Consider the following 72089-nt stretch of genomic DNA (forward strand, 5'->3'; position numbering starts at 1 on the left):
TACAACCCTGACAGAGGGAAGGAATTCCCTGAACTAGTCCCGACCTCTACGCACAAACCCAGTCTGCACATCAGCAACACCAAACAATGACCCCTCTTGAGACCAGTTAGCAAGTTTTGGTATTTTGACAGCCTTGGTTTGGTGTTGCTCAAATTTCAGGGACTATATATTCAATGACTCCTTCCAAGGTCAATCTATCTAAATATTCAGGGCACAAAACAATAAAAAGATTTCCAAAAAAATAAAAAAAACAAAAACAAAACAAACAAACAAAAAAACACTTTTCCCATGCATTCTCTTCATGCAGGAATGAAGGTGCAAGCATTTAACCAGAAATATGTAATGCAGTGTGCTTATGAAGACACTATTTCACCAATTCTGCTCCTCTTCACTCAGCACCAGCACGTTGAAAGATATTGATCAGGCAAGGTTCTCTCAAGCCAAAGGCAAATATCCGCAGTTTAATACTTATAAATTTTATGTTGACATAATAAATAATTCAGAACTAAGCTGTGAAAGCTTGACTGGGAGCAAAAGTAAGGAGCCACATACATTTCTGCAGTTCTAAGCTTATTCCAACAGGGAAAACTCCTGATCTGTCAGCAATCCTTCTAAACTGAGACATTTGTCTCTGTTGGTTCTGTACTCTTGTCCTGCTTTGAGCTGAGTAAACGTCTTCAGCTTGCTTTGGAACAGATGAAGCCACAGAACAAAAAATGACAGCCTGTAGAAGAATATTTTGGCATAACTTCACTTAGGGTAGGACAGATGATTCTGCTTTCAGGAGTCAGTATAAAAATTGTAAAACAGGAATGGAAAAATAGACAGTCAGAGATAAAAATGTCGCTTTTATTTATCACCCCCCCAAAAAACAAAACAAAACAAAAAAAAAAACGTACATTGTACTTATGGCTTCAGATGCAGCTCATTTCCACTATGCATGTGATAGGAATGATTCTCTTAAATCTCTAAACCATCTAGGTGTGTACCGCATAGTGTGGCAGCTTCACTGTATAATGAGATTCCCGATTACTTTAAAGTAGCGCTGATCTCATCAGTATGGTGCAGCCCCACCGGTGTTTCACTTGCTGATTATGATTGTGTCTTGGTTTTATTACCACCCAGAATTTACCACCAGCATCTTTCCCTTTATATGAATTTGACAGTTTTTTTTTTTTCTTGTTGTTGTTGTCTTAAACGGTGATGGAAAAATTGAAAGGCCTTATGTCATTCTCACAGATTACAATTCATATCCATGTGCAGACGTGTAGACATTTCCAACTTCACACCTTGAGTACATTGGGAAAAAAAAATAAATTCCCATATGAGTATTACCTCTAGCCTGGACACTGAACTAAATGCATCTCATTGTCTGGGAACTGACAGATCATTAAAAGAGTTATGGATAGGAGGCTTTTGAACCAGGAGCACATGTTGTGGGATTTCCTCCTGATGGCGAGCTTGCGGGACCAGAAAACCTCACATTCAGAGAGTCTTCCTGATTTTTAATCAATTCAGCTGGAGAAATGATGCCTGATTTCAAAAGTTTGACTGAAATGGAACTTGCAATTATTCTCTAAAGCAGGCAGCAGAGCACAGATTCATTCTCCAGAACAACATCAAAACCCTGACACATTTGATTACCCACAAGTAGGTGTGCAATTCGGGTTCATGCGGACCAGGAGGAAGTTGTGACACTGTGTGTTCAGGCCACAGCAGGTGATTCATTCATAATATAAGTTCAGTTGTTTAATTTAATTGTTTGTATGTAGTTTCTTCGGTCACAGTCAGTTGTTTTTGTTACCGCAAAGAAAAAGTTAGACACATTCATCTGCTTGATATGTAATGGATTCTGTTTCACTTTTTCTTGTTGAGTATTAATTACACTTAATAAAAATCAATAGCAATTGAATGTGTCATGACAGATAAGAATTGAGTATGGATTTTTTTTTTTATTATTGCATCAGTCAAAATGAAGGACAAACACAAAGTCTTGCATAACCTCTGTGCCACACATTCATGTATTTTTTTTTTCTATTTCTAAAATTGTTTCCTAATTCACATGATCAAAAACACACTGTAGCAGAGCTAACACTTCTCCACCTCTTTTCCCTGCCTTTTTAAAAATCTTAAGAATAAGCCTTACGTGTGATTTGGTCTTCAAGGTGTATTGAATGCATTACACCACAGGGTGTATTGATTATTTAAAAGCACTGCAGAGTGTGAAGGAGCAGTGGTCGAGCAGCATGAAACAACCAATTATGTCATTCTTCAAAATCCGCCTCCTGCTCTGGACTTTGCAAATAAAATATCTGAAACAAATAGCACAAAAAGTATTAATGAGATTTCTAGAAAAGGTAAATCTGCTCATTTTGTCCAAATCCAATACCCCTGTCACACTGTTCAATGTCCTCTCAGCATTTCAAAGACATATTAAGATGCTACATTGTGACACTGAATCAAACACAGTTTGAATACCAGTTAAGCGAGGCTGCCACTAAATTTGTGAAAAGATTTCACATTAATATCATGCAACTTCTGAGATGCCAAGTATAAGCCCTGCCTTCCAAGGGATATTTCTAAGATCAGCTCAAATGTTGTAGCAATGATTCAGTTACATGCTTGTGTCATGCTACACTATGCACACACCCTTTCTATGCTGATGAAGATTAACTTGCTTAGTGATCAGACCACTTCCATCTGAAATAATCTCACCTACTTTCTGTTTATTTCATATAATAGTTATTTATTTCCAAATAATTAAGAACAAATTTGAGAAATTATATATAAAGCTCCAATAACACCGCAAATTCAACAATTTTAATCAAGATAAGCATGCACTATATGACACAAGTAACATCAAAACCAATACACATACCTGAAATAAGTGCCAGGACTTGATGTTACACACAATTTGGTTCATTTATTTTATGTTTGGATCCATGCAAAAACTAATAGATAAGCCAAATCTACATACCGAGACAGGAAACAATGAGAGAGCAGCTTTAGCTTGAAGTCACTCCTTATTTTTGCTGCTTCTGGAAGTCCAGCGAAGGTACTTATGATTTTTTTTTTCTCTCTGGGGCATTTTTATTGAGGCCTTTGTGATTTTCAATGCATGCATTTTGTCCCTAAGCTGCAGAAATGTCTTCGTTGTGCAACCTTTGAAATGTAAAAAGTGCACAAACCTGCAAAATAACAATGTGTTTTATACAACACTTGATTAAACTCCACTGTTTGGAAGATGAAACAAAAATACAAATAAATATAAAGGAAATGTCAGCTGTCATGGTAAAGAAAACACCAACATAAGTTGTTCAACTGAAGTGGTAACCATTTTGACACCCTTGAACTCCTGGACATGAGGTTTCTCAACAACTGCAGCCAGTGGGCAGCAGTGGCTATGTTCTGGTTCCTGTGCTGGACTGAACAGGAGGAGTATTGGGAATGCTGCTGGACTATCAGGCGGCGTACAGCCCTGCCTGTGACGGCCTGCCGTCTCACGACTGGCATCACTACACAGACTGTGTACCGTCATCAGATGTACACACACACAGACAGTGTGGCACAGCTAACAGTCACAGTGTAAAATCACTTTGTAGTCAGTGTGCATCACACCCTTGGGGCGTGTGTGTGTGCGTGTTGATGTGAGTGGGTATGAAGTGCTGTGTGCCCTTGGGCTCCTGGGTGCAGAAGGGAAAGGTTAAGCTGTAGCCAGATGTTGCAAGACACCGCTCCAATAGTCCCCAGTGTGAGCCCAAAGGATTATGAAAACAGCTTTCATGACTGTTACGCTGCTTTGTTTATTCAGGAACTTGGCTGGGAACTTTTACAGAGACAAAAAGCAAAGAAACAACATAAGGTGGCATTTACCTGTCAACGTAAAATACCATGGCTTGGGGTTTGTGCGTGTCAAACTCCTTAAATGGATTCTTTAGACGTTTTTGAAGTGGAGTTCACACAAATTATCAGCAGCAGTAAATATCATACCTGCAGTAGGCACTGCTAAGAATTTTTTCAGTTTTGAGAACCAGGCGGAAATGTGTGGCTGTAATATGACAAAATCTAAGGCAGTATAATATCTGCTGGAAAGCACTGTACTGCAAACCTGTCTGGGTCTTATAAGCTCTAAAATTGTACTTGCATGAGGCTATGTTCTTCATTCCTCTTTCAGTTTTTGAAGTCAGTGACATCACTTTCTTAAAAAGTGGAAAAGCCCTGTGAGGAACATAATTCTTACTATTTGAACTGCTTTACATCTTAGTCCTCTGGGTAGTTTCCTTCCCAAGGTGCAGTGTGATAAGAGAAACTTGGCCAGTGGGATGGTCTGACCTTTGCTCTTTTTCTCCAGCTGGGTAGATCAACTCTACTACTACAGTAGCCCCCATGGGCTTTGATAAGAGACCAAATTTGCATTTGTGACAAAAAATAACTGTGGGATAATGTGCCACCAAAGTACCTTGTTATCAGAATTTTAAGACCCTTCTTTGTGACTGCAAAATGCGAAATCAGAAGATTCCATGAACCTGTTGAAATGCAGTTTTTTTTTCTAACATCCTCCAGAGAGATACCTGTATAGACAAGGGTTAAAATGGCCTTTACATACTAGAGTCAGTGTTACTAAAGATTTAACACATTCTCAACCCCAACTCAATAAATCCTATTCTCATTAGTTCCTTTAAGGAAATGAGTGCACTTATGCATTTTTTTTTCACAAATAGTAAACACTGTCTGGAAATGTTATTCAACAGAACTTTCAAACAAGCTAGTAATTCAGGTATTTTCACAGTGGGATTCATTCCTGAGCATGTACATAATGTTTGAGTCAGATAGTTGGACAGGTGTTTTTAATTACTGACTCCCTGGATCAAAAACAATATCATTAAAAATTTAAATATAGCAACTTAAAAGCCTTTCTTCATAATCTTTGTTGAAGGCTTTTTAAATAAATACATTTTCCACATTGACTCTTGCTCCACATTTCATATTGAACCTTTGCACGTGACGTCACTATCTTCGAAACCCCGCCTACTCCGCCATGACAGAGTGACTTGAAAACAACTTATGCTCCCCTAAAGCTTGCCAAAAAATGCACAGTGGTAGCCTAATATTGCTTTTATTAAGTTGATTTCGCATTAAAAATGGTCATATGATGCTGCGCGGTCGGCTGCACAAACAGACAAGGATGCAAACCAAACTTGTCATTTTATCGTATAACTTTTAATGAGGAAAGATACAGCAGCATGGATAGAATCCGTCAATCATGACTGACAGCCCTCGGTGTAATCGCGGATTAACAACGGACACTTTTTTTACAAGGTAAGAAGGCTAACGTCCATATACTTCATAAGTATGATTAGAAAGATATGACATAGATATGGCATGATGGAGAAGATACACATCTAACCATTAGTAACAATGGAAACAATACCACACCGTCATGTAAGCCTAGCATGTACGAAAAAAACTGGCTAGCATCTCGTCTTTTGTACGTCTTTAAGGCCCCAACCAGGCGTGTTACGTTCACAGACAAATTAGCTTGACTCGAACAAATAGAGCCCATAAAGAAACTGTCAAAAATAAATAAATAAATAAATAAAAAAATAGTGCTCTGTCCCTCACTTCCGATGTCCGTCATGGCGCCTCGAATGATAAAATGACTTAGTTGGAAAGGGTCAATAAAACAGGAACAAGCTTTCATTTTTACAACAGTGAATGCATGAGTAATGTTTTTTCTTTTACTCTCTTACTGAATTAAGGTGTGACCCGACTTGACCTACAACTTAGACATTTTTCAATTTTTTTTTTTTTTGTAAAAACGGGATTGGAAATATCTGCTTCTAATTATTGTTAAGAAATTGCTAACAATTAGATGTAGCAGGTGGTAGCCAGGTGTGTAACTGTTCTCACTAAGGCTACATTGTTTTTTCAGGTTTTTTCCACATGCACATAAAGTGGAGAGATGATTCTAGTTATCAAAATTATAAATCTTTGAATAGAAATATCCACAACATACTGTACATAAAAAACATACCAGTCTGCAAAATTTGGATTTCGTGTAATTATGTTTTTATCTATAAATTATAAACAACAAAATCCATCTAGACTTCTTTATTTATTTATTTATGAATTTTTTTCCCAAACCAGACATGTTTTCTTTAAATTAAATCTGACATGCATTTGATTAAAAACAAACCCCTATTAAATATTCTGCTTTTTCTCTGGACTGGAGAACTCTGCAGTCAGGAGCTTTTTTTCTCCCATAAAATCTACATCAAAGTTAATAAAGATTTATCTATTGTCTGCAGTAATAGAAAAGTGTTAATAAGCAGATAGCAAACTACAACCACTTGAAGAAGATGAAGCAATTTCTCTCTATTCCAATAATAGATGGCGACAGGATAAAAGATAAAAGTCTTGTTCTTGCTTCAAGTGTGGTGTCGGAGCTGTAGGAGCAGCTGACTGTTTGACAGCAGATGCTGAATGGAGTTGAAAAAGGAACTTTGATCTCACAAACTGAGTATAAACAGGGAATGTCAGAAGGCTTATAAGTGGCAGTCAGAGAATTTCAAGACAAGGTTAACCATACTAACCTTTGCCAATTTATGTCTTGGTCATAAACTAAATTCATGTTAAGGTGGCAGTCTGCTAAATGTCTTCATCTTTGTAGGAATGCAAGAGCCAGTAGAGTGTGCAAAAATAATATTGCCAATATATACATACATGTATACATATACAGTACACACATATGTTGCCAATATTATTGGCAGTATATACATTACAATGGGTTACACATTGTCTTTTTTTCAGTCAAATATGGGTTAACATAGCACTAATCAAATGAACATTGTTCTGCTTCACAAATGATCTAAACAGTCTCAGTTTGGACATGGACGACATGACCCTCTGACCTGAGCAACCTAGGCAGCGTTACAGAACAATACAAAGATGTGCTTTTTTGTGTGCAAAGAGGATTGTGAGGTGGCGTTAATGCTTGAAGTATATCCACTGTATCAAAATCGGCAGACATGAAGAAATTACAGAGTAGGGAGCCTTTCTGTGGATGTTTGTATCATGGAAGCGGTCACGTTGAGTAGAAAATGGAGCACTAACAGGAAACAACATAGCCCAACTAACAGATCTTTTTCTAGTTGTTTCTGGAAGGAATTATTTCTTAAGGTAAACTTTCAGACTGAAAATCATTATGGTAATGTAAAGTGCTAAACTGAGTTCTTCTACAAAATGATCCCGAGATCATGTAGCTAATTGGGTTTGGATTTTCTGTTTGGAGGCTACACTTAGGTGGGTTACGTTGTAGTTTCATTCAGTAATCTCACAGTTTGAAGGCAGCTCGATTGCAAACTCTAAATCAAGTGTGAGTGCAGGGTTGCTTTTGGTAATAGGATGGGGCTGGTGATGACCATTGGGTGTGCCTCGGGATTGCTGCCTGTTTAATGCTGGGATATGCTCAAGTTCTTTATTCACACTGAACAAAAATATAAACGCCCCATGTCAAAAATAAGAGTTTTATGAATATTTGAGTTACACAATATATAGAGAAACTCAAAGTATATTTTCAGTAATTACTGATCTTCGTATCGGCAGTGATAACATCATGGTATGGCCATTTGTAGTGGATTGACAGTCCTTTGAACATGATAGAGGTCAAGTTGAGGAATTTGATTTTGACCAAGTTGGCTTCTTGTAGGCGTGTTGCGTCTGTTGTGCAGACCAGCAGTCTCATGGCCGATCCCACAGATGGACGAAGCGGATGTGGCAATTTTGTGCTGGAGTGGTCACACGTGGCCGGCGAGGATGAGGTCGATTTATAGTAGTGCCAGTCTGTTGGAAACAAACTCTTAAACGGGCTTTGGTCCAGTAATGGACATTGAGCTGTGCAGTTACTGTTCTGGTGGACATCCCTGCATCCAACATGCCAATGGGACGCTCCCTCATAACTTGCGACATCTGAGGCATTATGACTTGTGACAAAATTTGACATTTTCCGATGGCCTTTTATTGTCCCCAGTCCAACGATTGTCCAGTTGATCATTTTGTCTGATCACCCACTGGACATCTCCCACCATGTACTGAGTAAAAACAAAATAAAAAAAACAAAACAAAAAAAACAACTCACTGAGTAATGCTCATTGACATCAAGTTGGATTAAAACTGATTCAAAAATCAATAGAAATATTACTTTCGTACAATAAAATGTCAGCAAATGCTCATTTACAGTCGTTAACTCCACATGGTAACAATTTGACATAGGGGATTTATACACTACTCAAAAAAATAAAGGGAACACTCAAATAACACATCCTAGATCTGAATGAATGAAATATTCTCATTGAATACTTTGTTCTGTACAAAGTTGAATGTGCTGACAACAAAATCACACAAAAATCATCAATGGAAATCAAATTTATTAACCAATGGAGGCCTGGATTTGGAGCCACACACAAAATTAAAGTGAAATGTTCCCTTTATTTTTTTGAGCAGTATATTTTTGATCAGTATATGTAACTTTTATACCATAGAGTCACAAGGCAGATACACAAAGGCGCAAGGATTTATTGAACAGTCATAAATTTGACAAATTTCAAGATGGCACTTCAGCGTGAGGCAAAAAATAAAATAAGAAAAAAAAAACTTTTTGAATTTTTCATATCTTTCTTCTGTAAGGATAAATGTTTTTTTTTTTTCCTGGTGCACATCTAGTCTTAGATATACTGTGCCTGTTTTCATCAGGAGGTTTTATTTTAAATAAATAACTTGACTGTATCCTTGATTTTTAAGTTTTGGATCAATTTTGAGCAATTACTCATTTAAGTTGTTACAATGAAACCACTGAAAATGATATTATTCATTCAAAAACAGTCAAAAAATCATTGACATTAGAATTAAATGTGTTGTATAAAGAACTAATTTCCTTATTTGATTCCCATTCACAACCAGTGAAAAAGAATAAACATCTGATATATTCAGCAAATCGTCATTCTAATGTCACTTTTGCAGAACAATTTATTGTTTTGACCCACACTTTGAGTGTTAACAGGTTTAAACGCCTCAGCTCTATTATTCCATACAGTCACACACAGAGAGGAAGAACGCAAGAGACTCAGGCTGAAAGAGACACAATGAATATAAAGTAGAAATGCGATGACGATCAAAATGGAGTTTTTCTCTGTTCCCTTCCATCAGCAGTGGCTCTCAAACCCTCCATCTACCAGCGAGCCATGATCTTCTGACAGTAGCAATCACAACCCATTGAAAATGTCCCTCTCATCAGAAAATGGCAGCATGGAGAAATCTATAAAAGGTTTTAATGTTGTGAGCCAGCCATGATTGCCCAGGGTTTTTTCTCTTATTCACCAGATCACAGTGTCCCATTCCCTCCTTGCTTCTCTCTGCCAAGATAGGCAGAGAACATTATGTATAATGGCAGCTCCATTGTTACAGGTAGAAAGCCCATATGTTATTAATACTAATTGTACTTGCCTGACAGTGATTGTTTTTCTCTGCTTGGTAATTGTCCTTTTGGCTTTTTCTGTCAGGATTAACCAGGAAAAGGAACAGATATTAACAGACACATTTTTTATTCTGAGGGATGGATGCAAAGATTGATTTTCCCTAATACCTGTACATGGATGAAATGCAAGGGAGTTGATCATAGACTAGGTTTTAATATTTTTTGTAATCAAATTTGGCAATACTTTTAATCTTAAGCAACATAAACAATATGTGTCAACTGGTAAAAGGAATGATGGTTGTCTGTGGAGTTGCCTGTTTAAAGATATTAAAACTGGTGTTTTTTTATTCATCCCTTTTACAGCATTTTCTTTTTCACCATACCCAATGTTGTAGTGATCAAAAGCCCGACACCGTCCAGTCCACAGATAATAAAGGAAGAAAATTATTTACCTCTACTAATGAAAACCCACCTTGAGAGCCATGCAGCTGCATTTTAATCACTCACTCAAAAGTCAAGCAATCACACATCAGGGAAATTTGGGTGTAGGAGGTTGTGCTAATAGTTTGCAATTCAGATTGGACAGACATTCAGTTAGATATTCGCTTCAGATGTATTCATACTTTACATGAATTTGTCTGATTATGCTTCCATATTTCACACTGACAAAACCCTAATTTTGACTGCTTCTAAATGTTTGGTGAAACATTTAGTTCCATGGATTTTTAGCAAAACACTCCAACCAGATATTTCTTCAATTCTGGCAGCAGTCGGGGAGCTGAATTGCTCCAGGGCTGAGAGAAAGCATGCTGTGCTGATGGCCAACAACCTCTTGTTTCCAGAACAGCATGTCTGTTAGACCTGCCTCAAGCCAAGTAGTTAAAGAGTATATCTTGTCACTGATTTGATCAAGGAATTAACTGCTCTCCAGAAACAACAACGTGTCCTGCCAAAGTGTCCTTACGGATACTTAATTTTCATCTGCTCACTCAGTAAAAATCTTTCCATCAGGTTGTCAGTTAATTCTCAAACATATGTAGAGGAAATTGTAATAACATAATCTTTAAAGTTGGCTTCCTGACCTCTATTCCAATTATATTTTATGTGTTTTTCAGACTTGCCTCAGGCATTGATGGCATTCCTGTTTAAGTGAAGGTGACAAAGCATCCCTGGAACCGTGTCCCTAATCACAGGTACAATCATCGTCCATCATCCTACGGTTATTCTCAGTGGGCACATATGAGCAAATGTAAGATTTGCATGCAGACGGTCCCTGACACTCAGAACAAGACCAAAATCTCTTATGCTGACAAAAATTGCACTTATTAATGTTCATCTGTCACATTTTATATAAAGAATGCAACCATAAATGTCATAAGATCCACAAAAAAGGATGCTAGACAATCAGTCAGCATGTCCCCATTCACCACTAAAGTCAATATTTATAGATTACTGTGTTCTATGCTGCTTTTCTCTAAACCCCAGAAAACATTTGTCAGATGTTTTCAGAGCACTATTTCTGTAGTTTAAGAACTGCATCCTCCTGCATTATCTACAAACATACTGTAAAGAAAATTCATCATTTTTGACAATATTAGCTTTTTTTTAAATACATAATTTTGTAGTTTTATTACCTGAATGTAGGTTAACTGTGTGTACATGTTCCGTACCTGAAATTGCTAAGCAGGGACTAGTAGTAGAGATTTTGTGATTATTATTCACATTCCCCTCATACAGGATTAATAGCCATTTTAAAGACTACATGATCAGCACTTCATGTGCTACTCGGTTCACACCCTTGTCTTTAGGATTATCCGAAAAATATAAATTACACTAATATCTGCCTGCAACAAGCTAATTGACTGTCATAATGTATCTTGATTGCCTGCTTAAAGAAAAAAATATAGCTTACCTCCAGACTTCCCGAGCTCCAATGTGAGGTGTTTAATTAAAGGGTTATAGTTTAGCTTTATAGCTCGTTTCCAGAATATTTGTCACTGAACAGCCCAGGTTAAGGTGGAACTACTCTGAAAGCTTCTAGATGACAAGACTTGTCTCATGATCCATCAAAAGTGAAGTGGATGAGAGTAAAAAAGTTTTGTGCGTATGTGAGCAAATTTTCAGATTGAACATCGTGTGGAACTCAACTCAAAGCTTACCGTCAAATAACTTTGGTACTCTTTTAGTGGAATTTAGTAGAGCAGGCCAGCACAAAGTATACCTGAGAAGTGGAAGAAAAATGAAGTATAGTTTTGTTTTATTTATTTATTTTTTTATATTAATGTGAAAATAGTGGTGGGACTATTTTGTTCCCTTCTATCTGATACCTTTAAATGAAATTCCCTACATTTACTTGCCTTCAAAAATCACCAGTTTCATAAATAGAGTCCATCCATGTGGAATTAATTTCACTACCTATACAACACTTTTGTGACATCCTCACTGATTTAGTAGATAACATTATTAGGCAAAAACAGCATTATGAAGAATAAACAAGACTGCACACGTGTCAGAGATAAACTTATGGGAAATCTGGCCTTCATGAAAGAGCCCCAGAGATATAGCTAATCTTGTAATAATATTAATAAACCAAAAAAACATCCCGTTTAAAGTTTGCTACAAGTTTTATAGATGCTAGAAAGCATGAGGATCTTGGTTCTTGGTTCAAATAGGACACATTGTTGGAAATGCAAAATGCTATATGTAGAGGAAAATTAACTTTGTGCATTATTCTAAATACACTATTACAACAGTGAAACGCAATCATGACATCATGCTGCGTGAAACGTTTTCTTCATAGGGAAAGGGAAGGCAGTCAAAGTTGAAAGGAAGATGGGGCATGGCGGTGGCACAGGGGTAAAGTGCGTGACCCAGATGGAGGCCTTAGCCCTTGACACGGCCAAAGAAAACCATAAAAAAAAGTTGAAGGGAAGACCGATGGTGCAAAAATATAGAAGAACCATGAAGAGGCTGAAAATGACTCGAAACTACAGAAGAGGTTTATCTTCCAGCAGTATAAATGCAAAGCATGGTTTGAATCAAAACATGGATTAACAATGGTGTTCTCAAAGCCCAGACACATATCTAGTTGAGAATCTGTGGCAGGAGTTGAACGTTGATATTAATCAAGGCTCCCAATCCAATCTGACTGAGCTTGAGTTGGTTTGCAAAGTGGGATGAAACAAATGTTTCTGTCTCTGCAAAGATGCCAAAGAGTTAACCCAACAGACTCGTTTCTGTTGTTATGCAGCAAAGGTTTCTACTGATTTATGTTTTTTCTATCACATTATGCAATTTTATTTAAAACACATTAATGTTTGTGGTTGCATTTGTGGCACAGAGGGATAAAAATCCAGTGGTATGAAGAGATGTACAAGGCACCATTTGAAAAGCGGAGTTGCATTCCTAAACATTGGTAATCATCCAGCGCATAATTTGTTTTATGCTACTGAAAGCCATAATGAGTTCTCCAATGTGCATTGCTCAATTAAGGTATGTTGTCTGTCATGTCTTTGTATCATAGCAACTGTGACAAATTTGCACGTATTATGTATTCAATGTTAAACATTATCGGTTGTTTGGTGTTATTGTTTTCTTGCAAAACAAATGTTTGGTGTTCAATGTGCATACCAAATTCAGTACTGTCAAATGCGAAAGGAAAGAACAGCCGGAAAGTAATAGAAGCTATATGTACCAGAGTCAACTTGTGAAATATGTTAAGTTAGAGGAAGAAGGAACGTTTTCCCTTCTGGAGCTATTCCACAACATTTCTTAACTGTCCAATTCAATCCCTTTGTAAAAAAATAAATAATAATAAACATACTGTGAATGTAGCCTTCACCTGACTCCTACATGTTGAATTTGACCACTTTTTTCCTCATTAAAGTGATAAGAAGCAGTCTGTAACTCTCTGTGGGAAATAGGTAATTTTGTTTCATTGTGACTTAAAGTCTTTTCTATAAGCACATTTCATCTATCGTTTCACAAAAAAAACCCAAAAAAAACATTTGAGGTGGATTTAAACTTGTGCCTTTCACCTGTTTTAAACGTCGCTGTGTTGTGTAGGCTTTTTAATCTACATTTTACCTGAAGAGGTAGACCTTCATATAAGCTTTAATGCAGAACATAATTTTATAATTCCACAACATCTTCCAAAAAAGTTTAATTGCACTCAACTTGCCTAAGGTGCAGGGCGAATATCATAGATAATCTGCAATCTTTAATTTCTAGCTTTTGGGAGGATGGCAGCAAGTTGAGAGGGAGAGAAAGAAGATGAGAAGCATAACCTCTGTCAAACTGGCTGAGCATCGAAAATGGTAGGCTGCGTTTTCTTTTTTTTTTTTTTGCATGGTCTCTTTGGGGCCTGATTTCCTTCCCTGCTGAGCTGTACCAATGCTGCTCTTTGAAGTGTGCAGCTGGGATGTTTGCATAGACTCATGTCATTGCAGTGTATGTACAGAAATATTCCATTCACGGTGAGATTTACAGGCACACAAAAATGCAGTACGCCGAATTAAAATTTCCATGAGAACTGTGCTTAGTTTACACTTTATGGTAAAACTCAAAGATTATATGCTAATGCTTCTGATGTGCTCTATGATGTGTTAGTGGTGAATAACTTTTCAATTATGCAAAAGAAACAGCTGAAAATAACTGTCATTCCAACCACATTCACATTTTTGTTTCACTTTAGCAGGTTTCCTTTGAAGTAAAAGTGCTGGTAGATAAAGCAATACTCTAGCCACTTTAATTGTGAGATATTCTTGCATAACATTTTCACTGTGATAAAGGAAGTTTACTCCCATCTCGCCTCTGTATTGTTAATTGCGTTATATGTGAGAGTAGTAATCACAATACGTCCCTTTTTTGGTTTGGAGTGGGTCTGCAGACAAAATTAAAATTTGTCTTTATCTCTTTGGTTCTTAATTTCCCCAAGTCGGCCTTGGCCACTGCAGTATGCTAATCATCATACCTGTTTAACAACTTCCTATAATAAAAAAAAAACAAAAAAACAAGCAGTAGGTGAAAAAACTAAATTCCACTTAATAAGGTTCATCCTCAGATTATTCAGTGCTCATTAATAAACTCCCCTTTACCTTGAAACTTCAAAACTTTCACCTTCCCTCAATATAGCCATCTGAATTTTTAAGTTGCATCACTTCTTTTAAGACTTTCTTTGCACTTGTCACTCATGTCAGTGTAATATGCTTTGCTAATATGAACTAGATGATGGTGGAAGTCTCTGTGATCTGTGGAAATCCAGGTGACAAAGTGACAATTGAGTGCAAGTTTACAGGTAATCTAAAAGATAGTGTCCTATTTTATTTTTATTTCTATGTTCCTGTGTGTCTGCTTGAATTTTCCCATTGAAGGATTATTCTATTCTATCCTACTCTTTTCACAGTGAAGTTAATTTTATGCTACATGGTGTCAATAAGCAAGAAAAAAAAAAATCTCAGTTTGTGGTAAGCTGATTTGGTGATTTGGTTAAGTCAAGCTACTTATAAAATATCAACATCTACAAACTCTAGGGACTTTAATATTAGATATCTTGCTTCATTTTTGCTTCATGCCAAGTGTTGAATATGACTGACGGAAAAACAAGAACATTTCCAAACAGAGATTGTGTACATAATTGAGTAAAGGCTCAAGGAAATGGAAAGGACATTGAGTTCTTTGCTCATTTCCCTGCAATTTTATTCTTCGTTTTTTCTCTGGTTAAAACTCCCAAAAACAAACAAAAAGGGAAGAGAAAAAAAATCAAAATTCACAACTGAATTGTTGGAAACCAGAATTTCAGACTTTCGACTTGCATATCTAAAAAAAAAAAAAAAAAGTTCAGATTAAGTTTTATCCAGGTCCTTTTATTTAAAAAGCTTACAACAAATGTCATCTCGAGGCACGTTTTCGATTTCTAACCAAAATATGTACCTGTAGTCAAGTCAACTTAATTATATAAACACATCAATGTTAAGTAAATGTGAGAAGTGTAACCAAAATGTTAATAAAGGTAGTACAATAGAAAGAAAAATTAATTTTGAATATAAAATTAAAATGATAAAATTAAGCCTTCCCAATAAACGTCTATTAATTGTTGTGGTATTTGTTGGAATCAGTCCCCAAAAATACAAATACAGATACAAATTTCAAATACCTCCCTTTCTCTTAAACTAGATCAAACTGAATGTTTATTTGTGAATGTCTAGTTAGTATACATGTTAACTTTTATGACTGTACTTCAAATGCTGCTATGCCCGTGACATTTAAAATCAATATAATCATTTAACACCGAGCGGGAGAATTATCCACTTTCATCCTATTGCAGGCTGCTCATGGAAGGTTACCGCGCATGACATCTGTCTGGCTCAATATATTTAATTAAATTTTTGTAATTCACAATAACTGCTGTTCAGCAGCAGCTCATTTGAAGTGACAGATGTGTTGAGAGCTTCAGCAACGGTATTTGTCCAATGCTGACTATTTAGACCATGAGTACAGTACAGATGGGGGTCAACACAGGTGGTGCTGTATGTGATTTGACAAACGTCCAACTGCATGCTGATGTTCAACACATTTTAACGTGGTATTTGCTGATCCACCAAAGGCTACTCACTGTACCACTGGAGCAGAGAAGTAGATCACAGTTCGGAACGGCTGAAATGAGTACAAAAGAATTCAACACAACAACAGATGTGAATAAATTGTAAATCACCATAATTGTGTTCCAGGAGGCCCAGAGAAATAGATGATGTCATTAGGGGCACAGCCGGCGCCTGGTCCCAGAAAAGCCTCTCAGGTGGAATGTACTGCAGTCCCACTATTCCCCTGTCGTAATGTAATGTAGAGTCCAATATCAGCTCTATACTCATGAGGGGGAAGGTGCTTTCTCGTTGAATAATTGAGACCCAGATAGAGAGACCTATGTTTTTTGCGTTAGACAGCAGCGTGGCCTCATTGGCTCTCAGACTCCTTTCAAAAGCTGTATTTGTGCACATTTTACACAATACGAGCTTTCTTTTTCTGTCTTTCTCTGACTGCTAGTCTCTCACACACAAAAACTTAGACATATTGAAACTACTCCTGGGGGATAATTGTCTTCATAAATAATTAGGCATTGGTCTTTCTCTTGCTAATAGTTTCCCCACCATTTAGTTAGGCATGCTTTAGGTCACCAATAGGGCTGTGCTTTAAAAGACAAACTGAGGTAACTCTGAGGTTAAGAGCGATGCAGACTCATCCGTTTGTCCTGAATGCCCAAAAAATTGCAACACAACAGTTTTTTTGCCGGCCACAGGATACTTCAACAGGGTCAAATAAACACTGTCCACGATTTTTGCATCCTGTAGTGGGGGGTGACTTATAAAGGAGCAAAACACTTGCTTTACAACCACAAGATGGATTTGTTAATGGATAGTTTCTACTTTTGTAGTAAGGTTTTTTGGAGACAGAGGCATTATTTGGAAAAATAACACTTTGTAAGAGTTCAGATTTCGAAAAATACAAGCTGTTTAACCAAGGCTTTGCTAAATATATGTGCAACCTGTCACTTGTGCATGAGAGTTTATTACTATAATGCTGCCAATATTTGCTCAACTGAATAAAGTACAAATAATTCAGATATTCCTGCTGCGAATAAGCCAAGTCCACCAGAAGGTGTTCTATTTATTTATCAGTTCTTGCTTTTAGAATATGTTTTTAAAAAAGTGGCCTCTTTAAAAAGGCAATTGCATTGTGATTGTGGTGCATCTAAACCAATGAACTGGTAGAAAAGCAACCAAGTTCCATGAATCGTACCTGGTTGTTTTCTTCCCTATTGTATTTAAGTCTCTGTTTCCTGCTCACTTGTTGGCTGATCATCTGTTGTTATCATCTCTGGTTCCTGTGCTCCTTGGATGCCGATTATTGTCATCTGTTTATTAAATATGTAACCTTCTTAAAAGCTTCTGCTGATGTCCTGTTACTGCTTCAGTCCTTCACCACCACTCACCATGGCAGTACAAGCGGTTCAAAAGGAAACCAAGGTAACAGGGTTAGAAGTCATTAAACTCTAAATGTTTCCATCAGCAGGCAGAGAAGACCATGCAGTTGTGCACAGCTATCCAATTTGCAGGTTTAGTCTGCCATAAAATAAATAAAACAGGCCAAAAAATAATTCAGATAATTGAGTTTAACCTGTGACCTAAATCCTTTTGGTCCTCTTAATTCAGTAATTCTGGATAAGCTGCTGGTGATGGGCAAACAAATCTGACTCACATTGTTATAAGAAAAGATTTTATATTTTTCCAAATGGATTCCATCTGCACCAGAGTGTTACAACCCTCAGTGGTATTACAGCACTCCCACCTTGTCTTCACCTTTAAAACCCTGTGGGACCAACCATCCTTTACAGTATATGGTTAATATCACAGATCTGACTGATGAAAGGCCAAACCACAGTGTGAGGTATTTAAATTCACCACACTAATCTAGTGTGGGGCGACTGACTGATGAAGTAGCCTATGGCTTCTCACAGGACTTATGAATAATTTAGCAGTGGTTCATGTTTAATAGGTTCCATTATAGGAAAGGCAGAGAGGTACTACTTATGATAGTCGACATTTGGTTGCAAAGCTTAAGCCTCGTATGACACTTTTTAAAATATTTTCACAAAAAGATCTGCTATCTATCAATCTAATTGATATTGTCATGTAGTCTCTGATTCATTTGTCCCTTCTTCAACAGTGGCTTATTAGCTGCTGCTAAATAAATTAAAACACAGGAGGGAAGTTTATAGCGTATACAACGGGGCTACCTGGCTTTTGCAACTAGATGCCATTGTGGGACCATGGCAAGAATTTAGTGCTGCGAAAACTACATGGAACAGCAAATGTCATGGAAGCAAAAAATTTGGTATATTGTGAGCATTTTGTCCATGAAAAAGCAAGAAGAGATGAGGTGTGAATCACAGGTAGCTCTGGGCAATGCACTCCAATAGACCTCTTATCAAATGGGAAAAAATCCTTCAAGGAAGACTGATTTAGGAGTTTGAAGTGGAAGCAACAGAGATGTGCAAATGGGTTAATTTACGCTTTCAACCACTTACATTTATTTTTCATCTGATGCATGTCAAGTATAAAGAGGAAAAACTGAAACATGAAAGGAGAAGGCTATTTGTTTTATTTATGAAATGCAACCTTTGTGGAGAGGCCAAAAAGCTTTTAAATGTCTAGATTTTGAAATGTGCAGTAAGATGTTTTTTTTTTTTTCCTAATATAACATCAGCAAAGAAAATCGTACAATTGTTATCATATGTTGTTTTGTTTGTTTCTGTAAGATTTTAGGTCTTTAGGTCTTTTTGTGATTACTTATTTTATATGTCACACTATCAATTAGGCACTTATATTATTAAAAAAAGCCACAAACAAATTACCATCTATCTATCTTATACAAAAAAGAGAGACAAAGTTGGTGCCTATCTCCAGCAGACATATGACAAAACAGAAGATAAACAATGATGCACTCACACACTCATAAGGAAACATAGCTGGGTCAGCTAACTTAACGTGTAATGACTATATATATATATATATATATATATATATATATATAACACACACACACACACACGCACACACACACACACAATAATTTGAATCCTTAGACTTCACCTCGCATCTCCAGGCTTTTGTGTGACAAACCCAGCTCAACAATCCTACATAATCAAATAGAATATTTTAAACAGGATAAGTGTATCGCCTTGCACTATTTCTTTTCATCATGTCAGTGTAGGATGCTGCAGTGATTCATTTTTGTTTGAAAAAGATAAAGGTCACAGATGTGTCATTGTCTGTGCCCCTGTCCAAACTCCCCTGAGGCTTTCATGACGCCGCGTGTTATATCCAATCCACAGCATTCCTCTTATTTTACCCTGAAACATGATGTTGCAGCACATTTGTGCTGCCCACACAAATGCACATCACCAGAAATGTGTTTTTTATTTATTTATTTATTTATTTTATTTTTTTTCTTTTCTCCTGGCACACCTTGATCATGCTTTATTTCACAGCAGAGTTAGTTGGATTCCATCTCAGCTGACTCAAACCTTTCAAGAAAAAAATCACAAAATTACTCAAAGCCTTCAAATGTAGAAAATGTGGCAAAGACATATTCATGTTTTTTGGGTGGACCCCTCTGTGTTTCCTTTTTGGATGGAGATCACTGTAAATTTAAAAAAATAAAAATAAAAAATGGACTAGCCTATAAATACTTCAATCATCCCAAGTGTGTCTTTTGGGAGATAAATGTCACATACCTCAGGGAGGATCTACAGAAATTCTTGGATTTGTGGTGGGTGGCTGCAAGACTGAGGAATTGGAAAAGTTCCCATAAGCCTCAGACCGAAGAATGGGATTAAACTCATGACAGAGAACTGTTAATTGCTAAGATAAATCCAGATAAAATTAAATCAAATATGGGGTCAATTGTCAGATCAAAAAGTAAAGAGCTCACTGTATTATTTCTCATTTAGTGCCACTTTTTAACTGCATATGTATGTTTTTGGGTCTACTTTTGTATGTTTGAAAAGATGAAAAGTTAATAAAAATGACAATAAATAAATAAATAAATAAATCTAAAAATTGCCAAAGCCAAAAAGGTTTTCGTTACGTGCTATGTGCAAGCAGCATGCAGCGATAAATAGGTTTAGAACAAAGTAGATTCTGAAAACATGTCAAATAGTTCATGTTTATAGAATTTTGAACCCTCTGTTTCCCTGAATAGCATGTAATCTGGTAGGTTAATGGAAATGCTTACTTTTAGACGCATTGCACAGCTCTCTTGTGTTGAGTTGACTCAACAGTTGAGTCTTCTGGTGAGTCAGTAATTGTTTTGTTACAATATAATCTATTTATCCTAAATACTGCCTTTTTAACTTTAGGGTTCAAAAAAGCCTTCCGTCTTTATACAGAAATATTGTCTTTGATTACAAAAGCCTTCAGAAGCCAAACTGTTGCAGTCTCTGAAAAAAAAAAGAAAAAAAAAAAATATGTTTTTAAACTCTTTTGACTTTCAAGTCTTTTGCAATATGTTCTGAAACACCACTGCAACTGATCTCAAAATTTCAAAGTTTTGGTCATGTTAAACAGATGACCATTACTTTAAACTGGTGTACACTTATCATCATGCATCAGTGAGGTAGGGAAAGATCTCCTGCTGAAATCCTCTAAAGCCTCCCACTGATCTTGGAGAGAGTCCTCCTGCGACGTACGAGTCCGGTCCTTACAGTCTACTCACTTGTGCTCCTCTTCGAGACTTAATCTGAGATTAATACCAAAAACTGAACAGCATAAACTAAAATTTCCTGAGGTTTTTGAAAGCATACCAAGCCATCACAGAAAAAAAAAAAATACAGCTTTTAGTCTGGCACATGTGCCAGTGAGAATACACAGAGTTATGCCAGCAAACCACATCTGTGTTATCGGGTTCAGATATGGCATCAGTTCAACAATATATATGCAGAGGGCAGGCGCCATCTATTTTACCATCTGATGTTTGAAACAGAGTATACTCTTCAGAGTAGAGAGAGAAGCTCTTTGTGCAGATGGAACAAGCTTTTGTCACATAGAAAGATTGTTTTCATCACAGTGCGTCCGTCAGACAGAATCCCGGGGAATGACGCCTCAGAACACGAGTCGAGTCAAAAAGCTACTTTTCTACGTAGCTCATAATTAAAAACAAACATGTTAATATGAACTATACAGTTTAACTAATTAATTTAATTAACCAGACAAAAGGCTCCAGGTTGTGAAGAAAGCTTTGCAATGCTTCGCCACGCTGCCCTCGCCTCAGAACTTTTTATCTTACCTTCAAGTCCCGATATGGGTATTGTTGCTGAGTTTTTCCAACCCAAATTAATTGACATGGTCCGGAAGGGGAAAACCACTTTATCACTGAAGACAGTGATAATGTTTTCATAATCTAAAACCACAATGCATGTTTCACTGCAAAGCTCATGTAATGAAAAATCTTTTTATTGTTATTTTGTTTTATCCTCACCCTGGAAACATTATATTAGCATCAACCTCAGCTTTTGTAGTATATTTTTCTTAAATTGCACTCTGATAGTACTAGGAAGCGTGATAAGGTGTATAACATTTTCTTTTAAATGTTTGTTTGAATATAATTTTAACAAAGATAAAATTATCACCGTAACAGAGAAGGCAGTTGTGAATAGTTCTGGGCTCATCTGTCCCATGCTTTTCAAATAACTAACTAGACCAGAGTGGTTTTTAATCTGCGAACTGTCTAACGGGATGAGCAAAACTGGCACCTTGTAATTTTTAAATAAAAAGCTCCTTAACGACACGTTTGGATTTTCTTTTCTGTTTATTGCTTGCACTGCTCACGATTTGAAATATATTAACGACACGTTTCAGCTGCAACAACCACAAGAAGACAGCAGTCATTGTGACCATTCATCACCACTAATAGGTTGTAGTTTAGGCCCTGACATCGAGCATACATCAGAAAGACTAAGGGGACTGGATGAAAAAGCTTGACAGCACAGCAAAGGGCTGTTGAGATAAGACTGTGGCACTCAGTGCACTGACTGACAGAAAAAATAAAAATAACTGGACAAATACGAGTGTAGCGCTTTACCATGAAGAGTGACACTGAAAACCAGTCATTATCTTGTAAGTCATGAGTAGATCTCTAATGAAGTACTTGGGTAGGTTTAGTTTTAACCATTTCAGTTTCAGGCTTCAGAAAGGTCCAGATGAAATACAGTTTTACTAATAATTCCAGCATTATTTTTTTTTTGTAGACATAAATGTTATGTTTTATAGCACCTTCTTGAGACCTCCAGAATAAGGCAAATGTTGGTTTTTTTTTTTGTTTCTTTTTTGCCAAATTAACAAGAAATCATCACAATGGTAACTTTAACCTACCAAAAGTAGAAGCTTCTGGTTAAGTTAATTAGCATCCTTGCCAAGTCAAAAATTGCTCAATGTAGGCCTGCACCAAGCTAGACATTAACTTAAATGTATTTACACTACTGGCATTTCATTCAATGGCAAAGTTTTTTTATTTATTTCTTTTTTCAGGGGAATATGATATAAAAAAATGGAAATAAAAGTATCACTTTCGAAACAAAAAAGCCTCTGTACTTGTATATTTTATTTCTAAAGCTGAAATTTACTTACACCCTCCTCAGTTATCAATGCAAAAACCCTTATTAGCATTACATCAATCATACACTTAACCAGCTTTATGCCCATGTGATTCTTCCTGTCCATAGCCATCAGCATCGACAACAAGTCTTTCAAGAAAACTACTGTCTGAGAAACATTTGACTTCCCTGAGGAATTAATAAAGTATTTTTTATTGCAACTGAAATAACTCCAGTAAGCTATTCTGAAAGCTTGTTGAAAGATACTGCTAATAAAAATGTTTACCATTCAAACTGTAACCCTGACCTGGGTTACATTGGTAACTTATCACATAACCCAGGCAGTATGATGTGTTCAAACTGATGTGTTCAAACATCTGAATTTGAAAAAAAGTACTGCAATAGAATTATCTGAAAAAAAAATCTCTCATTATTCTTGCATTTAAACTACAACTTTTCCCCTATGTTGATCTATAAGATATGCAGAGAGAGATGCCACGTGTCACATGTTGTGAATCGCTAAATGCGGCCACTTATAAACGTCTGATATCTTTAACTACTTGGATGACACGAAGAAATGCCTGTTCTCCATCTGTGCTTCTGATAACCTGGGAAGGCAAATAAGATGATAGGCTGTGTAGAAAAATCCAAACTTTAAATTTGACTTCAAAACTGCCTGCTTCACTGGAAACATGTGGAAGATCACAGAGAGACCTACCTTGGCAGGGGACCTTCTTTTCGATCCACAGATTAGAGATTCTCTGTGTTGATGACTGTCTGAGTCCTACTTGCATTGAAATCCAGACAGGTGGCTGTGTGTCATTAAGGTTTAATAAGACTCACCACAAAGTTCCTCATTAATAGCTGCCCACAGGGCACACTCTGGACCTTTGAATAGAAAGGGAACCGAGCAAGGGAGCAGCAGAGATGAGTGGGTGGGGTGACTTGAAAAAGAGGGAGATGGCACTTTCATATGGCTCTACTGATAGAATACTAATCAAGCTGGACACATGTCTGTGCACGCAGATACACCTCACATCAGTAAAGCCAAAGGAATGTCCTTCTTTGAGCCTCCCTGCTCTGTGTGGAAATCTACTGCCTATGAAATTTCAATTTAAACACAGGCCAATTACTTCAATTCAAAAGCGTTTTTGAGACGCTCAGCCTAAATATTTGAGCTGAGGAAGCAAGTGGGGTTTTTAGGAGTAAACACTCTTTTTCAGCAGACCTGATACTGTCAAGGGTGTGTTTGTACATGCAAGAATGTGCTATGCATGTGCGAAACTTAAAAATAACTCAAAGATTATATCAAAGCAGTGTTGTAAGTCTATCCTCCAGATACTTACTTAAAGCTGAGCACTTAAAAACACTTGCTCATGAGTAAAAAACCCCCGCCAAAGTCAAAAGCCTGTTGATAAGGCTCATGTGCTTGAATAAAGTCCAGCTTTAAACCATCTAGTGTAGTTACAATTTAGGTTTCACATAAAAATACCCACAACAAAAGCTTCACATTTGGGCGCTGCACACTGGGAAACCATCTTTGATTGCAGGGTGAAGAGAAGTGTCTTAGGTGTAAACGCATTTCAACTCAGAGGGGAAGCACTTAAAAGGCTCTCCTCTTCAGAGTCTGAGATCCGTGAAGGGTAAAAACATGTTGAGAAACTGGAGTGCTCAAGTGTAATAAAGACAATCGAAGGTATGAAAATGTCCATTTAAAATTCAGAGAGAAGTAGATGAAGTGGGTACATCCCCTGTCCTTCTAATATGCATGGAAGATCGTCTTCCCCTAAAGCATTATAAAACTATTTCTTCTAATGAAGTACAGTACCTTGTTGAAGTTGTCATATCCCTTTAACTTTTTTTTCTTTTTTTTTAACTACAAACTTCAAAGTACTTTATCTAGATTTCAAATGGTAGACCAACACACCCGATTTGATACAATGGAGAATAAGGCTGCCTACCATGGTTTCATAATAAGATTAAAAGTAAATGGTATGATACTAAAAATACTACAAAAAATCTTTTTTTTTCTAGGAAAGATGTAGTTCGAAAAATTCTAAATAGGCTTCAGTCACACATAGAGCTTGACCAAATTATTAATTACATTGAACAGTATTTGTCTGCTTCCTGTTTAATGACTGGAAAAGAAGTCAGATAATCCAAACACTTAAGGCACTAATAAAAATAAAAAAAAGAATAAAAAAAAAATAATTATCACTGAACAGGTTAAAATTAAACACAAAATCTTTATAATCAGGCACATATATACTGTCTTTTGCTCACAGTTTTTACATTTTCTTTTAATATGTATCATTTACTGTTCATCTTTTGGCATGATTTGCTCTTTAAATATTTAACAGCCAAATGAAGAACAGTTTTATGAGATAGGTGGCAATCCTAATGTAGAACCACCTTTGGGAATGTATACTTTGCAAGTCACTGTTGAGGTCAAACAGAAGGGAGGTGCGCTTTATGATGTCAGCAGAAAGATTCTTAAAAAAATATATAGATTTAAATCTGCTGCCACTGAATTCAATTTCTCTACCAAGATATGCCACATGGAATAAAACATTTTCACAACAAAAATGTTTCACGAATTTGTGAAAGAAAAGTAACACTTTCCCTGTTTTTCCCCCCCTCTATGTTTCAGTTTGGGAACGTCATACATGTGTTACAAAAATGATAAAGAAAAGATAGCTCATGAGTCTACAAGCTAAGATTTTCAAAACATCACAAATATACCACTTGTTATGAAAGGCATAACCTCGTTCTCTGTTCTTTGTGTGAGCATTTGTTTTTTTTTCTCTAATTTGTTAAAAACATTTTGTTTAGTGTGGAAAAGTACAAAAAATAAAAAAACATAAAGACATATTACACAACAGAAAGTGTATATAAATAAATAGAAAAAAAAAACTGAGTTGAGTCTCTCTTTAATACATAGGCTTTTGCCTATTCAGAGGACAGAGAATAGATTCAGACGGCGCTGTCAGACGGCGCTGAGGCTGGAACATTCAGTCTGTGGGCGTGCGAGAGTGACAAACCAGAAACGGCTTGTTTTTAAAATGTCCTCTCCTTCTCGCAAACTGCGTAAAATATAGTGGAATGCTGGTTCTGCTAAAAAACAAACAGTCATCATGGTTTCACTAAGCTTCACAGAGTTGAAAGGAGAAATGTCATGCACATAGCTCAGGTGAAAAGGCCAACAGTATTTCATTGCACATGTTTTCACATTGGAATCATTTAGTAAGATCATTATTTCAGAAAATGTCTCTTTGACAAGGCACCAGTGGGATACCATTGTATTTACTGGCATCTATTTGACTTGATGTCATTTTTCTTCTCCGTTTGAAGTATCCTAATGATCCTTCCTTCATTCACTCACTCCCTTTTATTTCATTCTGCAGGTATAAAGCCTGCTATTAAAATTAAAGAAAGGTTTGTATGAATAAAAATGAGAATGAATTTCAATCTCTATTAAATCTCAGTCCACATGGTAAGGAGCTCTCAATTGATATTTTCTTTTCCCCATCAGTTCCAGACGAGTGAGCATAGTAGTGGCATACTATTAGGTTTTTACAAAAGCAAATCAGTCAGCAGAATTAATTTTCTTAAAAAATATGAGCCCGGGTAAAGGGAATTAATATCCACAGTGGAGCATTATGTTGATGCTGAATTTTCAGCACTTTTGCTCTGCCTTTCCTTCATGTGTGCTGAAATCTGTCTGCTGTGCCAATGTCTGGGTGTTGTTTTTTTTCCCATCTGAAGTTCAGAGGGAATTGCAATGAGGAGAAATTTGCAAACATAAATTCTCTTGAAAGCTTGCTTTTTTCAATCAGAGCGAAAGCAAAATCTAATATTACAAGTGCAAGTTTATGCTTCAGGAAATAAACTCAGTATCAAGTATTCATAGGTAACAGAGGACAGAAAGAAAATAAGATTTCACAATAAGAAAAAAAAATCTACAAAGTGTCTGGTTAAGAAAACATGTTATTCATTCACACACACCTCCACTCTTTGAAAAAAAACTCCAAAGAGGCAGTACGATTTGTTTTTTTTTTATCTACCTTTCTTATCTATTCTACTGACAAGTAATGGAAACTCAAAGTTCAGCACGACAAGGTACTTTTTACATTTCAAGTTGTCTACAAAAGCTTCCATTGCCATTTCTCAAGGCTAAAAAAGTAAACAATATGTTTGAAAGAAATTTGGTGTTTTTGCTTGGAGCTCAAACATGAATTTATAGTGGTCCTCTAAGCTCTTTCAGCTGAAAGCCTTAAGATTTTATAACACAGGTTAATAATAGGATCATAAGAAGAATGTTCTATTTTGATGATTAAAGCAAAAATAATGTATATCACGTAAGGATGATAATATCTGCTAATTTTCAGACAAAAAAAAAAAAAAAATCAGATTTGAATGCATGCCACAGAGTAATGGCTGTAAAAGAAGGGACTACCAGTATATCATAAGTCGTCTGTCATTGATTCACAAGAGTTTTGACAGGCAGAGAACAGCATGTGAGGCCCGGGGAAATCACATCTGGCCGTCAGTCCTTTTACCCCACAGGGATGTGTCCCTGTGTCCACTGCTCTTATCACTCTACACCAAGGAGTCTACCTCCAAGGACCCAGCTGTCAAACTCTTCAGATTTGCACATAACCAAAGATCACTCACCCTATCCAAGATGGCAAAGAGTCTGCAATGAAAGATTAAACAGCTAGGGAGACACAAAGCCTGTAGAGACGATGTCTAATTCTATAGGAGAAACACGAAGACTGTACCTATTAAGGCCCAATATGAGAACATCATTTAAAAAGTGCTTGGACTCATTTTGAACAGAGCTATGTCAGGAAATTACTTTCTCAGCAAAGAAGTTAGCAATGCCTGACACACAATTTCAATACTGCATTCACTGAGACTGCCCTGTGCACATCAAATCTGGTTCTCAACAGCTGCGTGCCAGGACAGGAAAAGACTGCAGTAGACAGTCAGCACAGGTGAAAAAAAATCTCAGGGGTAGATCTACCTTCCCTTGTGAACCTGCACTCTTAAAGAACCAGGAAGCAGCCAGGAAGAAATATTGCTGACTGCACACACCTTCGACATACATTTTTTTTAGAATTCTATTTATTCTGGCAAAAGGAAAAAGTACAGCCTTGCGCACAACGGAGAACTAACTTATTTTCCCCTTAACTATACACATTAAACTGCACTGTAATTTGGATGTAACTCATTTTAAAGTCATATTTACAAAAACATACGTTTGTGTGTATATGCCGTAGAGTTGTGAAAATATACAGAGCAAATGTTTTCTGAATTTCTGTAACATGGCAGTTTTATAACATGAGATACCAGGAAGCTAGTTGGAAAATGAATCTTTGTACTGATATGAGGATGCTAGTGCCTGGTTCACATGGAGAGATTTTTATGTTGATTTTGGATCCAATATTGTTCTTCCAACAATCTTAAGGATGCACAGATTATCGTGGTGGCTCTACAGAGAATCCTAGGAGATATTCCTGTTTTGTGTGGTTTGTTAAGTGTGATCTAGTATACTTGGAACGACGTCAAGATTACTCCGCCTGCGAGTTGGGAATTTTTAACATGTTGGATTGCCTTGGCCCAATATGTATAGAGCCTGTTAAATGTGATGTGTTACAAATCAGAGCAAGATTATGGAGACACAGAGGGAAAACCAAAATACAGAAGACAAAACAACTTTGTTAAAAATAGTCCAAAAACTATCATTAATGTGTCTTCCCCATCGGTCATGTTTCTTTACTCTGCTCACGATTAATCTGGAGAGGTTTTGTGAAATTTCCAATCGGACATTGAAATGTGTGTGGGTGTAATCTATTTGTGTTTGGTGTGTTGTCTTTGCCATGTGACTGTATACCATACAATGTAGGACCAAAACTATTTCAGCTATTATCATTTTTATCATCTCTCTGCTTTTCATGATCAGCTGACAATTTTGAAATCTTGGAGTGTGATTGGTCATATCCTCACAAGATAAGCCCAAATAGAATTATATAAATAACTACATCTTGACTAATTTGATTGAACATTTTTGTTGTTTCAAAATAAAAAAAAAATAAAATAAAATAAAAGAATCAAGTATTCAGTGCATATAATACACATTTAGGCTGTTGCTAACTCAATAAAGTGAATTCTCATGTACCGTATTTTCTGCACTATAAGGCGCACCTAAAAACCTTCAATTTCCTCAAAAGCCGACAGTGCGCCTTATAATCCGGTGCGCCTTATATATGGACCAATATTGAGCCACAACAGGTCTAGCATCTACGGTAAGCAGCCGCCAATTTCATTTTCGCCAGTAGAATAAGAAGCGCACAGTGCATGCTGGGATAGTTGTCAGAACACTGGTTTGTTAATAAAGTTTGACTGACCTATCTACCTACCGACCGTCTAAATCAGGTCATCTACAGGTCATTTATCACCACGTTCTCCACCCATGCTGTGCGCGAACGGAGAAGGGTGACCATCGTCCGGCCACGCCCCGGCTCAGTCGCGGAAAGCTCTCCTTGCCGACCGGAGTCGGACTGTTTTGTTGATATTCTTTATGTCAACAAAGTGGTTTTAGACATTCATCTGGGGTGCTTCGACTAGGGCTACCAAGGGATCAGCCCCTATACATTTAAAGCCGGGGAGGTGGGAAGAGAGACAGAGACTGCGGCGGCAGCGTGTCGGTTGGTCTGTGTTACCCAGAAAGCAGTTGGGCACAATATTGCAACACCAACACCGTGAGTGAAACAATGACTGGGGCAGCCTACTATATAAAGTACTCGGGGACCAACTTTTTATTATTACACATCCGCATCTGTAGAGTACGGAACAAATCGCGTCCCATTCAATACGGGACGGTTCCGTATTTAAGGGACGGGTGGCAACCCTATCTGTACTGTCTATTCTATGTGCCTTATATATGAAAAAAGTTTTAAAATAGGCCATTAATTGAAGGTGCGCCTTATAGTGTGGAAAATAGGGTGATAAATACTTTTATATAGAAAAAACATCCTCTGTTCTAACTGGTGTACATATGTTTGATCAAACACAGGTAAACTTTCCAAAATAATAAAAAGAAATACATAATTTTTCCTACACTTCAAAATTATGTACTTATTGCATAAGTCCATCACATAAAATCCCAATGACATACAGTCATATTCAATAAATCTAAATGTGCATTTTATTGAGGCTTGTTTTTCAGATTAGAAAAGCCTTTTGAAAATAACTTTTAAGCAGTTATTAACATACCTTTCTTTACGCCACATGTTTTGTTTAATTGGTCTGATGTAACATTCTAATCCTTTATGTCATTTCATGATCTGTCAGCAAAAATCATCACAATTACCAGAAATAAGGGANTAGAGTACGGAACAAATCGCGTTTAATAGGGAGGGTGGCAACCCTAACTGTAGCGTCTATTCTATGCTCCTTATAATAAGGATGAACGTTTTAAAATAGGCCATTCATTGAAGGTGCGCCTTATAGTGCGGAAAATACGGTAATTTGTCTTCATCTCCCATATCAAGCCAACAGACAGTCATGCCACTTGATGAATATTCAACACATACTAAGGACCATGCTGGATCCACTTTTCATTTTAATGGTTCTGGGCTTTCTCCAACTGTAGTAATCACCTCATCGCCAATTTCTGTTTTTGTTTTTACTTAACCAATGTATTTCTTTTGTTACTTGTTGATAAAGCTTCCATTTTTTTGCCATTGATACTTATTATCCCCATTTAGATTACCTAGATATTGTTTGACCAACACTTCCTAACATTACATCAATATGTAAGGGAGAATTACTTATCAATGGTTGTCAAGGGAAGTATGAAATTCCCCAAAAACAAGCATAATCTTATCCATACTAGGTGGTTATTTTTATACCATAAAGGATGAAAAGATAAGAAAGGCAAAAGTATGAAATGCCAACAAACAAATCAAAAACAAACCAACAAAAAAAAACAAAAAAACATGACAGGCATGTGTTCATTTTTTGTACTGATAACATACAACAACATACTGAGTTACTGGAGGAAAAAGTCACAAGGACAAAAGCCACTTGACTCATAATTTCCCACATTGTTTTCAGAAGAAGTTGAATTATCTATCAAAACAGGCTTATCTTATCTACAGGGAAAGTAATTGAGGTCAGGTAGTGCAGTGCAGTCAACATTTCCACTTCAGCACATGTCCCCAATTTTTCTCACTTCAAGCTCTGACTATCAGACGATGGAAAACAAAGCAGAAAATATTGTACCTGAGGTCAAACACATTAACAGAAAGACAATTTACGGAGCGATCTGCATAGGTGCGCATTGTTTAGGCTTCAGGGATACTACATTGCTGTCTGATTAAATGTTCTCATGTGCCTGTGCCCATTTCCACCCATATGAGCATTTAGTGTGCAAGTTATGCTGATGCCGTTACTGTGGATAATGTGAGCGGGATGACGCTACATTTGCATTCAGTATGTGTAGATATTCTTGTATGTTTAACTTCCCTTAATCACCCTAAAGATTCATGTGAGCACGCTTTGCGTGTCTAGATCAAAGAATGAGACCTCATGTCCCGCAAAACCAAAAGGGAGACCTTCTTAACTTCTCAAGGTTGAAATAATTTGTCTCTCATGACTGTCACTGGTTATTGCATACTCCCTGAAGCCAGACATCCAACTGAAAAAGGATTTAATGACTACATTTACATATGTGCAGTCCGTATTGATCCACCTAAGATCTGCAGATCTGCAGTCAGCACATTCTGAATCACCACCATTAACATTAATGTCATAACAAGCCAGTTTTAGAGGCAGGTCTGTAAAAGCACTGCAAGTAAGTTTATTGCACAGTTAGCTTTTAGCAAATTTACATCAAAAGCAACAATCCATTTATGGTAAGTATATATGCAAATGGTTTAGAGATCTCAATTTGTTTTTTTTTGTTTTTTTAAACTAAAATTCATTTTAATTTATTGAATGATGTTTAAATAGTGAATTTCAATTATACCAGCCAATATTAATGTTTGTGACTTTCGAAGTTTTAATTCTATTCCTGCTGCCACAAAAAATAAAATGTTATAGATCCAAGTTTCCCTTAAAGCTGAGAAAATGGAATTAATCCCTACTATGTGAGAATTAGAGTTTATGGATAAGCCAATAGAGGTGAACTGTGTCTGTAATTACCACATAATACTGAAGCATGACTTGTTGGAAGTGAAATGTGAAAACTGCCTGGCCATCATTTTTTCTCTTATGTGATTTCACGCAAATGTTCAAAAACCCTTGGAAAATGGGTAATGGCTTGGATTGTATAATGACTTTTTATGTCACAATTCACTACAACTGATAAGAGGCAGCAACTGCTTCACTGGCCTGAACACCTAAATGCCTGAAGGCTGTAAATGTTTTAAGACCATTTTAATCTCTGCTTTAGATAGAGTAGTTAAATATATGAAAATTGTTCAGCTTATATAAAAAAAAAAAATCTGTATCCAGAGATAGGCAAATTATTAAAATGGCTTACAATCACCACTAAATCAAAAATAAGATATAACTACCAATATGGTGTTCAATACATATTTAGTCCTTCCTTGTATTAAATTGATCACAATTTTAATTTAACTGTGCTATCATCTCTGTTCTCACTACCATATTTTGGTACTGAGAACTGTTATGCTGTTATGTCCCTGTCAGAGGCATAACAGCAATATTGGCATAATCATGCAAAGTTATCAGAATGGATCAATTGCAATATTATATAAACATGTAATCAGTGCACAAAATGCAAACTGCTGTAAATCATATAAAAGTAAAGGTGAAATATTTAAGTATGTTATGCATGTTATGTTGCAGTGTGGACTGTTTCAGGGGCATCTTGTCTGGAGTGGGTCAACATCTTGCTTTTATACTCAGTGCCTGTTATTGTGCTGCCACAAGTGGAGCCTCTGTATTGTTCTGCAGTCCAACCTACCTCTGATTCTATTTACTTTGACATTTTATCCTGAAAGGATAAGACATCCTATGTGATGTGAGTTTTAATGTCTTAAATTCTTTTAATGTGTTACTGTGTACCATTGAGTTGCATTTGTAATCTTATTCTATTTCAGTGTAATGACACTGAAATATTTCTGTATTCTAGCCATTGATAGGATTTCTTGATATAAGCCACAGGTTCAGTTGTTCAGTCAGTACGTGTCATGCAGCAACTCATCTTTCTATGATGCTTCCTTCTGGTTTTTGCTTGGGCACAATGGGTTTCTGGTGCCTGAGAGTCATTTAGTAGATAAATCAATCAATGAAGGGCATCTTTGCGGTCACTAGACCTTCCTTCCTCCTCAGGATGCTAGATTTGTGAGGAGCCTCTTTGTCTTCATATCTATGGCTTTTATCTCCTCCTTTGGTCATGATGGCATTCAGGCAGGGAATCTGATGATCGGCAGGGCATAGGTATTGATAGACTGGACTTAGTTTTATCAACTGGAGTTGACTCTTTACCTATGTTTTTCACCATTCTGATTCTTGGCTCAGCTGACAGGGGAATCACAGCATGGCAGCCATTTTAAGGCCTGAAGGTCATTCTGTGACATGAAGGCAGTAGCTGGCTTATCTGGGCTCTGTTGCCATATCCCTTGTATAGTGTGTTCAGTAAAGGGAACCAATGAGCAGTAGTGAGAGAGGCATTTTTATGCTTCATTAAAGGATTGAATTAGAAATGACAAATCAAATAAGAATTAAAAAAAATCCAAACTTTTTCATCAAAGCACAAAAATATATTTGCTTCAGGAGTTTCTAACTTGAATTTCTGTAATACTATCACTGCTGCCATCAAAACAACTTCAACAAAAACTGTTTTACTTCTCAGCTGTTAAATTGGCACACAGCAAACTTATTTAACTGTTTCAGAAAACCAGTCATTCCTCAGATGTGCCTGAAAAAATTGCTTTAATTCTGAAAGAAGACCTTTGAACACTGCAGCTGGATTAAATGCTATTTACTATAGCTTCTTTCCCCCCCAAGATTGCTTCAGGCTAGGACAACTGTGTGTACTACATGCACTACTCCTAAAGACAAGCACAGAAACCAGATGATTGAGTAAGAGGTTAAGGTTAGTATTTTATTTAATTGTGGATTATTGAAAAGATGGCTCTCAATTTTCTTTGCTAATAAAAAATTAGCTCCAAATATCTAAGATAAAATAAAGATTTTAAATCTATTTATTTTATTTCATTTTTTTTTTTTTTATTTTGAACAGACAAGAAGTAAAAACAGAAACAAAAATATAATAACTATGTCAGTGGGTCCTAAAAATCTAGAGTGTCTTTAGCCTGCAAGGTTTTGTAAAATGTAGAACTACATTTGTTGAATTATTTAAAAATATATATATATCTATATTTGTTTATATAGATGGTCCTAAATCTTGTACATGTCTCCTTAGCAACCCTGAGAGTAAAATAAAACAGTTATATTTAATTAACAGCACATTTTCTAAAACATCCCTGCCTTCCTCAGGAACGCCCCCCCTGCTTTGGGTACTTGTCAGGTTGCCTGGTCATGTCTGACTGTTGGATAGCTGTGAACCTGTGAATGACTGATCATGAGCCGAAGCGCATGGAGAAAGGAGTTCCTGCCAAAGTACACCCCTCTGTGGGAAAGGCAGGAATCATGCATTTCATTCAGAGCTCACTGTGATCTTGTGATCAAATCAAAAGACACATCTTTGTAAAACAGCAAACACGTGGCAGAGGCCTTTCGGTACACTGCTCATAGAGGATTTTACACCTTGCAGTTCATCAAAGCAGCAGAGACTGGGCTCATTTGTCTCTTAGCTCTATAAATAAATACTTTACTAAATTTATAGTACAAAGGGGACAGTGTTGTATGTACACTAATTGTCAGTGTAGCAAAATTTAAAGGGGTCACAGTGTTCACAGGATGTACTGCTCTTCTTCCAGTCCAGATCCCTCAGTTATCATATATACGAACATATCAGAGATGTACATCAGTGGATGAAGATTTTTCAATTTCTGAGATTCTAAAGACTTTCACACTAATACTGAAAAAACAAAACAAAAAAAAAAAAAACACCAAACTGTCACAGATAAACCCGAATGAAGGAAATATAACAATGTTGCTTGGCAACCAGTACATTTTTTCTTCTTTGGTGGATATTTTTTTTTTCCACTTTAAACAAAGTCAGATATTTCAGCAATATGAAAAATAGTAAAACTAAAATGTTGCTTTTAAAATTTAATAAACACAATCAGAAGGACTCAGGGGTATGTTGCTGGTTTGTGCACCTTTATGTGAAGCTCCTGTTTTCATGCCACTGAAAGTGTTTTGTTTGTTTTTTTTTGTAAACTGGAGAGGTTAGTTCTGACACTTTTGGGGGCTTGTTTGTTTCTGAGGCCCCGGGTGACCAGCATCAATCTAAACGCTAACAGCTACATCCTATAGTCAGCAACCAGATAGTTATTGGATTCGATTTGAGAAGGCAACAGTTTAAGGTCAGCTGCTGCCTCCAATGTGCTTCTAAAACTTGAAAATCTAGAGGCAAACCATGCAAGACGTTCTGACTTTTTCATCTCGTCTCCTACACATAGAGATTAGAATGTATATTCACAAACACACTCAGACACACACCACAGCAGATGCCAAATAATATCAGATTTGTGCATAACGGTTGCTTCTATTTCAAAATCACATTACACAGCCAGTGAACAAATTGGGTTTGTAAGAAAATTAGATAAATAAAATGTCTTTGCTTTACTGAATTGGACCTAATGAGGCACTGTCAAGCCTAAGCATGCAGAGTTTCTCAAAGGTATTCATGTCTGTTCAACTTTTTTTTTCTTTTTTCTTTTTTTTTTGTCATGGTACAACTACAGTTATTTTTTTTTTTAATTAGGATTTTATACAACTGACCAAGTCAAATAATGCATGATTTTGAAATAGAAACAAAAGGATTAACTGATTTCAAAATCTTTCATGAATGTCAATCTGAAAACTGTGCTGTGAAATTCTTTTAGTCCGTTTTACTCTGGCAGTCCTAAATAAGATGCTGTGCAATCTATTACCATTAGTCGTCATTGTTGGTAAATAGAGCTCACCAATGTTTAATCCAATCTCAGTTTCCTGTGACATTTGTGAACAGTAACATACAAACCAAGGAACACACACCGTTTTCCAATTCTGGGCTCAATAAAGTATATCTTATCTTATCTTATCTTTGACATCTTATGGCTACAGCTGTGGAGAAATTTAAAGAAGGGCAACACATAACAGAAAGCACTGTAAAAGCCATCAGATTCTTCCATATATGAACTTTTATGAGCAATAATATTGTTTAAGATGACAGCAAAATTGAGAGCAATAATTAAGATATATTTACATGAAAAACAAAACTAATGTTGAAGCTTTAAACACTTTTTTCGGTGTGCGTATAAGCAATATGTTCCCCATTTTTCACCCTTTTCTGATAGAATTTTATTGTTTATGTGTCTTGCATGGAAAAGAAAAAGTGAGTCAGTCTCAAGGATGAATGCCAATTTTGTATTTTTTTTTCTACAATCTTCACTCCACTTTGTCGTTTCCGCTGTTAAGTAAGTATTCTTGACAGGCATTGACTTATGCTCTATTCAGAGTGCTCCATCATTCAACACATGGGCATCTTTGAGATTCAGGATTATAGCCTTGAGTCCAGGTAGGTGAATGATGTGTTCAAAAATGTGGACTTTCTGACTTTCCGAGAAAACAAGTTTATCCTTCCAAAGTACAATGGGGGTGTTAAAAAAACAGAAACAACCACTCTTTTGGGTCCATCTAGTCATGCATAAATGTTACCCGGACATATAAAAGCCTAACAATATACACAAGCCAAAGGGAGGGCTGCTGCAGATTATTGCGCTTTCTCCATTTATAAGCCAGGGCTCTGCAGTGAAATTGTTTTAGGAACACTAAACGCTAATATTTCATCCTCATACATACTTAAGATCTTGGTGAAAAACATGCCTGTGCTATAAATTGCCTCTGCATTATGAACAAACCCTTCTGTTTGCACACACATACAGAATGTAATGCAATGCCTTGGTAATACTGTATGACTTGAAAAACTCTCTTTGGGAAAATAACTGGATTTTAGCCTCCAATATAATGTCTCTGAGGAGCGCAGAGAGAGATTAATGTGGCAAATATGAAAGACTATTTTTAGGACTCCAGGACTGTTTAGCACCGAAAGAGTTTTGTTGCTGCCCCGCTAGGATTAAATATATATATTTTTTTATAAAAAAAAAAAACACTTTTTCTGCCATGTACAGTAGTTACAAGCTTCCTAAGCATTGTTTAAAAATATTAGGGTGAGCTTCAATCACTTCTCTTTTACTTTCTGTTTTTCACCTGTCTTGTTTTTAAATTATATACGGCAAAGAGTTCCTGCAACACAGAGTCTGCAGATAGTTTCAGTCATTCAACTATCTGGGTTTCTTTGAAGGGGGTTCTTCTGCCTGCCAGTAGATAGGATCAAATCAGCAAAGATTATCAAGCCACGGTACTTTGCAACAGCTTCGGGTGGATTTTGATCTAGCTTTGGGCAATGGCAGTCTCACTGATATCTGATAGTCTTTTCTCCCTCTTATGCTGGTGAGGATGAACAGCTGGATCAGAGCTAGCGTACTTTGGAAGTCTGACAAAGAGGTGAGAAGCCTCAGCTACAGACAGGGTGAAACAAAGTAAGTGAATATCTTAATTTTAGGATCCTGCACCGTTTTCTGCACAATTGTGCTTTTGCCATAACATTTCTGTGCTTGCTGTTTTGTAAAATAAATGATTACAGGTAATAATATGGTGTTCCCTTTTGTAAAATATTTGGTTAAACCCCCTGCTACATCCATTATGTTGCTAGATTGACCCAAACAATTCAGATTTAATCACAAACAAGCATGTAATGTGTTTGGATCAAACGCCTATTATTATGACTTCTCAGACAGCAAAAATATGAGATTTTCTATATACACTCTACTTATTTTTACTATAAACAATCCTATTTCTTTAGGATTGTTTATAAACTGAGGCATTTTGACAGTACTTTCTACTTTTTGTTTTTGTCTGATTCTATATATATTTTTTTGTGACAACACACTGTTTATCATTAAATCTGCCTCCTTTCATCGCTGTTGACTTTGCATCATGTAACCGTTGCTCAGATTTTCTCATTTCCTATCATGGAGCTTCAAAGCTTTGTTTCAAGCTGTTGAATTGAGCTTTGGTGTTTTACGTTGCTGTGATCCATTACCTTTTCTTTTAACAAGACACTGTCAGTGTTTAGGATCTGAGAAGACAAACTGCTGTGGCTTTGAAAGCAAAATGTTTTTCTCTTTTTCACCTGATCATATGATTTTTGAGTCGCTCAACAGCTTGAAGCCACCTTTTCTTAAACAGCAACTTGCAGTTGTTTTCTGTTTTCCTCAGGATTATTGAACAGTCCTCCAGCACATATTTATTTTCCATTGTCACACTGTCCTATTTCATGTCGAATACAATGTGAAGTTGTTTTTTTTATTTTTATTTGCTAGTAGAGCTAGATGGGGGACATAGTTGTTTGCGGTAACTTTTGGATTTCAATTCCAACTTTGCCCTTTTTGCATGGTGTTATCTTGTTCTCATACTGGGGTTTCTCTGGAACTTTGACTTCCTTGAATCCAAAAATATGCATGATAGGTTAACTTGCCACAGTATTTTGGATTAGATTTGAGTTTGAGCATGCATGTTTTTCTTAAATTTCTCAATGCTTCCTTGTGGACCTGTGACTGATGGAAAATCTGTCCAGCGTGTACCAGCCCATTTGCAAAAGTTGGCATAGAAAATGAATGAAAGGCTTTATTACTGTTTCAAATGTCAGTGCATCCCTATACTTTCAAAGAGTGTGTTATGGTTATAGATGAAAGACAAGCTCACAAAGCTGATGGTACAGCTTCCAGGAGAGCATGCAGACTATATTTGTTTGTTGAACTCAAACGTCTCTGACAGTAATTTACAAACTAGATTTTATTGGGAACCTGATTTGGTTACTTTTTGAGTGCAATATAGGAAGTTACAGTGCTTGAACACAGCACAGAAAGAGTCACATTTAGCAAGAAACACAATTTTGGAAGATATAATATTTAAGACGTGCATCCATGCAGGAGACAAGTAATCATACATTAACTTTGTGGTATTTTTTTTCCACCATAATGCGCACAATTTATTTTATTTTTTATTTTGCAGATTTGCCTTGGAAGCCCATCTGTTTTCATCTGATGATGTAGTGTCTGGGGACAGCAGCCGATGTTTGGGGGATTCCAGCGCTGCCAGCACACATCCAGATAATGAATGAAGGATAACCAGGCCAAGACTTCCTGTTCCATGTGCAGATGCTGGTTTGAATGCTAATCATTTTATAAAAGGAACAGGAGCTAAATTATCAATAATGTTTATGAGGAAAAGGAATTATTGTAGTTTTTGAATTTGGAGTAATTTCCAAAAAAAAAAAAAAAAACTGTTCCCAATACATAGTCAATTTTAGCAAAAATTTAAGACTGAAAATTTGGACGTTCACTGCAGACTTTCTGCAAAGCATATTTTTTTTGTTACAGTTTGATGATAAACTAAGTTGATCAGTTTGTCAGGCCCCTTATTTTGACTTTTTGATTAAGCTTCAATAATTTTATACATGCATCAAAACGTTGCTTAAATGTGATTTTACCAACATGACCAATAATATTGGGCCATGTCTTTACAATAATGAAGATCCCTCAACCAGTTCCTGTAACTACTGAGGCAAAGCTAACCACAGAGGTAATGGTGAGTCTATATTTGGTTTTAGTGAGTATGTTTGTGCTAGCCACAAACTGTGCAATATATTTATGCAGGACTTAGTCCTCCTCTTAACTGGTGATGAACAAGACAACATGAGTGTGATGAATAATTGAGAGAGAACAAATGCAGAGAAAAATAAACTTGCCTGAGAAACTGTATGGAAGGTAGTGATGACATGGATGCCTGCTCGTCTCTGAAGCCCCAAACAGAGAAGTGTATGCATGGAAGGTGATTTAAAGCTAGGTTATAAAGCTCAAAATTGCTGAAAAAAAATTCTCCATTGCATGTAAAGCAGGATCTAAAAGAATGTGATTAAAACCACAGTAGGCAGAATAACATTGCTGAGGTTTGAAGTTGTCTTGGGTAGGGCAGTCGGGGATGTTTGGGGCATTTGGGAAGAGAAAAACATTTTTCTTTGCCAATTGTTACATTTTTGACCTATTGTTTATACTTAATGATCACAAAGGTGTTTTCATTTGAAATATTTTCTGTTGCTTGTTGTGTTTTAAACTATTCTGTAACCCTAACTGAGCCCGTATAGTTTGAAAGATTAACAAAAACTAATCACTTATAGTTGTAATGTCTAGCTGTTTAAAGCAGGTATTTGTGATTGTGTGGGGCTGAGTGTTATGTGAATTGGTAACTCTTTATATTCATTGCCAGTGTGTTGTTTTAATATATTTTTATCCACCATGAAAACATGCCCACAGGGATAAATGAAGTTTATTGGATTAAATTAAATTGAATTGAAATGGCCCTGCAATGGCCAAAGTGAACCTTCAATGAGTCAAAGCTGCTCTAATTTGACACACAGCACAGACAAATCTTTATTAAATGAAAACAGCAATGTCTTTGGTCTGCACTGTTGTTTTCTAGGGAAACAAAAGCTCACGTTTTTGAAGCGTGGTGTCTTCTACTTCAGGAGCTTTTATTCACATGACCTTATTAATTGATTTTTATTTGTTGTCTGCTGGGCATGTGTTCACTTTGTATTATAGCTACTTTATTTTTCAGTGGTTTTTTTTATGCAAATTGCCTTCTACCAATTTTGCATCAGAACTTTGTGCACCTCATTTTGTCACTTAATTGTACAGTATTCTAGAACCAATTGCAAAAATTGAATTCTAGTTTAGAGATACAGTGCCTTTAAAATGTATTTCTACACCTCAAACTTTTTCATTTTTTTGTCATTTTATAACAAAAACCCAATGGACTTTTGGAATTTTTGTGTGACACGTTTTGTGAAAACCAAGCAACACAGCAGACAAGACCGGGATTGGCAATAGAGACAGTTCAAAAAGAGTAAGATAATAACACAATGTCTCTATATGTGGATATGTTAGAGGGAAGTGTTCGGGTAAGCATCAGAGATGCATAGAGAGCATATGGTACAACCTCATTCCTACCACACATATGGCCGTCTACTTAAACTGTCAGGGCAATTTTAAACACTTACAAAAACCTGACAAAAAAAAAATAAAAAGTAGAAATTGAGGTAGAGAGTCATAGCAGGACACTGACCATATGTTATGTCACTGTCCTATTATATTATTTAGAACCAAATATTACTTTTGGTTCTGAAGTGACATAAATAAAAAGTTCAGGGGCATGAATACTTTAGTATACTAATATAGCAGGTTTGATTTATTTCTTTCAACCCTCATAAAGTATGGACATTGAGATGTAACCCTAACATTACTTGTCATGTCTGGTGTACCTAGATATTACCTATTTATCCAGCTTCCCAATGACACTTTAAAAGAGAAGTGGGAATCAATGTAGTTAGTTTTTGAAAATTGCTTTCAAACTTTTTTTCCTCACACAGTGGCCACCCTGAGGGACCACAATGGGGGGAGTAGAAGAAGTACTATCATTTCTTACAGCTCTATGGTTCCCAAATAAATAAATTCTGTTTGGTGAATTCAGCCTGTATGAATACCTTATGCAGCCCATGTTGCGGATATGGAATCAGCTTTAAAGCTGCTTTTTCATTTTTGAAAAGATGGGAATATGCCCAGGGGGCTGATATAGGATCAGTTTCAAAGCAGCACTTCTCTTAATTCTTTTGATGAAATGAGGAATCGTCTCGGGGTTGGGAGTTGGGTAGGGCAGTCGGGGATGTTTGGGGGAGCTTGTGGTTGGGGCTCGGCAATTGAATCTCCTTTGAAACCAATCTTCTCTGCAGTCAACTGCAGGGAAATGAGTAACTTTCCAAGGTGCTGATTTTTGGATCAGTTTAGAACTAGTTCTTTTAGAAAGAGGAGCTGTGTACATGGGTACTGAGTCTTTCCTAGTTTTTCAGATTTAAATAAAGACACTTCAAAAAGTTGTTTCAAGATTTTTCCTTTGACAAATATAAAGTTTCCCTCCCCCCCTTCTTTTGAGACAATCAATGTCAAACAATACCAATACAGAATTATGAGCAAAATTCATATTCATATTCTGTTTAAAGTGGGAAATTATGCCCTGCGCTGTTTTGGGATTTGTCCTGATGTAAAACATGCATCTAGCTGAACACAAACATGTAAATACACAGCAAATGTTTGATGTTTTACTCCTCAACAAAATTCACAGTCTGCTATTTGAGCATTTACAACTAAACGGAGGCTATGCACTATTTTCAAATCTCATATTATAGCTGAGCTTTTACAAAAAAAAAAAAAAAATGACAGCTTGTTCAACCTATATATTTTCTTCATTTGATTATGGACATGAAGCTCATTAGTTTCATGAAAATACAAAAACTTTGATTTTAACAATGTAGTCATGTTGTTAAAATGTGATGATTACATTATTATTTTAAATGATTTAAAAGATAATATATATTTTCAAGTAGGAATCCAAATCTTTCAGTGAGCAGTTTTCAAAACGTACTGGAGTTAAACTTGTCTACGACATTTTAATACTTAAGATACGTTCCTCTAGTTAGGTCTTAACAACATTGAGGTTAACACTTGTAGATGTTTTTTTCTAATTCAAAACATCCCGCAGCCCTTTTTTTTCCCTTCTCCCCCTCTCTTTCACATTGACATGTATTGATCTGCGGGTGGTCGCACCTTGAAGTACGATTTTTGCAGATATTTATGTTTGTAGCTGCAGGCCTACAGATCCCATTAGGGGGTTGAGCAATAGGCATGGGCAGTGCTTCAACACCTTGCTACTGAAGAAAAATTTTAAATTCAAGAGACCGGATCCTTAGTCAGCACTTTGACTCCCAGAGCTGGCAATGTAAAATGGCCTGGGATGGCCAGCACACTGAGACATATTGTGAACACTTAGAAACAAAGGAAAATATCATTACATAGAAAAAATATTTATAAATTCAACTTTTTGGTAAGGTGACAAAACAATTCTTTTTTTGTTTTTTTTTCTTTTTAAGCAACAGGCTTGGCAAAAGAAAGACAATCCAGGTCCATGATATAAATTGCACCATTAAAGAATTTGACGTTTATGTAGAAAGTTAGACATCTCAGAAGTAAACTTTACCTGTCCATTTATTTTCAGATAGTCATATCACGAAAAATAGTTTACAAAAAATAAAAAATAAAAAAGATCACTTGTGAAACAAGGACAAGTGATGACAGGACGGAGAAACAGACCCATACTTGCATTAGGGCGTTGGGTGCAATAACAGGGCAGCTACTCGGCTCTTATGGCCATCAAGAACAAAGGGCTGAGTCAGAAAGTGAAGTTCTCAATTTGCTGGTTGATGTACTTTTATGGATCAAGACCAAAAGACAACACCGTTGTCAAGTTCTTCTTTAACTTTTGCAGCTTGAGCAGGGATGGATACAGCTTTACTCAAAAGACCAAGCAGTTTTCTTTATTTAGCCTCCATTTATTCATCAGTGTGTCAGGACATTTCTCTTACTGTTGGGCCAGAAGAAGGTAAAAGCAAACAAACAAAGAAAAACACCTTTAAACAACAACAAAAGAAGAAAAAATAGATAAATATTACTAACCTATATTATTTAAGTTTACATACATTGATGTCACTACGATTGCAAAGGAAATATTAAGCAAATGAATATTTTAATTTCACAAGTTTACTTTTTGATATTGATCATGAATGTTTATTTTTACAATAATTATACTTTCTAGTTATTATTTTACCTAGTTTAAATTATTTAATGCTTAACTAGTAAATAGTTTCACTTTTAACTTAATCAAATCCAGCAGGTAAAAATCACAATACAAAAATCATTCAAACCATAAAAATCATATCACCAATTAATATGCTAAATTTCACATAGTATTTAAATTCAGATTTATCCAACATCAAAAGTATTAATGAGCCTGTGGCTAGGCTAAAGCTAATCCAGAATGTAGGCAGTCCAGCGGTGCAATTTCACAATAATACAATCTTACCGGCTTCCTCTCTGCTTGTTTATAGATGTATAAACACAGGCCCGCCAAACGTGACACCAAACTCCACTTTTCTTTTCGTTACCTTGTCTGCCCCTTCTAATTCCTCCGTCATTGTCACTTTCTTTTTTATGGTCCGTGTAGTACAACCACTGTTTCGCCATGTTGTTTTGTTTTTTTGGTTTTTTTCTGATTGTCCTTTTTTTACAGCTAGTGCATGTATTTTCTCAATTTATTGTTTTTTTTTGCCTTTTCTTTTCACTTAATTTTTTTCTTCTCTCTTTCATTCTCTTATTCTTCTGATTTTACTTCACAGCCATCTGAAATTAGCTCCTTATGTAGGTTGACTGTGCTCACCCCTGAAAAAAAAAATAGTGTGAAGTTAGGAGTAAAGTATCTCTTCCTTTACTCTTAAATGAATTAGCTGAGGTGGTTTGGGCATCTGATCAGATTACCTCCTGGATATTTGCCTTTGAAAGCTTTCAGGGGGTATCCCACTGATATGGAAATGCAGAAACTATTGCTGGGAGGCACAATGTTCAAGATATATTACTTCTGCGACCCAATCACAGATAAGCAGAAGACAATGATGTGACTTTAATTCGGCTATTTACTAGGACTGTCTGTCATTTTGTTGTTACATGGGATTAAGATGAAAACATTTATTTTACTCCTAAAAAAAAAAAAAAAACTTGGCCCCTCTTTGCCGTTTTTTTCCCTTTAAATCTCTGTTCTTCTATTTTCACCTCCCTGTGTTCAGCTTATGGCGACTAGCTTTTAAATCCTTGTTGGTACATCAGCTTCCTAACCTTCCTAACCTCACTGACTGAGCTTCAGAGACTCTGTGTGATGGTGTGTAATCTGTAGTTGGACTTCCCTTCCTCTGTCTTAGCTTTTCTCACTGTGGTTCATTCCAGTCCGTTGTCACCAACAGCATTTCTCATATAAAGAAACACACACACACACATGCAAACACACTCTATGATTAAATAGGTAAACCACCTCATCAAAGCAGCCACTCTTGGAAGTACAAACATTTTTCTCCCTCACTATAAATTTCAAGCAAACCCATTTGTTGTACTGAAGTATTTGAGGTCATAGAAATGCTGCAAGGTTTTATTATCGTAACTGGAAAGCATGGTCCTTTTGTGGCTTTCAACAACATACTTGAAAGATGTCAAAGACAGTCAAGATCTTTACTGTTCTTTGAACTTTTTACAGTGGATATGTCATTCTGGGGACAGAAGAGATATCTGAATAAGAAGTGGAAACTGTAAAAAATATTTTTAATGCGGCCAGTGTTTGGACTTTGTTTTTAACTGACTGGACAAGAACACCTATTCTGATCTCTCTGTGACCTTACGAAAAGCACACAATGCAAAGCTTCCATAACAATATAACAAATTTATCAGGATCATTTCCACAAATCTTGTTTTTTTTTTTTTTGTATTTTTTTTAGAAGGAAAAAACATTTTTTCTTTAAAGGTAGATGAAAGAAGACGCGATTTATCAAACATCTCCATGATGGACTAAACAAAATGTTCTTTCCTTGTTATTTATTCCATATGTAATGGCTCTGATGATTCCCCTCTTCACCCCACCTCTTTGCTTTTCTTCTCTCTCGTCCATCTCATTTGTTGCTTCCTTCCACCACCACCAGGGGCTTTCCACGCCGCGTCGTGCCGACAGCAGGTCTTTTTCCCCAGTTCTTTTCGCCCTGCGCTTCTAGGAGCGGAGACTCCAGATGAGCTGCACGGTGGCAGACAGGGCGCACAGAACTGCCTGTCCCTCTTATTCCCATCTCCCGTGGAGTCGCATAGGTTGGATGCCTGAGAGGAGCGAGAAGTTAAATACCGATCACTTCCGTCCCTCTGCAGAGCGTCAAGTCAAGAAGCGTTTGTTTCTCCTCCACAACGCATCAAAGGTAAGAGTTTTGGGATGCTGAAATTAAATGATAAAGTTCACAGCGTGTTGGCATGCTCCTGTAACCCACATATGGACTTGAACCGTGCTTTTCGGTGCTGATTTGTTGCATTTCTGCAGCGAAAATAAAAGAAAAAGAAAATAACATATTTTGAAGACAGAAACGGGTTGCATTAATTTTCTCGGTTTTTGTGTGCTGATAGTTGAACCTGTGCGGTAGGATGAAACCCTTGGCATCATATCGAGTCCTTAACATCTTTTTTTTTTCATGGCTGAAGAGCTACACCCGCTAACTTGTTGCCACTTGTAACTCATTTAACGTTTGGTTAGTTCTGTAATGAGCGCTGCGCATAATTTAAGCGATAAATGACCTCTTGTACTAAAGCAGGAAATGCTCTCCGATGACTTATCCTTGTTATCCCATGACTGTTCATGTGTTCATTCATAAATATGAAAGGCATATTTTATTACATTTTTGCTACTAGTTCTAGAAGCAAATATGCGTGTTCATCTCAAATTTCAGCCTCAATAACTTTTGAAAAAAAATAAAATAAAAAAACAGAAGAAAAAAAACAATCTCGTTAGTTGTATTTAAAATTCTCAGCTGTTTGTACCTGTGCAGGAGGGAACTACACAAAAATAGTATTTTATTTATTTAATATATATATATATATATATATATATATATATATATATATATATATATATTTTTTTCCTGAGGGAAATTGTAGTGAGACGAAGAAACGCGCCTCATGCTCGGTGAAGCTGCTTTCTAAAGACTGCAGCCACTTGATGCGCCAACAGGATGCGTTTGGGGAAGTTGGATGTGTGCCACTGTGCTCTGAGGCCATGCAGTTAAATAGATCCTGACATAAAAGCAGACAGTGTAATCGTAAGATAGTGTGATGGACTTGCGTTAAAACATAATGAAAGTCTTGTAATGATTCGATTTATGGATACAAGCATTTTTTTTTTTTAAACACAAAACAGGGACTACATGTTGCCCGTTTCCTTCCTTTTTTTAATTCACATTACCATTTAGTCAAATGGGACTAATGGATATTCATAAATCAGATTACCACGAGGAGCAGCTTCTTGCTTGTTTCTGGAATAACTAAAAATGTACATTTCTTTTAGGAATTTTTAAAAACATTTTATGATGATGGATTGCAGCTTTTTCTGTTTAAGTGACTGTATATGGATTCATTAAATGTGTTGTAGACTGCTTTCTTTTCACACTGCATTCTTTGAAATTGGATGACAGAACAACTCATTTTCATCTCAGGTTGATTATTGGTCTGAGGAAAAAGAGAATATCTTTGTGCATTTCTGAAGAAATGATAATCTGTATGCCACCGCTGCATCTTTCTTCGGTTTCAATGAATTTGTCAATGTGGGATTACAATATACTTGGAGCTTGTGTATTTCTCAGTAACCTTAGCTGAGGGTATTATAGTAGTTCTTAACTTTTTCTCCATAAAAGTATCCCCTTGTAACTGACTGTAATTCTGTGCATTCTTAGACGGTCGGGGTTTGACTTGTCAGTGTTCACGAGATCTTGCACATATTGTTTATCACTTACCTTGAGCTAATGGGTGTGTGGAAGAAGTGATAAAAATGTGTGATATCGCAGCAGCCCATCAACGCTGTATTCTCCAAATACACACGTCTTTCCAGGAATCCATCAAGTAGAAACAAATCTTGGTGAGGACTGTGAACTTTATTGAATCTGGATAGCAAAATAAATATCCCAAGTGTACATTGTGAAATAAAATGAACTTCTTTTTGAAATACTTGAAAGGAACACAACATCTTGAGTGTTTTTCACATGCTCTGAAGCAATGGTTCTTAATTGAAACCTTATAATATTTATTTATCTATAGAAACTGTGGATGCACCAATCTACTTTTTTTCCACTTTTCATAAAAATGCAGATAACTGAGACTTAGTATCAGCTGATACAGAAAAAATAGTGCTGAATTGACGTAATATATATATATATTTTTTTTCTAAAACACAGACATAAATGTACTGAATAGCAAATTTATTTGATAACTCTGCACCGGTTCCGCACACTTAAATACACCAATAGCTCCACAAGCTTGATCAAACATGTAAAAACAGCACTTTGTTCAGTCACTTCAATTTGGTGTATAACAGTCAATGCAAAATAATTATAAAGAAACAAAAACAATAGGTTAACTGCCTTGGTCAAATATGCAAAAATAAACTGCCACAAACCTTCAGTCAAATGGTCCAGAAAGTGCACTTAGGGATTTTAAATGTAAAATAAATTACAAACTAGGACAAAGGAAGGAGAATTAATATTTCATAATACAGAAACAGAACAATCTCTTCTGCACCGTGGAATCTAAAAATGATACACCATTTCTATCAATTGTATTTATCTGTTGTATTTATTCTTGATTCTTTTGAACGGCAAAGAGCCGTTCAAAAGAATCAAATAACTCGTGGACGTGTTACATTGCTACTCTTTGAATAGATCTGCCCTTATGGATTGGGCACATTGTCACCGTTACCCGATCAATATCGGTGCCAATACAGATATTAATATCGGATTGGTGCATCTCCAACACAAAACATTACTGTCTGCATAAAATCAACTTATTTTCAAAATACAATAATGAAATGCACTGCAACTAATTACGTTAGAAGTTGTTGCAGCTCATATATGTTTTAGTCAAACTATTTCAAATTTAAATTTATTAACAATTAATTAACAATTTATAGCATTAATCAAGACCACTTTGTCATTCACAAAAGAGAAAACATGCAAAGATTTTACTGGGATATTCATTTTTAGATTAAATTAAGTGACATTTATGTAACTGAGCATTAGTTACTTGTCAACTGAGCCTTACTTACTTGTCAACTGATCATTAGTTACTTGTCAACTGATCATTAGTTACTTGTCAACTGAGCCTTACTTACTTGTCAACTGAGCATTAGTTACTTGTCAAATTCATAAGCATATTATTTTTTTCAAAAAGACTTTACCTTTTGTGCAAACAAAAAAATTGCACCAATATTGCTTATATTTCAACTTATCAGAAGAGATGAGAAGTACAACATTTTGTTCTCACGGCAAACCTAAGGGCCATGGAGGCTTTGCTGTGTTTCTAATATTTTGTTTTTTTTCTGCTGCCTACCAACACTTGCTTTACTTGCCTTTGCCATTGTTTTTCTTTTCAATGTTACAAACTTCCCCATCTCTCCTCCTCCGTCGGTTTTGCATACCGATGTGATCAAATGCAGCCCAATTTCCTTAATTTATTTCTAAATGAATCTGTGACTCAGATACAAACTCTCATCATAGTCTTGCAAGAACTATACTATGCTATGCTGTACTATACTATACTATACTATACTATACTATACTATACTATACTATACTATACTGTGCTGTTAACAACATAGGTGTTAACATTTATGTAAGACACAAGTAACCAGTTAACAATTTATTTACTCTCATTTGCTTATCAGACTGCCCCCTGATGGAATGGCATGTAGGACAGTAAACTATATCATCCATATCAAAATTGCTAATCTTTGCAAGCCACACGTTGGACTATTATCGAATTTTTCTAGCATGCTGGCATATTAACAGTTCTAAATCTTGTCTCTGTCAAACTAACTTTTATCTGGACTTTATATGAATAGTGATTTCATGATCGAGGCCTTACATTCCACAGTTCTTAAATATTTTTTATTCACTTGTACAATATTCAACTATACTATACAACAAAACATTTCTTGCATCAGAACACAGACTTCCATGGTCTACCAACACCACAGCTTTAAAATCATATAATTCAAAATTTGTTGTGGTAACGAGGAGTCCATTGACCAAGTTTCTTGTGGCTCATCTCACCGAATCATTTCACTGCTAGACAACTAAAACGTTTTAGGGTGACTTCAATGTTTCTATGTCTGTGAGAAAATGCTTTGTCTGCAACAAGAACAAAAAAAAAACAAAGTGAATGGAGCATGTCAATGTTACATCCACTTGATGACTCAATATTTTCAAGCGAACATTGCAATGTTATAGGATAATCACTGAATTCAATGACCTGTCAGTGGACTGCTTGTTGGATCAGCATAACCTTTAAGCCATTAGGTGATTCAGAAATTCACCGACCAAATTCCCTTACAAAAGGTGCTTTCTTTACCCCGTCTTTTAAAGCATTTTATGTATGTATCTGCTTTGCCTACCGCCCTCCTCATTTATTCATGTGGTGGACTAAATAGCATGTACATTACAAGGGCCATGTAGCAGTAACCCAGATGGCAGTCCGGGCTGATTGTGATTTATGTACCTAAAGCAAACGCATTACTGTGGGATTTTGGAGTTGGTGCCAAATCCAGGCAAGCATTTTTTTTTCTTCACATTTTTTAATCTTCACATCTCATAAATGCAAAACATAAAAGTTTACATGCATAAAAAAGGCTTGGGAGAGCACTGTAAAAAAAAAAAAAAAAAAAACATATCTCTCCCTTTTTGTTGTTTTTATCCTGCCTGCCTATATTTCTTTGCTTGCCCTCTCTTTGTCATACACATATACACATTCACGCACAGCCTCCATGAGAAATCGTTTAGATGAAACAGTGCACCGTTGTGAGACATTGATTACCGTTTACCAGGCTGGCGCATAAATGTAGTGTTAAAGGAGAGACGACTTGGACGGATCCCGGAGCAGAGAAGAAAAGAGAGAAGAAATGACACAAGCTGGAAAGAGAAAGAGGGTTGATAGATTACAGAGGTATGGCAGTAAAGATGAAATGTGAGAAGGGCAGACCTGAGAGATTTTTACGGCTAACCGCGAGGGGAGCGATTAGGCCAACTAATTGATCTGGATTTGTGGTGAGGCGACTAGTTCATTCTCATGCTTATCATACTCTTCCCATCTCTTCTTCTCTGTCTCAGAGACTCACATAAATACACATTTTCCCTGTCACACTCCTCACACCTCACACCTGCTGTCATGTCGGCGGTCAGAAACGGTCGGCCCCTATAGTCACTTTATTACCACCTAAGGGCAGAAACTGCATCAACCGTATTAGTACTGGAGCTTTATGATAGAATCACCAGGTGGGAGGAGACAGAGAGATCAAGGTGGTGGACAGACTCCATGGTTGATTTTTCAGCCCTGTTTGTGCTTATTTCAAGGTGAAGGTTTCTGGCAATTCTTTGATGAAACAATTTGCCAGTATCTTTGTTCAAAAACATGCAGTTTTTTGGGGGCTTTTTTCCCCCCTTTTTAGATTAAACAGCATTTTTAGACATTGTTATCACAGTTCCCTTTGAAGGAATGAGCTAGTCAGATATAAAGTAGGATAAAATTGTAAAGTACAAGGAAGATGAAGCAGAGCTGGGCTTTTTTTACTGATAAAATTTTGGAATGTGTGGTGTATTTTTGTATTCATCCCTTGGAATCAATATTTTGTAGAATCACCTTTTGCTGCAGTTATTGATGCAGGCCTACTGTCGTATGTCTACCACACATTTAGATATTGAAAAGTCTACTTATTCTTTGTAAAGTAGCTGAAATTCTGCTTGAGTGGATGCAAAGTGTCTGTGAACATAATCTTTTAAGTCTTGCCACAGATTTACAATTGGATTTATGTTTACTTGGCAATTCTCAAACAAGACACAACCCCATGATTGTGCTTTGATCTAAGCTATTCTTTTGTAACTGTGGTGGTTTGTTTTGCAAGAAGGACATCAACGAGACGGACTGAGCCTCCACCTCAATACCCAGACTTTGCCTCTAATAAGTTTTTTCCTTCATGGCCATGTATCTTCACTCATTTTCAATGGAATCTAGCCGGTTTCTCTTTTCCTCCGAAACGAAAAACAACCCTGTAGCTTGATGCCACCACCATATTTTACATTAGAGATGTTGTGTTCATTGCTATGTACACTATATTATTAGTTTTCTACTCACTAGGGAGGTGTTCAGCAGACTGTAAAAAAAAATGTCTCTAATTTATGGTAAAATACCAGCAGCTATGGTTACAGCTGTGATTTTATGGTAAAATCCATCAACTGCAACTGGCTCCTCTTGATAGGGAGTAGCAGGGGCTCGATTCTGAGCCACTCCTGAATGACTCACCTTCTCTCTAAGGGTTGAGTCCAGGCATCCTGCAAAGAAAACTCGTTTTGGCCATTTGGGATATTGGAACCTCTCCACTTGATGCATGTTCACTAATGTAATCATACAAAGCAGCTCTAATCACACTGTAACTCAAATTACACACAGGTGGACTCTATTTTGTTATTTGGTAGGAGGGTACTTTCACAATTGTTCACGTTTTTATCTGTTAATAGGTCTACTGCTTTTTCATAATTATGCACTACTCTGCATTGGTTTATCACACAAATCCCAATAAAAAAATGAACATTGCAGTTGTGTCATGTCAGGTTTGAAATTTTTTATATATATATATATATATATATATATATATATAAAAAGTGTATGTATTAGTCTTCATTAAATATAGTTTACATAATAGGTAGTTTTGTAAAATAAACATTTGCTCTGAAGGCTTTAAATATACAATTATTTGAAATTTGATTTTAAAAAAAAGGTGATACATTTTTTTTGCAATAAACACTATTTTTCTGTTGTAGAAAACTTGCACTTCACATATTTACTGTCCAATTCACATTTTTGGGAAACTGAGGGCCACTTTGCCACCAATTAACTCCCCTTTGTTTGTATAGATATGGCTTATCAACTCAATGCCTTCATCATTTATTTATTTTTATATTTGGAAACAACTGTAAAAGTCTTGTTGTCAGAAAGGCCAAGCAGCTTTTGTTAGATTTTTACACCCGACAAGTACTGTAGTGTAGCAAAATCCCCAGTCCAGAAAAAGTAGGAAGAAATAAGCAACAAGAGGAGAGAAGGAACACTAACAACATACAGACAGCTGCTGAGTCCATCTGTCCATTTGATGAAGTAAAATCTGTTGATATGGGAACATTCTCTGAAGCCATTTGAAGCCAATGGTGCACAATTGAGCTGAGAATTCAGACAAAAAAGAACAAAAAAAAAAAAAAAAAACATGCTTTCAAGTATGCATGCATTCTAAATAAAATTGTAGTTTTTGGAAGGAAGATAAAAGACTATTATGCAGGCCTACAGATGTGTGTTCTCATGGAAATGACTTCACTTTCTTATTGCATGATAGTAAGAGTAAATGACCTCTGTCTTGTATATCCCGATGGGAATTATGAAAGCAAAACCTTTTTGTGCTTCGAAACCAGAAGTCTTGTAAGTGGTAAAGCTAAAAAATAATAATGATAAAAAATAAATACATAAAAACATTCTACAACAAAAAAAACCTGTCAGCAAGTGGAGTGAACACCTTGCCCTTAATGTACAGAATATTGCCAATAATTGTTGAAAGATATTTAATAACCTGTTCTTTGATGGTGGTTTTAAGATGCGTGTTCTCCTGGAGACGTCAGTTTTATCTCTTATGATGGAATCCATATGTTCACAATCTACATTCATTCTTTCTCTGCCAGCCTATGTTTGTACCTCCTGCACTGGAGTGCGAAGAACAACTGCTTTGTAAACAGGCAGTTTTTCACCTGGATGTCACGGTTCACAAAGACTCTTCCTCTGAGTCTGGCATAACCCCACTGGCAGAGTTGATGCGGTGGTGTATTTCTGCATCAATGTCGGATTTAGAGGGATGAAGGCTGCCAAGGTAGGGAGTCATCCACGTTTTGAGGTTGATATATTTGATATGAATTGAGACACACTAATGCAGTGACTCACTACACATATACGCTTTCATGCGCACATGCATGAATAGACAGGAACATATATATAGCTGAGATTAAACTCAACAAAGGATTAGAAGAGATGTGGAAAATAGTAAGTTTTTGTAACGTTTTGTTTGCAGTTCTCAGATTTATTCATGCAGCCAGTGTGAATGCAGGCAGCCAAGATCATTTTAATAAGTAAACAGTATACTCTCACTACTGGTTCAGTTTCTCATTTGCTCAGCAAGTGACTGTTATATCAGTACATATGAGTTTTATTCAGTTTGACAGGGAATGTCATGATTTTTTAAGCTTGTGCCTCATCTCCTATTACGTGCAAGCAGTTTAAGGCGACCTTTTTTAGACTATAGATACTCATTGATGAGTGTCTTTGGAATTAGATTTATGATGGGTTTTAAAGACTTCGAGTGATTCAGGTGCAGCCCTAATTGAAAGCATTCTGTACTTCAGATGGCCTGCTAACTAGACCATAAAAATTTTAATCGCAACTGCTTATTTGATGAATTTACTTGGTTCAGTGACTTAAAAGAGGAATTCTTTTCAGAAAGAGACATAAAACATTTTTTGTAGTTGAAACTGTATCACGGTTGTATGAAGAAGGAAACACGGGCATTTGCATGTAATTGGAATTCATGCAACACGTAAGGTGAGACATTGCTGCTTTGTTGTTAAAATTGTTGTTAATTTGCTTTTTGGGCTGATTAGACAGAGCAGACTGTCCACTGATATGAATATTAATAGTAATGTCTGTCTATGTCGATCAAACAGTGAACTGGCAACTCATCAAAGATATTTTTCCTTCTTCTGCTGCAGCCTGCAGTCTGTGCTTAGATGAGCTCCGGCACACTCTGACCCTCAACAGAAGTAGTAATGCATCAGATGAATGAGAAAAATACCAATTTATGATTGCGTTGCTCTTCAATATTACCTCTAAAACAAGATCATTCAAGAGATGATGAGCAGCGGTTGGTCTTATCCTCGCTATTTCCTTCCTACACAATTCTGCTCGATTCTAAACTCCCTTCATGGATGTGTTTCGGGTTTCTCCCATTGAGCTGAATTTCTTTAGTTTAATTTCACCCAGGGTAATCTTGGAACAGAAGATGTTGTGAACGACAATGTTTTTTTTTTTGTTGTTGTTTTGCGCTGTTATAGAATTGCAAAGCGACCTGTAGTTTGGCAACAGCAGTAGAAGTGAAAGAAGCCACTTCTATAAGCGTTATTGAATTATGCTGAGTCATCTCGTTCATTGTCTCAAAAAAAATTTGACTCCATCCCTCTTATACCAATTTCCCTGCACTACAGACGCATTTGACTATTCAGTCACTAACAAGAAATATTGAAAGACAATGCTCCTTTTTGAGCTCTAGTTTGTTTACTGGTTTCATCAAAATAGTGTCAAGTGTCTCCTAGCATTTTCATTTTGCAAATGTAATTTCAAAATGTCAAAAGCTACCAAACAAAAACCCATCCAGACTACAAAGACGTCACTGTAGCTGAATTGATACTGCTCTGTATGACTACGCACCTCAAATCTATTCTGCAACATCAGTCCTGACATTGTTCTCTTACAGAAGGCTTCCCACTGTGGGTGAGTCACATGCTTGTTGCTCATCCTGCCATTTACAGCATGAATGGTGTAGCTGTTAAAGATGTTTTAGGATGTTTAGCAGATGTACTGTCATATAAATATGAGCTGCCATGACAATTATGTGCGACCACTGGCCTAAAATAAAGTTAAATAGTTCACCTGAGATACAAAAGCCATAAAAAGAAGATTACACTAAATCTTGCAGTAATATAATCTATGACAGTTGTGTCATATCCAAACTGAAAGAGAGCAAGAGGTGTGTGGTAAGTGGGAGCTTTAAGAAATGTGTCTGCAGACTGCATGGATATGATTTCCTCCAGGCAAAGTAATAACACTTATTACAGTCCTTTTGCATGGTTTGGTTTTAGAAAATATTTTCTGATGCTGTTTTCTTGTACCGCTATCCACACGCTTTCATAAACAGACTCCAAAAAAAAAAAATAAAAAATAAAAAAAGACTTCTTAAGTTTTTATGTGTTTGCTAAATTATGTATTAGGAACACAGTCTTGGGAGAATATCTACGCTCTTGCTAATAGTATTAGCATTTAAAGCATGTTTACACTTTTGGTTTAACAAAATATGCACAAACATGCACCAGCAAGCGCACATATAAACATGTAGGATCCACAAGCATAGGATAGTATATTTACAGCATATTTTCTTCTTCCTGAAACATTTTTGAATTTGAATTGGAGGATAGGGAGTTCACTTTTTAAAATAAACCATGTATTGGTCTTAAAGGTATTCGTTTCCTGCAGAAATTTGTGCAAGAAACGGATTTGTTCATATGACTCCTTAAAGGGTCCTCTGTGTGCCCCAGGGTCAGTGAGCATTGGAGATCTGGGATGATTATCATCAAGAATTCATCAATTAAGTTGTCAGCAGAGAACCTAAGTCCTCCAGCTACACATCAAAGACAGATAGCCAATAATACAAAGCTATGACTAATTTTCTTCATTTTTGAATGGGAAAAGCAAAAGAACTACAATAAGTCCTAATGTAATACAATTCAATAATAGTCCTGCACAGTGATAAAAGCTATATTATTAAGAATTGAAAGGACTTTCATCAACACCTCTGGGTTTCTTGGAATCAGACAATCTGCAGCTTATGTAGAACATACATTTACTTTTGTACTCAGTAGCTTACTCTGTAATTTTGCTGTGCATATTGGAATTGTATAAATTAATATGAGTAAAAATAATGCTAAGTTTGCTGAAAAGTCACATTAAGTTTAACTTAAAGGAGACTGACGGATATTTTAGCAGATTTTCCATCAAGGTGGACATTAAATTTGCAGAACTTTACTATTTACTACTTTGAGATAAACATTTTGTTCCTTACCACTGGAAATATTTTTCTGTAATTTTCTGTTATAAAATAACAGTGAGTGTTCGGTTCCCCATCCTCTCCTCTGCCTCTCCCTTTATTTTTTGACGAGCTCACTACCCTTCTCCTGACCTCTCAATCTTTCTCGATCTCATCTTTGACCTTTCTCATAATTCTTTCCTAATTCTCCCTATTTTCCCTCTATCTGTATCTGTGATTCACAGTGTTTGAGCTGAGATGTTGGAGTTGAAGCTTTTCAATTAGATGAAATATGGTGTGTAGCTCTGTCTAGTTATTTTTTTGTGTAGTATTTGCCTTTGCTTCCTGTGAGTATGTGGTTCCCTGAAGGTATAGATTCATATTTTGTTGTAATCTTACCGCCTAACTCGTGCTCACCTAAACTGGAAGTTTTTAAAAGTCTGATTGATTAAGGAGTTTTCATACTGTTTTGCTTTTTCTTCTTTTGTCTTATCAATATCAGCAAGTTTTCTAAGATCCCAGTCTTCTGGACTTGAACCACCATTTGTTGGTGTAATGACCACTGAGCTGCCACTTTGAGTCATAACGATGAAGTAAGATTGATTTTGCTGTTCATTTTTGAACTTTTTCAGCTGGACCAGAGTTAGAAAAAAAATTACAATGACAAAACAATATTAGCATTTCTATTTCTTCCAAAATCCAAGAGATGCCAGAATGACAACCACCGCTTGTAAAATAAATAAACAATTTAAAATAATGTCAGTGGTGACAAGAACACTTCCACAGTATTAAGGAAAAACAAAACAAGAAATCTTGGCAGAAAAAAAAAATAACATGCTAAATGTGCAGTTTGAACAAAAAGCACAATCGAATCTCAACAAGTTGATTAAGTATCAAGCCAGAGGTTACAGGAGAGGAGTTACTGCCAAGCAGAAGTAAACTTGAGACGATGCAATCAATTTATAATGATAAACAGCCAATACTCTATTTTATTGAACCAGATTCATACAACTCAAGGATATCAAAAATGTCAACACTATCATTTAAGTAAAATTATCTCCTTACTGAAGGTTACATTCAAGGTTTCAAACATGTAATCATTCTACTGAATTACAAGAGAAGTTCAGAGTCAGGATTCTGCACATTAATCACTCTTTAAAGTTAAAAACCATAGGTTATAATTCATTTTCTGATGTTTTCATTAAAAACATAATGATGATGATATTTGAAGGACTCTCACTTGTTTTGACAGCCATTCAGATAAACTGAGTATTACAAGGTTATAAAGAAAAAATATATATATATTTTGAAGATTCCATCTGCATTGATGCTTCTGAGGGAGATGCCAGATGAGTTAAATTAGGTTAAAAGTCACACCTCTGCGTGCTACACAACTCGTGCAGATTATTTTGTGAATACAGAAATCAGGCCCCCGTGCTGACACAATGTTGACCCATGTTTCTAAAACCACCAGTCATTATGGCTGTACCAGCTGAATGTGCTATATTTGATGGTAGACTTTGGGGTTTCCACACATCGTTTACACATTTGTGAATTTGCCATGCTTGCATTATCTGTCACAGACAAATTTATGGTATGAAGATGTCATATCTGCTTTTAATGTTGCACAGCTGCATGCACACATATCAGTAATCTGGAACGCACACAGGGATTTGTACTGATAATACACATCTTTGCAAAGATTAAACTACTATGCATGCATGTGTCAGTGTGTGTTGTGTGTGCATGTAGCCGTGCATGCTAGACTAACTACACTTCTGGGCCTCTGTCTCCTTTTTCTTTTCGGCAGCATAATGGGCTTTGTAAGATAATACCCAAGAGACAACAATACTTCTGAGCTAGAGGATTGGGAAGCCGTCCCAGTTCACAGCATTGGTTTGGCTCAAAGCATGAGCTATGATTGGAAAATCAGGGAAACCTGAATTTACCGACAATGATATTAAGTGTAGTCATGGTTCTTTTTACCTGATCATGTCCTTGCTTTTCAGTCTCTTTGTAGTTTTATAAGCTATTTTTGTTGTATCATTGTTATTTGCTGCTAACAATGAGAAGGCTAACAATGAGAGAGTCATAACTAATTCTGGGCAACGTTTTTTTTATTTTTTTATTACTGCAGAAAAAGAGGGGCTTTGGCAGGTGTCAGTTGTGCTGTAGTTATGCTTATAGTGCTTTCTCTGCCTTCCTTTGGGTATTGTCTAAGTTTGTCACAGGTGTTTTGTAAAATTAAGACTTAATAATTTTAACAAAGTGGAATCACTAAAGATTAATATACATTACCAGATCAAGGAAAAAAAAAAGTTTAATTAGATTCAAAATCTGGTATAATAATTTGTCAAATAAAATTTTTGACAAATTAAATACAAAAGTCAGTGTGTTTCATGATTTAGTTGGTCTAACATAATCTTTAATTCGTGTCAGATGTGTTGGACTATTGCAGTGATTACTGTCTTTCTTTGTTAATCTTGGTTTAACTGAGATGCAGATGGTGGCTAATATAAATGACAAATATTTTCTTGATGCTTCTCTAGAACATTTTTCTCATGAACTAAAGAATTAAAGAATTTTTTTTTGTTTGAATAAAAGCCATGCAATTGTTTTTAGTCATTTAGTGAAGATCTACCTGTACTCTGATAAAATACATGTTAATAAAAACTCATTGACCTTCTCTTTTTATACTGCTTCTGTGTGATTGTATTATTTACTTTTTTGGGATCATTGCTTCTGGTTAAATTTATCATAATCTTAGTAATGTTTCCGTTTGATATTGATCAAATTTTAATTTATAGCTATATAGCTACATTAACAGCCAGATAAATTAATGAAATAAATAAAAATCTTACATTAAACACTTAGAGGTAGAGGTATTATAGGGACGTAAATTATGGCTTTGGCAGTGAAGTGTATCAGCTCTCTTGGTAATTGCTTTGGGGTGGGAGATGTTGTGTTGTGGAAGAGATTGAAATAGATAGCATAATTCACTTTGTGAGGGATGCACTGTTTATTAGAGATCTATCAAGTGAGATGGGGGTATTGCACTGTAACTCCACAGTACCTGGGCTTATTTATTACCATGGCTTAATGCCTCTAGAAGGTCTGTAATGGAACTGATAAACAGAACAATTATGCTTGGAGCTGTTTTAGCTCGTATTGATAGAACATTTGCCACTAAACCATAAAATGTCTTGCCTCCATTTTAAATGACAGGTTGTAGTTCATGGTTGTCCCACTTCCTTTTCCAGTTTGCTTATGCAGCCAATTAGGATTGTACAAAAGAAAAACAAAGGTAAGATCGCAAACCTTTAGTTGCCCAGTCAGCATTTTCTTTTTCTTTTTTTTTGGTTGTTTTCTTTTTTTCATTTGCTGCATTTTATTTTTCAAATCATTTAATTAGTTAGCCTTTATTTTTTTCTCCCATAGAAAGACCAGCTTTCTTTCCCATCGATGGCAGCAGTGACAAACACTGCCACATCACAGTTTGCTTTGGATTCCAGTAAATCCTGTCAAGTTTACAAAGTCTGTCAGTCAGAAAAGCCATCATTTTGCCTCAGAAGTCACAGGACTGATTTTTCCCTCCTTTGTAGTTGAAGCATATCATGGGTTTTATACTGTCATTCAATAGCAACTCAGGGATGGTAAACAAACAGCAGAACTGGCAGCTGACATTTTCAATCTATCTGACCTAACTTTTAACTTCTGAAGTAGGTTTGAAACAAAAACTTTTACAGTACTTCTAAAGTATTTATTTAAAAAAAAGAGAAAACATCTGTTTCTTTATTGTTTCAGCATTTCCTGAACTAATTAATGTATTTTTAAAATTATTTCCTATATTTAACCAGGTAAAACTCAATTGAGATCCAGAACTCATTTTCAAGAAGAACCTGGGCAGAAATGTGCAAAATGTCAGAGGAATGTTTGATACTAAAAATATATCTAAAATTTGCCCTCTGTTGCCCTTACATATTGTATTTTGCAAAGGTAGTTTATCTGTAATCTGTCTGGAGCTTCTTGTCACTTCTGTGTACTGCACCAGCTTTAATATGGTAATACAAGCAAAGCAGAAGTAAAATGTTTTATTGTAGGCCTTTATAGTTACAACATGAAGTCTCCCTGTTCAATCAACCCAATTTTAAATTCTGTAGGCCACCTTCTTGTACTTATACAAACTTAAAAATAGATATTGTACTTCAGATGTGCTGAAGCTCAATACTAATGTTGAGAAACATAACTTTTGCCATTAATCCTACCTTTTCCTCCACTGCGACATCATTTTTAAAAATGTAATTTAACAGAGCCATATGAGCTTTTGTCCTCCTACCTGCATACTCGTGGGGGAATTATATGACAAGGCTGGCTTTATATTAAGTCTCAGAAATGAATTCCTGACTCTGTATCTGCATTTGTTTGTGCGTGCCAATGTATGTGTTTCTGAAAGTTTCTGAAGACTAGAAATTCTAGATGGTCTGAAAAACATTTATCTTAATCTCTGAATACAGGTACAGTATTTTTTTCCACTGCAGTGCTAGAAATGGCTTGGGCACAGTTGTAAATGTTCAGTTTACTACTGTGACATTAGCTTCTTCAGTGGTCCCAAGATAGCTTCTACTTCTAAGGTGCATATCATTGCATATTGAGGTGTATTTGGTCTTCGAACTAATAAAATAGGTAGTTATAAGTAATAAGTTTTCAGAGGGAGTCTCAAGTATTTACAGATTTTAGCTGTTCAAAGCCAGCTGTGGTCCTGAGTCACCATGAATACTGGGAATCCACTGGTGACACTGAGGGAAATTTATCCACTGGAAGTAACTTATTGATTGGTCAAAACCTCTTAACAGCACTCCATTATTTCATTCAGATGCTTCTCGTAACATTTCTGTGGGTAATACATGTACAGACATTTTGGCATCTATTCTAATGTGTTAGACTAACAGCATGAACTATAAAGCTGGGTAAATATTAAAGAAAGAAAAAAACTCATACTGTGTTGAAGAGATGTCTCCACTCCTATACCTTAAAGTTATCTCAGCAGTCTAGAACTGCACTCATTTTCAGTTTGTTTGCTTTGAAGGGGAAACATCTTTGCAGGTAACAGAAGCAAAATGGAGAAACAATCTCATTATTCATGCTGGTCATTTTTCTACACATTGTCACCTTCCTAAAATAATGGCCTAAGTCATTTTTTGCCAAAAGTTGTTTTCTTTGTTTTTTTTTGTTTTTTTTTTTGTGCCTAAAACATCTTTTGGAAAGAAACAGGAGGTGATGTATTAATTTATTTTAATTTTTTTGCCAAAGTCATATTTGGCAAAACAATGGCTCAAGTCATTACTTTAGGAAGGTGACAATGTAAGACATTAAAATGGCAGAAAACGAGGGAGGCCTAGTCATGCCCTCACATATCAGACTGATACGGATTATCACACTGCAATTAAAACATTTCGCTGCCAAAGATGAGATTGCTCAAACGGGTTTTAAAGATAATCTATGGTAACGTTTAATGCAAAGGAAGACATATTTTTCCCATTTATAGAATGTCTTTCATAAAGTTTGTAAAAAAAACAAAACAAAACATGATAAATAACATGACCAATATCTCACAGTTTTGCATTATATTATTTATGTATTGATATTCCGTATGTATTTACCATACATGCTGTTTGGTTCACAAACTGCTGTTAACTGACATAACACACTCCTTTTCAGTGAATAATATAAGCACAGTTTGAAATGTAAAAAATACCAAGAGCTTAGACCAGGCCTGTTCTTAAGCGATAAGTTTCTCCATCTACAGCCAGACATCTTCCCTGGCATATTATTTCATCCTGGTGCCATGTTCGTTTTCTTTCACATTATGACAAAAGCTTTGCCTGAGTAGCGACATTATTACTGATAATGATTTTGTTTTTTATGTTAACTGCAGTCATGCATCTATGTGGGAACAGGTTGAAGTGAGGCAAGAATTATTTGGAATACTATTCCTTGCTTTTCAAATAAATGCTGTGAAAAACTTTAGTACTTTTCATTACACTTTAGTATTTTTCATAATACTGGTCCTTGCTTTTCAAATAAATGCTCCGTCATGAAAAGCTTTTGTATTTCCAAAATTGTCCCTCAGGAGAGAAAAGATAAAAAGCGAGAGAAGTGTAAACAAGCACGTTGTGAAGAAAATGACAGGTGAAAGCATGGGGTCGTTCTTTCAGGAAAGGTAGCATCACAAATCTCCAACAGTACAATTTACATTTACACTTCTTTTTAGAATTTTTCTATGAAGGTTTGTAAATGAGCACAATTGGATCAGTGAGATCCACTGGGACACACAAACAAAGAAAGGCAGATCTTTCATATTATGACCAAAATACTTTAATCTGAAAATATTTATGTTCTAAAAATGTTTTTCTTTTTGAACCAAATGTTACATTGAAAAGACTCACCAAACCTCTCCTCTTGAAAAGGCACTATTATGTGAAATCGACTTTTTTGAGCTGTACATCATCTTATAATATTATTCCCTCATTAGAAACATACTTTGAGAAATCCTTCAATCTTCAGTGGCAACCATTCAGCTGTGCAAATTGTTTGGTGGAACCCAGCACCGCCCTCAAAGACAAAGCTCCTCCTCTGAGCTTTGTTTTCTCCTGCGACTTCCCCACTACTGCCCCACTCAGTTCCTTCAGGTAGCAGCAATTAGCAAACACCTGGTGGAACATCTGCTTAGCTACTTCTCAGTGCAATGCTGGTAAAAAAACATTGCTAAAGGCTTAATAGAGGAGCAATGTTGTGATGACTTCATGATGATGGAGCGTCAGAAAGAGCAGGATTTTCTTAAAGGGACAGAGTCCCAATTCCAAACCATTTACTAAGTCAAATTTATTTCAATTATAAAGCATTTTATAACAACTGAAGGTAACATAGTTACTCGATTGTGCTGTAAAATAGCACTACGTGCCTGGAAAACATATACACAAAACAACAACAACAAAATACTGCCCCTTTAAGAACATAGCCCAATTTCTCTTTGTTTAATTGTACATTTTCTGTCTCTGACATTAGGTTATTGTATCAAGATACATATTTGTTATCAAGATTCATAAAGAAGAGTCATTTATTGCCCCCCACCCGGAACATGTTTTTCTGCTCCTTGTGTCTTGTCGCTAGTACTTTTATGAATCATTGCTTGTTAATGGAATATTGACTATTCCAGTCACAGCTGCAGAGAGGGAAGGGGGCAGCTGGAAGTCCCAGGGAGACCCAGACCTGTGGTAGATCCATTATTCATGGTTCACCATGGGCTTGTAGTGAACACTGACATCCGACCTGCCTAAATCAAACAGGGCCAGTGAGTTTAATGCCCCCTGGGAAATGTCAGGTTCAGGTAAAGGTGGGGGTGACTGACTATTGTAAGGGGGGTAGAGTAGAGTAGTGTTCGTGATGGTGAGATCAAAAGGGGTGGGGATGGTTTTTGTTCTGTCCAACTGGCTTATTTTCTTCAATTATTTTTTCTTCTGTTTTTGTTTTGATAAGAGATGGAGTCAAGCTCAAAATGCATGCTAGGTGCTTCTTACTAAATGGTGTCAAAGTCTAACAGCTTTCACTGTGGATGTTAAATGTTCAGATAAAAACAGCAAGGCCATATTAGTGCCTTGTCTCTGTCAGGGCTATGTAGATGTGTAACAGTAACAAGGCTCCATTCAGCCCATCAGACAGAAAGTGACAGTGAACTGAAGCCAAGTGCTATGCCGAACAAGAGGCTAATTGCCTTGGCAACAATAACATTGAAGTAAGTTAAAATCATAGTAACTATTTGGAAACCTTCGCTGCTGTCATGTTTCTAAAGTGTTTTGGATGAATAATTTACTATTCTCAGATGACAAAGGAAGTCAGTCATAAAGCAAGCCATGCATTGTCAGAAGCATATCTTTTTTTAAATGAATTACAGAGAGAAAGTAAATATTAAACATTTTTCCAAAAATATGTTTGTAATGGATTGATCGGCATTTAATTCACATCAAGTAATCAAAACAAGTAGGTCAGTTAAATTTTATGTAACAAAGGCACACGCAATAAGTACTGAAAATGTATATAAACAAAGCTGTATAAAGGTGTTGAAAGACCACAAAACTACTGATATCTGTTGATATTTAGTAAGCAGTTCTGTAACATTTTAGTCAAATAATATATTCTGATTTGGACTTAATTGATTGACCTATGAAAGAGTTTCTCATTACCACAAGAAGCATTTCATGATTAGTGAAAGAAAAGTGTTCTCCAAAGACCTATGCAACCTTATCATTGGAAAACATATTGATGAAACTGGGTAGACTTTATGTTCCAGTGAAAACCTTAGAGGCCATAATCTGGACGTGGAAAGAACGTCATTTTATCATAAACAAGCCACGGGCAGATTCGCCTCTCAATATTTCTGATGGCGGGGTCAAATAGTAATCAGAAGAGTTGTCCAAGATCCAAGGGAAGTGGTCCAGACACAGTCAGAAAGATCTGGAACTAGTAGATATAGTTTTCCCATGTGAAAAAAGCTATGCATTCAACCACAATGATGTCTATACCTGCGCACTGCAGCATGCTGCAAAAAAGAAAGTTTGCTATAGAACCTTTCGAAAAGTCAGTTTAATACTGAAAAAAAATTAATTGTGCTCAGATGTGATCAGAATTTAACTCTGTGAATTGCATTGTATACACTATGCTCAGTGGAGGGAATTCACTGCACATTGCTCCAAAAACATCACATGAACTACAAAGTGGTGGTGAGAACATCATTGTGTGGGGCTGTCTTGAAGTCGGCTAGAAGAATAAAGATGAAACTAGGGTGGGTTTCTGGGAAAGGTAAGGTCCCAAGCAGAACGCCATGAAAAACACAATTGGTGTACTGGGAAAACAAATGAGGGTGCTAGAAAAATCCAACCTATTACCTCACTGAAATTGCTTTGAAGATCTATGGAAAGAAAATCCAAACATTGTGCATGAATTTTAGAGAAAGTTTGCGGATCTACGGCAGTATCCTAATTGGCATCATGTTCAACTTGATCCGTCTTTGTTTAATAACCCAAACTGAAAGTACCTATTTAGGCAGCCATTCTTTACCCAGCCTATTGGCCAACGCCAACAACAACAACAACAACAACAGTGTTGTAAACAGAATTTAAACAGGGTATGTTGATCTGCTGTGCCTTTATCCACACCGAGGCTTAAATGTTCTGCCGACTCAAATTACTCTGTACCAAGCAAATTTCAAAGACAAAGCTCACCATTTCAAAACCTCTACTCTGAAACTGCTACTTCTATCACGGCTTGGTTTCTTCATAACTTCAGCGAGCATATTTTGCAAAAGTTGAAAATGACTATTTTTTTTCAGAAATTGATGGTTTTCTTCTTTTTCTCTATTTGTCCACGGGCGACATTTTCCTACTTTTGGAGAGGCATATCACATACGTTTAGCTCACTTTGGCTGTTGCCAACAGCTTGTATGAATTTCACCGGAAGAAAAATGACAAGCTCATTAAGTATTTTCTCTACAGTATATGCTATATTATTGAACTTTACAAATCTTACCAGTAAATACTTTTTCAATGCAATTTTTTTCCCCCATAAGAAGCAGAAACTCAGTGCAACAGGTCGTTACTGCCTTATTTCTGCATGCCAGCTCTTTCTTGACTTAATTGTAGGAGATCAGTGGAATGTGAAGTCGTTGCTCAGCAACATAAGTAGTGTAATAGTTATTCTTTGTTAAGATATGGAAACTAATGATCCAAGAGGCTGTTTTATTTTGTATGTACATGATGTGTTCCTCATTTCCAATAGACAAAGAGGCCCTAAGGTCCTTTATAATTACCCAAAGAGATGTTGAGTTCTTGGGATGCATGTTTATCGTCTTTGCTCGATACTTCCCATGGGCAGCTGCTTTCCTGTTCCTCAACAAAAGCCTTAGTAATGCAGCACATTTTCTTTGATCCTTCAAGCAATTAAAATCTGGGTGAAATTTTCTGAACTATTTATTCAGATAACAATGAAGTCGTTTACATATAAACAAACCCTACAGTCAGTGTAAGCATTTCAGGGCAAATACATCTACTGCAGAAATCCCGTATATACATTTCTCTGCAGATCTATCAGTTTTCAATTATGCTTTATATTTACAAATGTACAGTTGTAATACATTGATACCGCTTGTTTCTTTCTAAATATGTAAACTCCTTTACATGCACTTTTTGAGCATTGTTTGGAAAGATAGCGAATGGGGACTCAGTGTTTCATCCATTCATTTGATCTTGTGACAGTTCTTGCCACATCTTCCTTTCTTTTCTTTCCTTCCTTTCTTTTCATTTCCCTTCTCCTTTTCCTTTCCTCTCCTTACCTTTCCTTTCTTTAGTTGCCTCCTTTTATTTATTGCCATGCTTCAGATTAATGCATTTGAGAAACCAGTGAGCAAGAAAGGACATTAATAGCTACTCAAAGCAGAAAGGTATCATTGGAACCCTTGTTGTTAGAAAATGACGTATCTGTAAAACCCACAAGGCGGTATGCAGGGATAACAGCATTCTTCAACGTACAGTCTCTTGGCTAAGCCTAAAAAGAAAACAAGCGGTGGAGATTTGCTCTTCAACTGCCAAGACAAGGCAGGCTGAGGTTTGGTTGGTGGATGTTTCTGTTTACTGGATGGAAGGCTAAAGACCTTTGAGCCTAAAATGGCTTGTCCATAAACGCTTAATCACCATTCGACACAATTATCCAGCTTACTTACAACGTAACTGTGCTGCCTTCCAAACTATCAATCAAATATTTAACAAATTAATGCATTTGGATTTTCTTGTACCTCAGTGTGAAAGCGCCTTTGGTTACTTTTTCTATAATGTCTAGGCCTGTTATTATTTCTAGAATTTAAGAAACAAGTTTGCTGATTCTAATTTCCAGTAACTTTAATGGGTTTGGTTACCTCACATGTTCTCTTGACAAATAACAACATGCTGCAGCATTTGCCAGTCCAAACGCAAAGGATATATCTGACAACTTTATAAACTTCAACATGTTTTTCTCTGGTGGTTTAAAGAAGCATTGACACTAATGACCTTGCTCTGAATTTTCTTTTTTCCTGCTTTCATAGAGATATCATTAGTAAAATGATTAAAAAAGTAAACTGTTTCAAGTGCATGACCTATTCAGGGGAATTTGCTAATTAAATTTTGATTTTCTGCAAATCAAAACAATGCTTAGATTCTCTGCTTTTTACACTTTCAGACAAGCTGTTGAAATGTCCTTTCAATTTAGACTAATCTTGTTCTATCTAAAGACAATTATGCATAAACCCTAAGAATATATGTCTTAACACTCCATCACATTTATACTAGACTATAATTGAACACAAGTGCAGTTCTCCTGTTTGTTAAACATAATCTTGGTAATTGAAGCATGTTTTTTCATATTTTGTGCCGTTTCTTTGGGACACAATGACAAAGAAATTCACATGCAGTCATTGTTTCCTTTGATCTTTAGAGGTTAATATAATACTAAGGAAAGACGGAATGCCAACTCAGTCATGCACACTTCACCAATACCTGGCAGTCTTCTTTTAATGGTTGCTGATCCAGTCTTTTGTTTCTCCTTCTTTTATATCTCCTCCTAAACCTCTATGTCCATCTCTTCCTCCGTTTTCACTCCCTCTATCTTTTACACCACAATTTACCCCACAACAGCTTACACCATCCTTGTATGCTATTTAACAGCAACAATAGTAAACTTTATAGCACTTTCACAAAGAATTCATTGTTGTAACAGCAGAACTATATTTATTTATTTATTTATTTATTTATTTATTTATTTATTTATTTATTTATTTATTTATTTATTTAAACAACTTAAGATAAACGCTAAGGACACAGGAAGTGAGTTACTCACTTTATTTGTACTGTTCTTGAGCTGGTAAATGGATCTATATATATTCTGTATATTCTGATATCTTTACTTTGAACACAGACTTTCCTCTAAAATCTTTTCCTGTGCAATAAGGAAACGTGTGCCTTCTCTGGTCAGTCAGTATAGAGTGATTTTAATTGATTAAGCAGATTAATCATTTGTGCACCTGTAGTATAAATTTCCTCATAGGCTGCCTTTAATTTTCTCTATGCCCTGAACACATCCAAAAGAACAAACACAACACTATATAAAAGCACTATATTAAAATGAGTTGCTTTTAAGAAGTATATTTTAAACAAAGTTCATTGAAGTGCTATGTCTCATTTATTAAATATGACAGTATCTAATAAACTACAAAGAAAACTTGCAGTCAGTGCTCCTCCAAAGGGCAAAAAGTAGAAGGTGTTAGAGCAATGTCTGCACTTTAATCTGATTGAAATTATATTTTATGATGTTAAATGGCTGTTCATGCTTGAAAAATTCTTTAGCTACCTTGAATAAAAAACAACTCCACAAACAGGACTGTTGGTGATGTAAAAGCAGTTTTTAATGCCAACAATGCGACCACTGGTTATTTGATTTAAGTTACAATATTTTCTTACATATGGACAGGTTGGTCTGAATAGCTTTTTCCCTTAAAAATAAATAACTTAAAAACTGCTCGTGCTATTAACTCAGATTATCTTGTCCACCATGGTGTTTAACATACTATTCTAAGAATTGACTATGTGCTGGTAGTGTTGAGGTACAGCTCAACAGGCAGAGCATTAACTATTAATAAATAGCATATGCGTGAAAAGTTTTTCTTTCAGCCTCTCCATTAGTCCTTTTCCAATTAGAGGATTTTAGGTTTCACACTCTACCCGGCAGCCAGTCTTCAAACCATATGTTTCTGTTATTTTTTTTTATTTTATTATCTTATGAGTAAATGGCTTTTTGGAACATAGATAAAGCTAAAAAGGCAATGTCTCCCTATATATTATTTATTTAATCCTTTATCTCACTGTCCTACTGGTTTGTTGACAGTCTGATTCTAATGGTGACAGACATTGCACCTACACGGTGTAAGCTCTTATCCACCACTAATCCAGCACAATTTTTCAGTCTACATTCTATCTTGAAATCCATCAAATCTCAAGGTTCCTAATCCTCTCCTCTAAAATGAACTACACACATGGTCGCATTTAATAGCAAAAGTTCTGTGTGTTCAGCTAGACAAAAAAAGCATCCATGCAGGTAACTAACTCTGTTATCATTTGGAGAAAAATAATAATAATGAAAAAAAAAAAAACATCTTCATCCTTAAACTCTATCTTGCAGACTATCATTGTAGATTCAACCAGGCTGATATCTTCTTGTGATAGAAAGTTACTGTAAGCAAATTTTATCCTCTGCATGTTTAGTCTGTGCAAGAAAATAACTATCACTGTTGCAAAATTATTTATGGGAATATTTCTTGCACAGTTCTTGGATATGTGTATGTAAATAATTCATGAAGAATAATTTAGTAAGCTTTGGACTTCTAGAGTCATTGCTAACTGCAGAAATATTTACCACCAAATCAAACATGTCTTATCTTTTGCAGTTCTGGCTATGAGATTTTTTTTAGGGGGATAATAAGATACACCACACTGGCAGGAGTACACAGACTGTGAAGGGAATGATTCTTAAGTCATGTAAATTTAATTGGAATGCTGCGAGAAGGTGATATCAGGTATCTGTCAAGCGATGTTATTTTTAATTGACTGGAAGAAATCAAAGTTGACCTAAAATCTTTAGTGGGACGCAATCATGCACAACCCACTCATCCAAAACATATTGCGGCTTTATGTGTTGGACTTTACTCTTTATTCTTTTTTTGTTTGTTTATTTTTTTTAAGAAATCTGTAGGATTCAATAAATATGAATATTATTGAAGTCATTTATTTCAGTAACTTAATTTACTGAAAAACTCTTTTAATAACTTTTGCTAATTACACACGATGAAGTTTAAAAGCCTTTACTTTTGATAATTATGATGACTTTCTGCTCACAGCTAATAAAAACACAACATTAATATAAAAATCAAACTAATCAGTATAGAAATATGAGCTAAATGGGAAGTATATTTAATACATACTTTATGGTTATAATTTTCAAAAGATAGTTTAAATCTGACATCATCAGAATTAATCTTCTAATTTATTTAATATCGCTTTATAACTTTGGCAGTAAAAAAAAAGTGGAGGACTTATAATTCCAATGCTTTACAGTTTTAATGTGGTGCCAACCTGAAGGCTGAAGACTTAACAGTTTGTGTGCTGGATGTTAAGGGTTTGCAGTGAGATTAGCTGTCCTTTCCCCGATTCTAAGCCTGTACAAGTGTGATGTGATTGTTCATTTCACCCTGGTCGTGTCATGGTTTGTGGTTGAAGCAAGAGGACACAGTGATAGATGAGCACAGGACAGGCTGAATGATGACAGAGTAGACGATAACCGGCAGCTCCGTTTACATGTTGCACTTGTTAAGTTGTTGGAGGAAATACAGTCCTTGCTGTTCTTTATTCTGAACAGTGTCTTTGTTTAAGATCCAGGTTCTAAGAAAGTGTGGTTCCTCGAAACTGGAACTGATCCACAGAAGGCTCTGTGTTGTTCAGGACGGTGACGGGAAGGAGTGTGGAGTAGTTCCGTTTGATCCGTCTTACGTATTTTAAATAAATAAGTAAGTTCACACTTACTTGGCCGTGTCAAAAACCAATCACATATGTGCTCTGGTGCTCTGACCAGATGTCAAAGACCATTATTTAAATAAATGTTTTGCCTTAGTTTTTTTTTAGATTTGTGTAATTTGGGAGATGTATTATAATGGCATTGAAACTGTTTAGGATTTGTGATGATGATAAGTTGATCTATTCTTAATAATCTATGAATGTCTGATTTCACATCACGCTGTTTAATTTCTCTAAGCTCTTGTTTTTTTTTTTCTACTTGTTTGTTTTGAGTTGGTGCTTGTATTGTTGTATTGTTTTTTTTATTAGCTTGTGTTGCTTTAATGTATCAAATTTTGGTCATATTTTTCACTTTTTTCAGTTCACATTCATATAAATTTATGTATTTCTGCATCAGTGTGTAAGCTTATGAAATATTTATGCATTTTATAAGGTGTATTTAGGCTTTATTCTGATCTAATCGAAACTACACATTTTGTATATTAATGGACATTTAAAGGTTTGCTCTTTTAAATATGTGCAGACAAAATACATTAGTTATATAAAGCTCGTTGTGAAACATACCATGTACACTTTAGAATTATCATTTCACTCCTCTTACTGTTTCATGCAATAGCTATAAACATATTTATATTCTCAAATACACTTGCACAGATGTTCAATTTAGTTATGTGAATAAGTTTGTGTATCTGCAAAAACACAACGTGAAAGAAAAGCATTCAAAGCTAAGAACTTAAACCTCAATTGGAATGGCTTTGGGCATTTGGCAGAGTTGAGAAAATTACTTTTCTGTTTGTATGAAAATAACAAATATTCCAACATGTGTACACAAATCCTATGACAAAGTCTTACCAATATCTATACCCACAAACACTAACATATTAACCTGGGCAAACACACACACACACACACGAACACGCGCACACACACCTCCACACCT

At 36.1% G+C, this 72089-nt stretch overlaps 1 protein-coding gene and 1 long non-coding RNA gene across 5 annotated transcripts in view; both read left to right on the forward strand.

Annotated features, from left to right (window-relative positions):
* Nucleotides 1-10585: 10585 nt before the first annotated feature.
* Nucleotides 10586-39174, forward strand: LOC103150123 (uncharacterized). Its single transcript, XR_001664404.1, has 4 exons — nucleotides 10586-10665; nucleotides 13359-13395; nucleotides 13703-13788; nucleotides 38904-39174. It is a non-coding gene; the product is annotated as an uncharacterized LOC103150123 (long non-coding RNA).
* A 6334-nt stretch (nucleotides 39175-45508) lies between these two features.
* cdh22 (cadherin 22) overlaps nucleotides 45509-72089 on the forward strand; it is a 178501-nt gene continuing 151920 nt past the window's right edge. For 2 of the 4 annotated variants that reach the window (XM_016680461.1, XM_016680462.1), the window contains exons 1-2: nucleotides 45509-45783; nucleotides 53338-53522. The gene's annotated coding sequence lies outside the window, so the exon portion shown is untranslated. The remainder of the gene's footprint in view (nucleotides 45784-53337; nucleotides 53523-72089) is intronic. The other 2 variants (XM_016680460.1, XM_007569597.2) reach the window with 1 other exon arrangement.

Source organism: Poecilia formosa, unplaced genomic scaffold (genome assembly GCF_000485575.1).
Source record: "Poecilia formosa unplaced genomic scaffold, Poecilia_formosa-5.1.2 Scaffold243, whole genome shotgun sequence".
In the NCBI taxonomy this organism is placed as follows: Eukaryota; Metazoa; Chordata; class Actinopteri; order Cyprinodontiformes; family Poeciliidae; genus Poecilia; species Poecilia formosa.